Genomic DNA, 72,049 nt, shown 5'->3' on the forward strand with positions numbered 1-72,049 from the left:
TGTCCTTGCATTAAACGAAAAAATTGTGCTAGTGCCCCTGCATTGGCGTAAAAAAGACACTTCTGTCCTTGCATTAAACTAAAAAAAGTGCTAGTGCCCCTGCATTGCTGTAAAAAAAAAAAAAAGAAAAAACTAGTGCCACAGCAATGGCATAAAAAACGCGCTAGTGCCCCTGCATTGGCGTAAAAAAAGCGCTAGTGCCCCTGCATTGGCATAAAAAAATGCGCTAGTGCCCCTGCAATGGCGTAAAATACACACTAGTGTCCTTGTATTAATCTAAAAAAGGTGCTAGTGCCCCTGCACTGGTGTAAAAAAAAAAAAAACTAGTGCCACTGCAATGGCATAAAAAACGTGCTAGTGCCCCTGCATTTGCGTAAAAAATGCGCTAGTGCCCCTGCATTGGCATAAAAAAATGTACTAGTGCCCCTGCAATGGTGTAAAAAACACACTAGTGTCCTTGTATTAACCTAAAAAAAGTGCTAGTGCCCCTGCACTGGTGTAAAAAAAAAACTAGTGCCACTGCAATGGCATAAAAAACGCGCTAGTGCCCCTGCATTGGCGTAAAAAATGCGCTAGTGCCCCTCCATTGGCGTAAAAAACGCGCTAGTGACCGTGCATTGGCATAAAAAATGCGCTAGTGCCCCCTGTATTGGCGTAAGAAACGTGCTACTGCCCCTGCATTGGTGTAAAAATGCACTAGTGCCCCTGAATTGGCATTAAAAAACATGCTACTGCCCCCGTTTTGGCGTAAAAAAAGACGCAAGTATCCTTGCATTGGTATTTAAAAAAATGCACTACTGCCCCTGCATTGGTGAGAAAAAACACACTAGTGTCCCTGCATTGGTGTAAAAAAAAAAACTAGTGCCAATGCAATGGCGTAAAAGCACGCTAGAACCCCGGCATTGGCGTAAAAAAAGCACTAGTGCCCCTGTATTGGCGTAAAAAAACATGCTAGTGCCATAGCAAAGGCATAAAAAAACGCGCTAGTGCCCCTGAAATGGCATAAAAAAAGCTCTAGTGCCCATGCATTGGTGTGAAAAAAAACGCTAGTGCCCCTGCATTGGGGTAAAAAACGTGCTAGTGACCCTGCATTGGCGTAAAAAATGCGCATGTGCCACTACATTGGTGTAAGAAACGCGCTAGTGCCCCTGCATTGGTGTAAAAAATGTGCTAGTGCCCCTGCATTGGCGTTAAAAAACGCGCTAGTGCCCCTGAATTGGCATTAAAAAACATGCTACTGCCCCCGCTTTGGCATAAAAAATGACACTAGTACCCCTGCATTGGTGTAAAAAAAATGCACTATTGCCCCTGCATAGGTGAGAAAAAACACACTAGTGTCCCTGCATTAAACTAAAAATACAGGCTAGTAGCCCTGCATTGGTGTAAAAAAAAAAACAACAAGTGCCACTGCAATGGCATAAAAAACACGCTAGTGCCCCTGCATTGGCATAAAAAAACGCGCTAGTGCCCCTGCATTGGCGTAAAAAATGCACTAGTGACTGTGCATTGGCATAAAAAATGCGCTAGTGCCCCTGTATTAGTGTAAGAAACGCGCTAGTGCCCCTGCGTTGGTGTAAAAACGCGCTAGTGCCCCTTAATTGGCGTAAAAAAATGCGCTACTGCCCCCGCATTGGCGTAATAAAAGACGCTAGTGCCCCAGCATTGGTGTAAAAAAATGCACTATTGCCCCTGCATTGGTCAGAAAAAACACACTAGTGTCCCTGCATTAAACTAAAAATACACGCTAGTGCCCCTGCATTGGTGTAAATATAAAGGCACTACTGCCCCTGCATTGGCATAAAAAACACACTAGTGCCCTTGCATTAAACTAAAAAAAGTGCTCGCGCCCCTGCATTGACATAAAAAAACGTGCTAGTGCCCCTGCATTGGCCTAAAAAACACACTAGTGTCCTTGCATCAAACTAAAAAAAATGCTAGTGCCCCTGCATTGGCATAAAAAACGTGCTAGTGACCCTGCATTGGCGTAAAAAATGCACATGTGCCACTACATTGGCGTATGAAACGCGCTAGTGCCCCTGCATTGGTGTAAAAACGCACTAGTGCCCCTATATTGGCATAAAAGAATGCGCTAGTGCCCCTGCATTGGTGTAAAAAACGTGCTAGTGCCCCTGCATTGGCGTAAAAACACACTATTGCCCCTGCTTTGGCGTAAAAAACGCGCTAGTGCCCCTGCATTGACATAAATAACGTGCTAGTGCCCTGCATTGGCATAAAAAACGTGCTAGTGCCCCTGCATTGGCATAATAAAACGTGCTAGTGCCCCTGCATTGGCGTAAAAAAACATGCTAGTGCCCCTGCATTGGAGTAAAAAATGCGCTAGTGCCCCTGCATTGGCATAAAAAATTGTGCTAGTGCCACTGCATTGTTGTACAAAACGCGCTAGTGCCCTTACATTGTCAGAGAACACGCGCTAGTGCCCCTGTATTGGCTAAAAAAAATTCACTAGTACCCCCGCATTGGCGTAAAATAACACATTAGTGCCACTGCATTGGTGTAAAAAATGCATCAGTGCCCCTGCATTCACATAAAAAAGTGCTAGTGCCCTTTCATTGGCGTAGAAGATGCGCTAGTGCCCCTGCATTGGTGTCAAAAACACACTAGTGTCCTTGCTTCCGTGTTGAAAACGCGCTAGTGCCTCTGCATTGCTATAAAAATCGTGCTAGTGTCCCTGCATTGGCATAGAAAATGTGCTAGTGCTTTTGAATCACGGTAGTGCCTCTGCATTGGCGTAGAAAACACGCTAGTGCCCTTGCTTCTGCATTGGTGTTAAGAATCACGGTAGTGCCTCTGCATTGCGTAAAAAATGTGCTAGCATCTCTGTATTGGTGTAAAAAAAACGCTAGTGCCCCTGCATTGACATTAAGTATCGCGCTAGTACCCTGCATTGGCTTGAAAAAACTTGCTAGTGCCTCTGTACTGGCAGAGAAAAACTAAGATCCATGTAAGGTTTTAACACCCGCACAAGGTAACATGATCCTCTTGCAGTACTATGACCCGTGTACAGTACTATGACTTGCATGCGGTCCTAAGACCCGCCTGCAGTTCTAACACCCACGTATGGTATTAACACCGGGCGCGGTAATATGACCTGCCTGCGGTACTAAGACTCGCAGAAGGTACTAACACCTGCGCGGTAATATGACCCACATGCGCGATACTAACACCCACATGCGGTACTATCACCCGCGCATGGTACTGTGAGCCCCATACAGACTAACACCCGCGTGAGGTACTAAGACCCGCATATGGTAGGTACTAACACCCGTGGGCAACTAAGACCATTAGTGTGTAAATGCAGTGTTGGCACGTCAGTGCAGTGAACCATCTTAAATATATAAAAGGAACACACTTGGATAAATCTCTAGAGAATTACACTGAGCTAGGGAAAAAAGCCAAGCCTAAACTGTATTCATATAACCATATTTTGAAATTACACAATTTCAAAAAAGGAGGGTAGAGTAGTAGGTGCCAAGATTTAAGGACACAGGAAAGGCACAGAAGAAGGGTGTGGTTAGAGGAGGTAACAGGAGAGATACTTGTGGTGATGTCGTAGTATCTTGATTGTGGTGGTAGATGCCAAAGCCTACATATGCGATAAGGTTAAAAACACGCATAAAAATTTAGTATAATTGTACCTACAAATCGGTTCACTGAATAAGATTGGTGGATTGTATCAATATCAATGTCACAGTTAAGGTATTGTAGTTTTGGAAAATGTTGGGGGAAACTAGGTAAAGTGCACAAAAACTTGTCTGTTATTTCTTACAACTGCAGGTGAATTTATCACCATCTCTGCAAAAGTTTCAACTGAATTTAAAGAAAATCATATATCTACCACACAACTCAGCCATTCTACTCTTAGATATTTACCCAAGAGAAAGAAAAGATTTTCATACCAATATTTGTATATAAGTATGCGTGTCAATTTTATTTGTAATTGTCGAAATCTGTTAACTGAAATGCTTGTCAGCAGGTGAGTGGATAAACAAATTGTGTCATATCCATACATGAGAATATGACTCAGAATTACAAAGGAATGAACTGTCAGTACACACAGCAACATGGGCGAATGTCAGAATGATTATGCTGAGTTAAAGAAACTAAGAAAACAAATAAAATGTGGATATATTGTTTGTTTCCATTTCAATAAAATTCTATAAAATGCAAAGTAGCGTATTTTGACAGAGACCAGATCAGTAGTTGTCTGAAGGTAGAGGAAAGGTTGAGGGAAAGAAGGGAAAAATTACAAAAAAAAAAAAAAAACCACCAGAAAATGTTTTGGGTGTTCATTATCCTGGCTGTGATGGTGGTTTATAATGACATAAATATGTCAAGTTTACCAAATTATGCACATTAACTACATGTAAAATATAGTGTATCAATTATTCCTCAATGCTTCAGCAAAAGGGAAATGGAAAGAGAATTATGATTTCCATTAGCCTAATAACTGAGGATAGAAGAGATTAAGCGTCCCTTAAATCTTACAGCTCATAAATGTTGGATCCCGAATTCCAAACCAAGTCTATCTTATTCCAAAACCTTTGCTATTTCCATTACACCTTGCAAGACATCTGTGTTAGCTATCACCATAATAAGGCTAGGTAATGAGCTATTTCAAAACTAAACATTTATTCTTTCTTATTCATCTGCAGGTCAGATGAATCTACTGATCTACTGATCTTGCTGGGTTTAATTTGGCTCAGTAACTGGGTGCAGGTTTGGTCCAGGTATGCTCCATAGAACTGTCAGTGTCCCAGGACCAGTGAGCTACCTGTGTTATTCTCTTAGTAATGTCAGAAATGCAAATGAGTAAAGCCCAACTGCTCAACCATAGGCCAAGCCTTTGCTCACACTGTGTCAGCAAATATCTCATTGGCTGAAGCAAGTTGCATGACAGATCCTAACTGGGAGATAGGGAAATATACTTGACCTCTAGTGGTGGGAAGTAGAAAAGTCACATGGTGATAGCAGTAGACTAAAGAAGGAGTAAGAAAGTGGAAATTATAATGCAATCTACCAGCATTTGACCAATAAAAGGAAAAAAATGAGTATCATCTCAGGATGGGTAAGATTTGCAGAACTGGGGAAAGATAAAGGAGGACCAGGTATGTTAGACAGGCTCAGGGGATGTAAAGTATCCGATGGCTAAGGATGTAAAGATAAAAGCAGTGTCAGCAGCCCACAGCCAAACCTCAGAGGGCAAGATGACTATTTCTTTGGCCCCATCAATATCCTGGCCATCATATTTTAGTAAAAATATAAAAAGCTCACTCTCTATCAACCAGGATTCCCTGCCATTTCCTGACCACTGTGAGGTTCTTAATGAGGCACTCAGACTCTGTCAGTGATTTCTGACTCTGAGTGGAGTGGAGTCAGACTGGGATTTGGCTCATGGCAGAGGTAGAACTGAAGAGGATCTTAATTCCCAGAAAGCTTCTTTCTGTTTCTTTAGCTTCTCTTTGATTCTCAGAGCCTTCCTATACCTTTTCAATGCACTTCCCTCTTCCTCAAGTTGCCTGAGTTACTTTCTGTTTCTTGCAACCTAAGAATAACACAGTCTACATTACTGTTTGGGATGCCTCAGAAGCTCAGGTTGTCTGGAACAAGTCTCTTCTGACTTAGTAACTGTGTCAGTGACGGTCCCCCCATCATGTCCCTCCACTCACAATTCTTTGATGTTCAGGACTCATTTCCTCTGCATCTGCCTCCTCTCCATTTCCCTCCACACAGGCCTCCCCCTGCCTCCCAGCTTCTGCGTCCTCGTGGCTTCTGCTTGCTGTCTTCCCTCCCTGAGACTGGGCCACCCCACCTGACTGTCCTTACCTCCTGTACAGGTGTCTCCAGCCTAACTTCCTCAAGAAATAAGAGTTGTCCATGGGCCCTGCAAGCGCTGCAAGGCATAGGACTCCCTCGCTGGCTAGAAATCGTGAGCCCCTCTACCCCTGAGAATTCTTTGCAACAGACGCAAGCCCCTAGTCTAAATAGCTGTGGTCAAATTCGTGTGGGCAGAAGATATCAACATTTATAAATAAGGTGACTTCCATCAGAAGGGGCTGTAGGTATGGGAAATACCCAGAGCCTTGCACACATCTCAGTCTTTGTCTGAGGGAGAAAAAGAGAGAGTGGGATATGGAGAAAGGACTAGGAACAGAACTAAAAAGTCAAGTTTATGAATGAGGATCCCCAGGGGTATTAGCAGGCCGATGTTTCTGGGCGTATTAGAGTACCCTGGTGAACACTCCGATAGACATTTTGTCTTGCCCTGCCTGAGTCACTCGAGCTGAAACAGGTCTAAGGAAGCCCGCCCTGTGGGAACTTGGAACCATCACAGAAGGATGCAGACTGCACAGATCACAGAGCATGCAAAGAAGGACGAGCTAATGGGAGGCTTGTCAGACGCTCTGAGACCTCGTACATCTGAAAACAGGCCAACACACCTCCCTCTACCCCCAGGGCCAAGCACTGAGAACTCTGCAGCAGGAGCTTTCCACCCTCTACATGGAAAATCTCCAGCCAAGGAAGTAGGTCTGATTTTACAGAGGTAAGCATTACAGTCAGTAGTGAAACCTGGGTGCTGTTTAGTCAGAAAAAGCCCAGAGAAATCATCTTGGCTTGAGAGATCACACGATTCCATCAAACCCAAAATAAAATGCAATTTTAATAATTAGCCTTAATGAGAACTTTGCACTTTAGAAAGTGCTTTTAAGTACCTAATTATAGATCATCTTTGAGGGCTTACTATGGCCGAGCTAAATGCATTTCATATATAATCCTATTTAGTCTGTGCAATAAACTTTAAAAATAGGGAGTATTATTATCTCCTATTTATAGATTTAAAAAAAAATTGAAGAATTAAAAGCTTATGTGACTTGACCAGAGTCACATAGTTAGAACCAAGATTTCAACGTAAAGCTGCCTAATTCCCAAACTCAGCCCTTGCCACCACATTCTACTTCATGTTTCTAGATGTCATTAAAAAACCCACAAGGAGAGGGATTTTTGAAAAACTAAGAGACTTACTCCAGGTCACATCACTTAGCAGAAAACAGATCAGGATGAGAATGTCGGTCTTTTAACACCAAAGAAGATGCATCAGGACACAGTAGAAAGATCGCGTCTCTGAAATCAGACAGATGTGCATTCAAATGCTTATTACTGAATGTATTTTCTGTGTGACTTAGGTAAATGCCTCAACATCTCTGAGCTATGAAGTGGGACTTTTACACTTATGCTAAAAGGAAATTTTTAAAGATTCAGTGAGACAGTTTTCATACCATAAATGTTAATGTCCTTCTTCCTCTTCAAAAAGTCTCACGTCTTTCTGCCAAACTAGATTAAAAGGCACAATCCTAGCTTGAACACACAAATAAATACACAGAGAAAGATGCTCCACTTACCAGCAGATGGTGTTCTACAGATTCTGTTCGTTGATACTGTTTGTGACTCTGAAGAAGTTTTTCAATATAAGCAATTCCATAGAGTATGTTTGAGGTTGAATTTTGTCTCCCAGAAAGAAATGATGACATTCTAACCCTTGATCACTGGGGGTGTTGCCTTATTTGTAAATAGAGTCTTTGAAGATATAATCAAGTTAGGTCATACTGGCATATAGTAGATCCTAATCTAATAACAGATGTCCTTATAAGATGAGGGAGATTTGGACATATGACACGCAGAGAGGAGGATTACATATGATGGCAGAGTCAGACATTGCTGTAATAAGAAACATCAAGGATGGACAACAGCCACCAGAGCCAGGAGAGAAGTTCTAGGAAACTAATGTGGTATGTTAAGTGAAATGCCAACTTTTGCTGCCTAAGAAATAAAATCAGCACAAAGCTTAGTGGCTTAAAACAACAGCCATTTATATGGCTTATGTAATGTGGGTCAGTAGTGTGGGCCGGGCTCAGCCGAGTGGTTCTTCTCAACTTCGGTTGGCTACAAGCTCAGCCAGGAATAGCTGAACCCTGGTGGCCACAGCTGGGGCATCTGGTCTCTAGACACTGGGTCTCTTATCCTCCTCCAGCAGAGGACGGTGGCCTCATTCCAATGTCAGCAGGCAAAGTTCTAGAGGTACACAGAGCAGAAACCCACACAACTTTTTCAGAACTAGATTTGGAATTGGCATGTCACTTTTGCCACATTTTGTTGGCCAATGAAATCATAAGCCCAGTCCAAATTCAAATAGTGGGGAAATAAACTCCACTCTTGATGGGTACGCAAAGTCACATTGCAATAGGGCTTGGACAGCCCTGGGGACTAATGGTGCCCATTTTTACCAATAATTTTCCTGACAGAAGAGAAAGGCACTGTCCTTGCTCAAAAGGGATTTCCAGTGAGTTCTGTTCAGACTTTCTATCCACCACCCGCCCCCCAAAAAGTTACAGGGCAAAGAGATTGTCCTTTGCTCTCATCACAGTTCTTCTGATTTTCTAGTATCGACTCTTCTTGAGTTTACAAGTCTTTTGGGATGTTTAGGCTGGAAGCTGTCCTCATGGCTGTGCCAGATGGTGATGAAGTCTTGAGGGCACATTCCCACTCTTTCGTTCCTCATTCCTGTAAAAGACAAGATGCTGGAGCTATAGAAAAAAAGCCCTTGTCGGATACTGGCCACACCATCACCTGTCATAGAGAAGAAGAGAATTATACAAATTATATCAGGGCCTGGCAACCTGCAGGTGATTTCATTTCTGGATCCTCCAAAAGGCCTTCCTCCCTAATTCCTGGCTGTGTGGTGTTTCTGTCTGGTCCTCTCCCTCAGGCCCCACTGACTTCTTCAATATTTCTCCTAAATATTTCATTTCACCCAGTTTCCCCTCCCTTCCTGAGGAATGAAGATAATAGGAAATGTCAATTGCACACAGTGGGGGACTGTGGCCCACTTGGCACCCTGTCTCTTGGGAAAGGGACCAGCACTGTGAGCTCCAACTAACTCCTTGCCATCCAGGAGGGTCAGCTTTTGTTCCCAAATTTTCCACATCTGAAAATGAAGCCAACAATCTGGATTTTTATGTGAAATTCAAGGATTTTTAAGTATGGGCAATTAAAATGCTGAACAGGTGTGATTATGAATTCTAAGATGTGTTAATCAGAATACATCTTCAGGCTAGATTTGGCCAAAGGGACACCAGATTGTGAAATTTTGGAGAGTAAGAAATATTCCTTGCAGTCTTCTGAGGCAATAAGTACACAACTTACTATCTCCATAACATGGGACCTGGTGAGGGATGAAGGATAGAGAGGTGCCCTTGTGAGTGGCACAGCAAGTGTGCAGCCAGCCTGCCACCTTCACATCATGGCCCTGCCACATTTGAGCCCTGAGATCCGGCAAATGGTTTGTCCCTTGTTAATCTAAGTGCAGTCCTGTGCCTAGCAGAATCAGTACCATCTGGGAGTTTGTTAGGAAAAAGAATCTCAAGAAACAGATTCTCAAGCAGATTTATAAGAAACAGAAACTGTACGCCCCAGCCTAAGCCTCGAATGATTTTTATGCACATTAAAATTTGAGAAGTACTGCAGGAACTCATCCAGGTCTCAGGTTCCTTACGAATAAAATAGAAATAACAATGGTTTGCCTTTCATTTGGGGAGGCTGAGGTGGGAGGAGCACTTGAGGCAAGAGTTGGACACCAGCATGGGCAACTTTGCAAGACCTCATCTTTATAAAACAAACAAACAAATAAACAAGCAAAAATGGGCAAGAGGGCTGTGTGAGCCTAAGAGTTTGAGGTCGCCATGGACTATGATGATATGGCACTCTACCAAGGGCAACAGACTGAGACTCTGTCTCAAAAGGAAGGAAGGAAGATCTCCACTTCTCTCAAAATGATACCTTCTGCAGCATTACATATTTGAGGCAATGGGAGCATGCTCAATTCACGACTGAATGAGGCTTTTAAATTAAGCAGCTGACAATGGTTATTCATAGTGCATTTTTCTAAACTGTCCATTCTATAGGTTTCTTGAGTCCCTCACTCCCTGCTCCTCTAATTCACAGGTTATGTGAGAGCAAAATGAGTTGACGTATACTAAAACACTTTGTAAATTATAAATGACTCTAGATTTAAAAAACTACCATTATTCCTATTGTTGTTGAGATATCGTGGAATGGTCCTTTTGACATAAGTAACAAGATAGCTAATATCTGCCAACATCTGTTCTTACTTTGTTTTTCATAGTAATAGAACCCCTGATTTTTGGCTGAATGTATGGCCATAAAAAAAAATAAATTAAGTAAATAGACTATATTTCCCAGACCCCTTTGCAGATAGATATGACCATGTGACTAAATCCTGCATAAGAACCAATTGCATGTGACTTCTGGGTGTGTCCTTCCCCCCCTCCCCATCTGGAATGTGAACATGGCTGTGTACCTGCCATCTTGGACCAGACAGAATAGGACAGCACCTTAAGAAAAATGCCAGAAGATAAACAAGACTGGTTTCTACCACTGTAGATCTTCAGTACCAGCCCTAAATTGCAATGGTTCTGTGAGGGAATTGATTTTCTAAATAAATTTAGCCCGTATTATTTTTGGTCTCTGTTGTATAGCCAATATCCTGTACCCTAATTAACACAACACGAATGTACCAAGGTTCCTGATTACTGTGATTTTCAGCCCCTTATTCTAAGAGCTAGGCCACACTACGCAGCCCAGTTGGTCAAAGTACTGTGTGAGATGAGAATATCCAATCTTGCCTGGGCCAGATAATTTCATACTGTTGTCAACCACCTCTCACTAACTTTTATGGACTGGTAATGAGAGTGTGGCTGGGTCTGAGCAAATATATCCCCACTACAGTGGCTAAGAAGATTTCAGCGAAGGGCGGTGCCTTGTGGCTCAAAGGAGTAGGGTGCCGGCCCCATATGCCAGAGGTGGCAGGTTCAAATCCGACCCCGGCCAAAAACTGCAAAAAAAAGAGAGAAGATTTCAGCAAATAGTAAAAATAGCAAAAGACGTAACTAAGAAATAGTGCATGGTCCTACAGCACATAAAATTTGTTAGTTAAGCTATTTGGGGAGATGTTTTGATGGGATACATTAAAGTTAAAAATGCTTATTCCCTATACTCCAGTGATTCCACTTCTCAGCCTCTACACTAGAGGTAAAACTTACAGGTAGGTGTCTGGCAAGGAAGTGTGGAACCGGGGGCATTTGCATGGATAGTTGAGCAACATTGTTGTGGCACAATAACTTTCTCTAGGATATAAATGCATCCTTTGAAATTTTGTGCAACTATTTTTTTAATGAGGTAGATATATTAGCACTGACCTAGTACACATATAAGACATACATAGACATTGTTCAGTAGGAAAAGAAGATTTTAGAATGACGTATACAGTCATCATATATACTTCCATAAAACACATACACACATAGATTAAATATTGCTAAAGCTCATATTTATAAAAACCTTAAAAAAAGGGGAGGGGGGCAGGCATGGCATTTTGGCCTCCTGAAGTGTCTATAATCCCAGTACTTATTACTCTCTGACATACAGAATTTGCATATTAATTATCTTCATTGTCAATGATTGCCTCACTCCTCTAGAATGTAAGCTTCTTGAGCAAGGGAATCTTGGTGTGCTTTCTTTCCTACATATCTCAAGAGCCTAGCAGGGTGACCTGCTAGGCAATTTGGAAGCCATAATACCGTGGTCCATACACAAAATACAGATATGTGGTGGCAGCTCCATAAATATCTGCAATGTGAATACCAGTTGAAGCCAGAAAAGGCCTAGTAGGTTCTTTGCCAAATGCCACTTTCTCATTGAACCGATGAGAAAACCGCAGCCTGGAGAGGAGAAGAAATGTGCCCATCGGCTCAGAGCAAGGCAGCAGCCGAACTGGGACTAGACCCGAAGCCCCTGACTCCCAGTGCAACACCCGTCTACTCCAATAAGCAGGTTTACTGTTTAGAAGTGTGTACACAAACAGTTCCAAACATCAAAACTTGAAGAGTTGCTGTTATCCTGCCCCGGGTTTTTAAAAAGCCACTCTTTGGTTTCAGAGGCATGATTAGCATTAGACCTTCAGGAATCTGGTTAAAAATTTGTAGAGACCGCTGTGCTGGCTGTGCAATCACTCAGAGCCTACAGACCTTCCAAATAGGAAGACTGGTTTTTACCAGCCTTTTACGTATTTGTTTGTTTTTGAAGCTATTTTTTGTTTGTTTGTTTTATTTCGTTTTGTCTTCCTTAATCTGGGCTGAAATAAAGAAGCTGCGAGATCTAGGCTTTGGATTTTGTAAATGAGCCTGCTGCTCATTGTACTTTTCAGCAAGATAAGGGCCGAATGGCATTTGCAGAAATGCCTCACTATCTCTCCAGCAATCCGGATCCTCTGTGGGCCCCTTGGTAACAGCTTGGCAAACCTGCAAAAGGAATGTGACTATATAGTTTGTGTGTGGACCGTGGAGTTATTATGGCTTCCAAATTGCCTAGCAGGTCATTAATCATAGGCCAAGATAGGCCATCGCTGCAGCCCGGAGTGAAAGCGCCCAGCATAATGCTGGCGAAATCATGCTTAACATGCAGCTCTTGCCGGCACAGATATGGAAGGGAGAGAGGGAAGGGAAAAAATCATTCCCCTTTTAGGAAAGAAAACTTCTACTTATCTTTGATTTGCATTCAGTCCTCCCTCAATAGTCCTTAAGCCTGTTATTTAATTCATTTTGGTGCCAGGGTTCATCACAAAGCAAAAACCCTAAGCAAGACCCATGCAGTCTGTGACCTCCAGAACCCCTGTCTTTTCTTGTCAGTTCTATGTCATTTGTGCAGTTGAACTCCACCAATTTGAAATGCTGACCTCTTCCATAGACAACCTTATTCTCCTCGAGTGAAAGAAAGGCCCCAGGGCCGACAAACCACTCAAGCAGGAGATGGCAAGAAAAGAGAAAAGTGGTTGACTCGTAAATCAATTTCCACAGCCCACCCAAAATCCACACATACACACACACACACACACACACACACACACACACACTGAGTTTGTGTATATGTTTTTACACTGCTGAATGGATTTATAATGAAGAAGGCTCTGAGAATAAAATTTTTAAAAATTATAATTGGGGCTGGAAACAGTGGACGTGAAAGCTTTGCTCCAAGTGGGGCAGAAGGGTGCTGAGGACATGCTTCATTTTTTACACCTTGACTCCTTGAGGTTGTTGGAAAGATAAGTTAAACAATAAAATGCAGAAATAAAGTTCATGCCACTGGCAACCAAAGAGAAGAGGACACGCTGGGACTACCAGAAAAACATGACTGCAGTTATGGGGCATACAGTTGCGAGGCACAAAGCTTGGGGTGCACAGATTCTCTATCTGCCCTATGCCACCTATGTGACCACCTATGCTGCTATTCCTCAGTGCTGGGCCTAGGTCTCGCCAAAATGTAGAACTTATTAACAACATAAGACCTATGGTCTTATGTAGCCGATGATTTTTTTCATGCTCTATCTATCACCTCTCTTAGAGTTTAGACCTTTTCCCATCCAAACCAATCATCAACTATACCATGCTATTTAATTAAAATGTACTTTTATTGAGCATCTACTGTGTTTGTGCACTAGGCCTTGGGAATATAAACCGCATCTTCCCTAAAACCTGACAATCTAGCGTGAAAACAAGATACAAAAGCTCCCTTTTACAGAAAACAAAAAAAATTAGAAGTATGAGTTCTCCTTTAAATATGTGAGCCAGTTTTTCTTAGATGTTTCTCTCCAGACCTCCTTGTTTTTGGCTACCAAGAATTTTTGGGCTGAGAGAAAAAAAAAAAATCCCAAATCAGTTTGCATTGTGCTCTAGACTGTTCTTTCTGGTCCTTAGACCTCCTGACACCTAAAAGAGCAGAAAAAGAATAGTTCCCTTCTTGTGTTCTGAGAATTGAGTTTCCCCCATTATGAAGCACTCGCTAATGAACCCTTTTATTTCAGTTACTTTCAAGATTCATGAAACATTGTTAGACAAGTAATGAGGATTCACAAATTGTTATAGTGGAGTGAGATAAAGCATCGTAGAGTTTCCCGGCCCCTTCTCTTAAGAGCTATTGTTCTCGGAGTTACAAAATGCTCATTGTAACTCCTGGTGGTCAATATGAAAAATTTCACCCTTTCTCTTTTGGATACAGCGGCTTCTGCTTAATAAAAGTGATCCTGGCAGTTTTTCTGAATTCTAAACACAATTCAAAGTCCTTTTGTTTTGATCTTTTTTTTTTTTTTTTAGAAAGAAAGAAAAGGCTGTAAACAAATAAATTAAGGAATATTGTGATGAGGACAAGTAAATGACAACAGAATACAGCTGTCCCTCGGAATTCATGGGGAATTGGTTCCAGGATCCCCTGTGGATCCCCAAATCCGCAGATGCTCAAGTCTCTGAGATGGAATGGCACAGTAGCGCATATAACGATACATCCTCCCTGTATGCTTTAAGACAGCTCTAGATTAATTATGTTACCTTATACAATATAAATTCTATGTCAGTAGTTGTTATACTGTATTGTAAAGGGAATAATAGCAAGACAGTAGTCTGTGTATGTTCAGTACATACGCAACTTTTTCTCAACTATTTTTGATTTGTGGTTGCGTGAATCCTTGACTGCAGAACCCATGGATACACGGAAAGCCAACTGTGTGTAAAAGTTCCAGAGAAAAAATGATTGATCTATGAAATTTGAGATAAAGGAAGACTTTCTGGAGGAAGAAACTTCCTGGAGGTCATATGCAAAGATGCTCAGAGGAGACAAAACAGATTGTGTGCAGGGAATATAAGCCGTTTTAGTATTGCCGGGGGATAAAGGTCAACAGGGGTGGCTAGAGATCTGGGTGGGCTGAAGACCGAGGAGGGGTCATCAAACCCCTCATCAACCAATCATAAGAATGGAATTTCTATGAGCGTAACCAGCCCATTTGCCTCATTTAACTTTGTGTCAACATTGCCTGGCACATAATGAAAGCTCCATAAGTATCTGTGGAGTCAGGAAAGTAACTACTTTCACCGGCAACAGGGAAACCATAGAAGTGTTTTAAATAAGAGCAATATATGATCACACTTTGGTGGCAGTCAGGGGGTCTGTGTATTATTTTTGAAATACTCAGGTGTCCACAATGTGGAGGATGGATCGCAGTAACAAGAAGAAGAAGACACTTTGAGAGGCAAAGGTCCGGGGAGAAATGATCAGGTCCTGAATAAAAACAAAAGCAAGAGAGTTGAGAGGGCAGAGGCTGGATAAATACAGGGTACTTAAAAAGTCTGGAAATGGAAAAATGTGTGTTTAAATTAAATACATTTTTCCCATTTTCAAATAAAATGCTTAGAACATGACCTTCAACCTCTAGACACCTCCATGGCCAAATTATCTCTAAATTTAAACCTTAACAATCTAATCATTAATTTGGGGAAAGAGTTCAGTAAATACTTTTAATATGTTTCCTGTCTTTCTAGATTTTTAAGACATCATAGAGAATCTTTTGAATGTACCAGAGACTGGCTGGAGAGGAAGTCAGAACTGACTCTTGGGCTTCTTATTGAAAATGTTGGGTGGCAGGAGAAAAGGAAAACATTTTATCACGAGGACATTTGCACTAGAATATTTACTGTAGCTCAATTTACGGTCACCAAGATGGGGAAACAACCCAAGTGCCCATCAACCCATGGATGGATTAATAAACTGTGGTATATGTATGCTATGGAATACTATTCAGTTATAAAAAGATGGTCACCTTACATTTTTTGTATTAACCTTGATGGAATTGGAGAACATTTTCTTAGTAAAGAATTGCAGGAATGGAAAACTAAGTATCCAAGGTATTCATTACTAATATGAAGCCAATAGATGAACAAATACAGGTCCACACAAGAGAAAAACTCAATTAAATTCAAGTTGGGGGAAGTGGGGAGGAGGAAGGGGGTATAGGGGAAGGAGGAGATTGGTGAGCTCTCACCTAAGAGGCACAATGTAAGGGCACACGGCACACGTCCTGGGTAAGGGGCACAACTACAACAGAGACTTAACCTAACAAACGCAAACAAGGTGACCTAATCGTTTGTAACTTCATATTAATCTGAAACAAAAATAAATAAATAAGAAAATGTTGAGTGGATGGTGCTATTGTAAGCTTTGGAAAACAAGTTGGGCATTTTTTTCAGAGCCTACTAAACATTTAATGAGAGCTGGAACAAGGCTGTTAGAGTCTTTAAAAATGAGGGGAAAAAAGAAAGAAAAAGACCAGAAATGGAGTTCAAATGCCAAGGTTATGGGCTTACATGTAGATCCCAGTAATGAAAGAAACTACTTAGAAAAGATTCTACCTGGTCTTGACAGTTTGAAATCTTGTAATCTTGAAATCTAACTGAGAAAATAATGTTTAGTAAGACTAAACCCAACATTTTCTCCATGTTATCTAATCTTGGATCACCCACTTACTAGCAGTATAATCTTGAGCAAGTCCTTTAATTATCACTGAGGTGCTGTCTCCATCATCTGTAGCTCAGGGGGTTGAAAAAGGGGATCTTCAAGGCATTTCTACCTTTAAACATCCAGTGTCTTCATAAATGAAATTAGTGGCACTGCATTGATGAATCTGACCCTACTTTTTAACTTAAAAGTACAGGTTAAAAAGTATGGCTAGAAGAATTGGGAACAGAGGCCAGCTCCAGGCAGAAACCATGAACTTATGCATCTTTGGGTAAAATCTACTGTAAAAGGAACTTTGGGCCCCTTTGAAATCTGACACCCATCTTCCCATTCTCCTTCATTAGCAGAATCCTACCATGTGGGCAGTGATGTTCCTGGTTTGAAAAGTCAATTGTCAGCCTCATTTTAGAAGAAAGCAGCTTTCTGCTGGCACAACCCTCTTTTTCTTTATCCTTCCCCTTCTTGCCTAGAATGTGGGCATGATCCTGAGATAGAGCAGTCATCAGGGAGCACAAGGAAACAAACCAAACGCTAAGGATGGCCAAGTGCAAAGAGAGTCAGCACCTGTCATCCCGAGAGCAGTGGGAAGCATCATAGCAACCCAAGTGAATTTCTATGTCTAGACATCTTGCACAGAAGAGAAGGAAGAAAAGAAAGAAGGAAGGAAGAAAAGGAAAAAAAGAAGGAAGGGAAGAGGGAGGGAGCAAAAGGAAAGAAAGGGAAGGGAAGGGAAAGGAAAGGAGAAAGGAAAGTCCATTTTTTTGTTTCACTGTCATAGTTTGGGTTTTCTGCACCAGCAACCCATTCTGAAAAAAGTGATGACTGGGCTCGGCGCCTGTGGCTCAAGTGGCTAAGGCGCCAGCCACATACACCTAAGGTGGCAGGTTCAAATCCAGCCTGGGCCCACCAAACAACAATGATGGCTGCAACCAAAAAATAGCCGGGCATTGTGGTGGGCACCTGTGATCCCAGCTACTTGGGAGGCTGAGGCAGGAGACTCACTTGAGCCCAGGAGTTGGAGGTTGCTGTGAGCTGTGATGCCACAGCACTCTACCCAGGGGGACAGTGTGAGGCTCTGTCTCAAAAAAAAAAAAAAAAAAATGGGCCAAAAAAAAAAAAGTGATGAATGATCTCCCTTGTGTAGCAATGAATAAGCTCATTTCCCCACAATGTGTAGTATGGTTGGGTGCTACAGATGTAATAAATGACTGCCTCCAGTGGCTATGAAGACTAATATCCCAACTGAATGTCTTCCAGGACCGAGGCTCCATTTTATTCTTTTCTATAGCTCCATTGCCTAACATATACGTGACATATTTTAAGGCCACAATTCTTATGGATTAAATAAGTGATGGAAAGACGGAAAGTGTCTTTTTCCATCAAAGAGTTATTCTATCTTTATGATAGCACACATATACATCCAATGATTCATCATTAAGTCCATTGGATTTATTCTCCTCTTCCCCCCAAGTCAACAAAACCAGTCTATGGAAACATCACAGAGAAGCCATAAGAAGTTACTGATGAATTCCACCAATGCGGCTGACATGCTCATAGGAAGAAGGTAATTTCCAGACCCCTAGGGTAGACTAACCACCCTTGTGATACTGCTTGTGGCAAGGAATGATGAATTTGCCCTCAAAAGTGTTAATACTGTGGCAGGGCTGAGGAGGGGAGCGCAGGAGGCCCCTGTGCTCTGCTACATGCCCTACTGAGAGGGGCTTTCAATTAATGCTCAGAACTGAATTGAACTTATGTTCAAATTCAAATAGTTTACATATTGTCAACCCTAGCTAGGAAACAGTGTCCACAATGGTAGGCAACCCCAGGGGCAGCATGCCTGCAGGAGAGATAACACCTTGCCAGTGCACCATGGAAGGAACTCCTGCTCTCTCTGCCAACACCCATTTCCAGCCACTGGTCAAAGGACGGTTTTAAAGTTGTCCTATTTGTCACCATCCTCATCACTCTACAACAAAGATTGGCCAAGTACAGACCAAGAATCAAACCCACAGCCACATGCAGTTGTACACTATTCCTGGCTGCTCTTGCACTCCAATTGCAGGATCCAGTAGCTGGTCACTCACAAAGCTGAAAATATTTATGATGTCACCCTTTTCAGAAATAGTTTGCAGACCCCTGATCTAAGAGATAGTTGTCTTTTGTTGTTGTTGTTACTTTGTTTGGTTTTTAGTTGTCCGGTGGCTGAGTACCCTTCCCTAGGGTATTCCTAAGCTTTTTGGTGAAAGCAGAGCCCATGTTCTAATATAAAAGCCAGTGAGGATAGAGCCTCAGTTTCTGACCTGAATGTGGGCATGATCCTGAGATAGAGCAGGATCAATAGATCCACTGCATCTATTTCTTAACCAATCTGTAGCTGTCACCCAGATGTGGGCTTGATGGCTAGTGGCACCAAGAAGGAGGGGCCGTGAATTCATAAGCAGAACATCCAATGTCTAGACCTGGGGATGGTGTCAGGACAAACAGTGGTGTCTGGAGCTGAGATGCAGTTGTGGTTGTAGCCTCATCTAACTATTCTGGAGATGGTTTTAGCTACAATTTTGATTATTATAGGCTTCTCCATTTCTAGCCCATTTTCCAGTCCTAGAATCAGCCTTTTCAGTAATTCATTGAACTACTGAAAGCTCCTTCTGTAAGTTTCTATTCTATTGAACTGATGAGAATTTATTCACATTGCTTATAACTGAGTTCTGACTGATAAAACCATCCTTTCACTTGTACCTCAGTTAGTAGTTTACAAATCACCATTGCGTAACCTACTTTGCTCTGTGACAAGCCTGTGAAGTGTATTTTATGCCCACTTACCAGGTGAAGAAACTGAGGCTAAGTGAAGTTAAGAAATCTCTCTGAGCCAACCCTGGGCTCTCTTTTAATAAAATAGGGAATTTTTTTTTTAATTGTGTCAAGCAGGCAAACATCCTTTTACAACACCATGATGGCTGGTTTTTATAAATTAAACAAAGCGAATCTCCCCTTTAAAGCCCGCAGAGTGGAGAGCTCTGTTAATGCTTACCACCGTCTTGTCATTTTTTGTCTCCTTTCTTCCCATCCAGGTGGCTTTATTTTTTTTATTTGAGAATGTCAGAGACACGTCATTAGCAATGCACTGCTACCTGATAGTAGGAAGAAGTGTCCCCAGGCCATATGGCTGAGTTTAATCTACACGGTCATGGTGTAATCCTGTTGAAATGGCTTCCCTTTGCAATCAAAACCGAATTTCACACTTTACCAAGATGGGGGCAGCTCTTGTCTTCCCGGGAGTAATATAGATCTCCCCAGGCAGCCAAAGCCAATGGAAATGGCTTTCTTCTCTGGCCAGCAGCAGGTGGGGGGCAGGGCTGGGAGGTCAACACAAATGGGAAGAGGCTAGAAAGAGGCAGGACCATGTTGGCAATCAGAGCCCAAAGTAATCCTCTGCCTTCACCTCCAGCAGATTATCACTGGGGACATCCACCCCCAGGAACTTTGAAGAAGTAAATTTACAATGTCAGCCACCTTTATGGAATTGGAGGTCTTTCTCTGCAGTTGTCATTTCCAAAGTTATTTATCTGCTTTATCTCCATAGAAAAGCTAAAATTAAAAACCACTGTCCACAAACTGGCTTTCTATAGATCATCAGAATCTACAGGAATATGTATTTAAACGTCCACCCGTTTACTATAACACCCAGGATCTTAGTCTGCAGAGGTTCTCAATCTGTGGGTCCTGACCCCTTTTTTAACAATGAAAATACACTATGGCATTAAGAAGGTTGAAAACCACTGTTCTGGGGTATGACAACCACTGGTATAAATAAATAAGAAAAAGTAACTGAATGTCACAAGTGATGTGAGATAACCAGAGTGAAAGGATGAGATATCATTTCCTATAAAAAAAATTTATCAATTGGTAAACTTATTTGTTTAAAATGTAATAATACTCAGTGAGGCTGTGAAGAAGGTGATAATCTTATCCTCTGTTCATAAAATCATAACTGATCAAACTTCTCTGAAGACAATTATGGAATATGAATCTAGAAGCCTTCAAAAAGCATATTTCCTTTAACAAGGCAATTTTTTTCTATAGATCTCTTCTGAAGTTATAATCATAGATATGAATAATTTTTCTTAGTATAATGATAATTTTTCTTAATACAGCTATAACTGAGTTATAAAACCTAACCTCATAGGATTTATGTGCAAATAGTTACAAATAAAAATAAAAAAAAAAAGAAACTCCTTGTGCCAAAAAAAAAAAAAAACCCACAAACTGATTATGGTACATTCCACCAACATTCAAAATTATGCTCTAGAAGACTAATAATTCCAATACATGTAATTACTAGATTTTTGGATTTCTAGCTTATGGGGTCACAAACTATAAGGGCAAGGACCATATTGATCTTTGTCATTACTGCATCTTGATGGCCTAGAAGAGGCCCTGGGACAATACTTGTTGAGTTAATAGCTAAACTAATTATGCTCATATTTTATAGAAAAGTGAAAGATGTGATGCTATTTGGTAAAAAGAAAATATAGATAGATAATTAGAAGTTGATTCATTTCCTCTGGTTGATAGAATTATAGCTAATGAGTAATTATTCTATCCTTTTTACTTATGTATAATATGTCACAGACATATTCCATGTTAATAAATGTAAATCCACATCACCATTTAAAACTCTGCTAAAGATACCATTGTAAGAACTTACAACGCTCAACATGGAAGTTTCATGTTATTTCAGATTTTTCTGAATATTCTTAAGTTCTACATCCACAAATATCCCTGGCTATGTGTCTTTTGAACTTGCCTGATTTGTTTTTTCCCTTAGGAAAAAGCCTCCAGAGTTAGAAGAAAATGTAAGCTGCTGTTTATAATTCCAGCAATATTTACTAATTCTGCTAAAGTTCATCAGCTTCTCGGCCATTACTTTTCATGTGTTGAACTAGCCTATCTATTTTCATCTGTCAATGATCTCTAGCAACAAATTAGCTGTCCATCAAAATGTATGCTCTGTTTAGATATCACAAAATAACCCCTTCCTCCCAATTTGTGTGTCCCGGTGAAATAGGGACATTCTGAGAACAGGGAGATGGATTGAAAGCAGGCCTCTTCTTGGCCACTCCTACAGAAGAAAACTGCTTGGAGAAAGAATACGCCCTATACATGTGTTACTCTCTCTTCCAAATGTAGCTCCCAATTCCTTAGGAAGTAGGGACATTATGGGCAGTCTGGATGCAGAAGCTGGAATGTCCAACCTTGTCCTCATAGGGCTGAGATATTTACTCTGTTTTTTCATGGATTTTCAAGGGAAAATCATGAGTTTATATAAACCACCATGGGTTACATCACTGTGGTGATAAAAACTCTTCCGTTTTCATTTTAGCAGTCCTATATCATAAGCTGGTATAGACATGTGTGGGTTGCTCACAAGACCATCGTATGTTTCCAAAGTTCTGAGTTCTGAACATATTCAGACAACGTACTATTTTCATAATATATCTGAAAAGTAAATCTTGTGTTTACACCCCTGCATTATTTTTGGCTAGCACCCCATGAGGTAATGACTGTACTTCAAGGACAGAATCTATCTTCTGGAAAATGAAGAAGGTTGCCCTGGAGGGAACCTTCCCTCGAAGAAAAAGAGAAAGCCTGGGAGAGCCACAGAGGGACATGCTGCTGATCATCTCTGCTCTCCAGAAGCCAAACCACCACACAGAAATCAGTGAAAAATAATGGCCGAGAAGCTGATGCACTTTAGCAGAATTAGTAAATATTGCTGGAATTATAAATAGCAGCTTATATTTTCTTCTTTATTTTTTTAATTGGACCTCTGGAACACCAAGTTGGAAGAGCTCATTGGTGGGTGGAATCAGAGAGAGGTTTGAGAATGGAAACAAACTGGAATGGTCTCACCAATGTCCCACACAATGGGAATGACAGCTGCCCCTCGGATTTCTAGGGATGATTTTCTGAAAATTTTCCTTCTAAGGCCTGAGGAAGAGATCAAAGCTCCAAATCACTCCAGAAAGCTGAGATGATAAGGCTTCTAGAAGGGAATTTCAGCAAGCAATTCTAACTTCCAGTAGTTAGCAAGAAACCTATCCAAGTAGTCACTTCTTGGGGTTTCATTTTTCTCTTCCACAAAATGAGCTGACAGTTCCTAATTTCTTTACCAGGGAGGAATAATAGCAAAATCACTCCATTCTTACTGGAAGATGACAGCTCACTTCTCAGAGGCTGTAGAACTTTTCACACCACTAAAGCCACCCTGAGACCTCAGAACAAGGTCTCTGCGTTACCTGATATCATCCGGGTGGCGTAAATAACATAAAACAGCAGCATACAAAATTCCCTGAGGACTCAGCTATAATACAGCATTCTTATTTCATAGATGTAACTGTACGCCTGGCACATACCGTCCTGATACATGAAAAGAGAAGACTAATGATGCCCATTTCACTTTTGACTGAATATTCTTGAGCATCTACTATGCGCTGGATCTGAAGGTAGGCAGCTTTGTGTATTTTGTCTTATCCCACTGTCATCATGCCCCTGACAAGCACTTCCTATTTCCACTTATGCAGATGAGAAAATAAAGGGTCAACTCCCTAGTTAGCTGATGGTACATCAAGTATCCCAACCAAAAGAAAACGTCTTCCAGACCCAAACCAGAAAGACCTTTCTAACGAATCCTTCCCTATCTTCCCTTCTTACTTTTCTCTCTTCCTTCCATAAGTGTGTTAATAACAAGCATGTGCCAGATACTGTTTGGGGTTTTTTTTTTCACACAGTCTCACCATGTTGCCCTCGGTAGAGTGCTGTGGCATCACAGCTCACAGCAAGCTCAAACTCTTGGGCTTAAGTGATTCTCTTGCCTCAGCCTCCCTAGTAGCTGGGCCTACTAGGGAGCTATAATCCCAGCTATTTTTTTTTTAATTGTAGTTGTCATTGTTTAGCAGGCCCCGGGTTAGGCTCGAACCCACCAGCCCCTGTGTATGTGGCTGGTGCTGTAACCACTGAGCTACAGGTACCGAGCCAGATACTCTTCTTAAAGTGGGAAATATTCTTGTTCACACAAGGAAAGTGGCAAAGAACATGCTCAGAATTGGTAATGCTTTCAGAAACGAGCGAGCATGGAAATTCTCTGGATATTACAGGAGAAACCCAGGACCGCATTATGGTGGAAATGTCATGAAATTTGGGATCAGGCAAATCTGAGTTCTGACCTCTCAGGCACTAGCAAACTAGGTGATCATGGACGATTGCTCATACATCCTCTCTGACACTCAGTTTTTTCACCTTATCAATATAATAATACAGCACCTAAAAGGATGGTGCAAAGTAACCGGGAGGTAAGGGTGTAGCCATATGCGTATAATTTAGCCATTTCCATTGCAGGCAGACGTCCTGCTAAGCTGCCTCTGTCTGGGAGGTCTATCCATCTGCTGACTATCCTGTATGACCTCTCCCAGGCATCCAAGGCTAAGTGTTAGGAAGCAGAGGCTGGGGGCATCCCAGTGCATGAGGACACTGCAGAAACTGCACGGAGGTGCCATCTCCTTTGGCTTGCAAATCCCTGCTCCTTTGGCCGGCTGCGGACACTTCATGGGGTGGAGGGCCAATTCGCCATGGCGGTTTGTATCTGCAGCAGGCCTGACAGGCTGGGAGAGGAAGGCGTTAATGTTTTCTGACAGGCGACCCCTAATTGTGGGAGCTTTTCTTCTCTGCCTTTCTGTGAAATTCTGACTTAGGCGAGCAGCATAACCAAGTGGTCAGGCATTGAGCCTGGCTTGCACTACACTGAGCTTGGGAGGCTGGGGGGTGGGAGTGGGAGGGGTGGCCCAGCATTATTCATGAAGACTTTCAGCTGTTTTTGTCTTTTAACTAACCTTTGAGTTTGATCAGAAGGCTGGCCGGCCTCCCTTTCGCCAAAGGCCCTGCTGGCACCTGAACAATGGAGACAGGCTGTTTTTCCTAGTAAAGAGAGATAGCTGGGGGAGACCAGGGGCAGTGTGTGCTGGGATGGGGGGAGGACTGCCGGCTTTACTTCTGTCTCCTCTTTGGAAGGGGGGTGGTTATTGATAGAATTTCCAACTCCCTTAACACAAGCAGCCGCCCTCTCTGACTGCTGACTCTCCAGGCTCAACAACTTCATCCAAGCAAATGCACACAGTGGGCTGGTTTTCTGAGTTCCTGATGCCACTCTCTCTTCCCTGGGCATCATCGTTCCTTCTTGATCTTTCCCCTCACCGCCTTCCCTCCTTGCAAAGGACTCATTGGCCGGAGTAAAGACTCCAGTCTAAAATAGTGCGTTTGGGTTTTAATTGTAAATAATGATGGCGAAAAGGAAAGTCACCGACAGAGAGAAAAAAGGAGAGGGGAAGGAAGAAGAAAAGGAAGAAAGAGAAATTAGAGAGAGGAGAGAGAGAAAGTAGTTCAGATGGCAGACAGAGAAAGACCCCAAGCGGGGCAGGCAGAAGTGATTAGGTTCAGAGAGGACGCAGAGGGCGGGGCTCAGCCGGGGTCTAGTGGGGGAGGCTGGGATGCTGGGCAGAGCCCAGCTCGGCAGAGGATGGTACTGGGGCGCCGGGCTAGCCAGGAGCTGGGGGTGGGGGGCTCTCTAAGTGCTCTCCCTTTTGGCAGGTGTGGCGCTTTTGTCCCCTGCATCCACTTCCTGCTTCGCGACAGCTTCAACCCAAGGCCCAGTGCTCTCCAAAGTACTCTGCGGAAAGTGACTCCCTGCAAGGAGTGTGGGTTGGCCGTTTTCCCCCATCTCATCCCCAAAATAGCCCTGGTAGCCAGCGTTTCAAAGGCGGCTTTGTGAGCGGACGCCCGCTGGCTGCCTGGAGGGGGGCGCACGCGGGACATTCTGGGAGCGCGTCCCACTCCCCTCTCCAGCCTCTCTCCGTGCGCGCTCTCATTTGTTCTCCTTGCCACACTTCTCTCCTTCATTCTCTCTTTCCGCCTTTTGTTTTGCTCTTCTTCTTTCTCCATCGCTCCTTCTCTTTTCTCTTCCTCTTCTCTCGTCTCTCTCCTTCCTTCCCTTCTCTCCTTTTCCCCAATCTTCTCTCTCTCTCTCCTTTACTTTTCCTTCCTCCTCTGTCTCCCTCTATTTCTCTGTCACTTTCTCACCTCCTACCTGTTCCTTCCTTTCACACCTCTACGCTCTAGCGCGGTCCCCACGCCTTTTCTCTTCCCCCGCCATCCCCGCCCCCCCGCGTCAGGTGGCCCGGCGAGTCCCGGGCGTGTCCCCGGCGCGCGCAGCTGACAGCGGACGCATGCCTGCAGCCAATCAACACCCGGATGCGCTGCAGCTTGAATAAATCATTAAGCCTGACATCCGCTCAGGGCCTGCGCTCCGCGCTGCAACTTGCTTCCTGCCATTAACCTACACACCCTCTTTTGTAACAACCTAATCTTGCATACAAAGGAAGTAGGAATATAACTTCGACCTGTGCTAGAGCCAAGCCCTTCACATTCTCAGCGGGAAAAGAACCTTAGTGTTAGGAAATCCACTTCTCTCCTTACCTTTGACTCCAGATAACCTGGAGTTTCTGGGGGAAATCCATAAACGATCATTTCTTGGCTCAAGAGTGGAGACAGGGAGAGAGAAGTTCAGAGATTTCTCAGGGTTGTGGAAATTCAGTACACCAGGGAAGCATCCACAGTGTCTTAAAAAGAGGCTGCAATAAACCATGCTTCTTGGAGAGTTCTGTCTCAAAGGTAAAAATTAAGACAATTAAGTTCTAGAAATTTTGAGTAAATCTAATCACTTGCCCCTCCCCTTTTAAATGAGTGCATAATAGGTCAAGTGAATGAATACATAAAAGTGTGGGTAGCTTCACAGGAATGCCTTTGTTTATCTTACTGCTAAGACTTTAGTTTCATCTATCTTATTTAGAACAATCACGTGAAGCAGGTATTTTCTGCACTGATGGAGTCATTGGTAACTCTAAAGCCCTTTCATTTTCTTTCTATTTGGTGATGGCTGCCAGGGAAAGTATTATTATCCTCATTTTCCAGAAGCGAAAACCATACCTGACTTCTTTTTTGCAAATATTCAAGTAATTCTTGGCTCAAACAGAGGAAGTAATTTTCTTTCATAGAGTTAGGTTCGCCCCCACCCTGTGAATTTTCTTACCGACACCCCTATGAGTCCCTGAAAATCTTACACAGGAGTTCCTGTAGGGAAATAGCCTATGTACCAGTCAGGGTCAGCAGGAGCCAAGGGGACCAGGGTGAATGAACAGAGTTTGACAGAGAGACAGAGATGTGGGAGTGGCTTAGAGATCCAAACCGGATGCAGCACCCCAAGACTATTAACAAGAGAGAGCTATTACCACCTTTGGGCCTGAAGTGGCAAGAGGAGGACTCTGTTACTGGATCTCAACAAGAGCTGTAGCTGTAGGCCAAGAGACTCCTGATAAGAGTATGGCCTTATTCTAGGGACTGGAGCCACTGCCCAGGCAGGGAGAAAGCAGGGATCTGAACATCCAAAGTGGTCTCTTCTCCCACCTTGAATTCCCCTCCTGGTGCCACCCACTGGTCAAACCTAAAAGGAAGCCAGAAAGGATGGCGGCTCTAGGGATGATTTCCGCAAAGATCAACCTGACACACAGAGAACAGAAAACAGTAACAAGTGGATTTGGAAGGGGAAGGTAGAATAAGTAATGTATGTATGTAAGGAATAGAGCGCATTATTTGTTCATTTAGCCAAAAAATACCTGTCTTTCCAGGGGCTGGGGAGATAACTGTGAACAAGACAGGTAAAGTCTCTCTGTCCTCAGGGAGTTTACCATCTAGTGGGGGCAAATGACAATAGATAACAGCACTTTCAAAAGATGATAAATGTCAGGAAGGAAAAAACAGGACAGTGGGGAGAGAGTGATCCTGGCAGACAGAGAGCTGCTTTAGATAGGGTGGTCAGCGACAGCTTCTCAGAAGAGGTGACATTTGAGGTAAGGCAACCTGGACTTCCAAGAAAAGTCTACCGTGATTCCACATCTACTCCAACACTTGATTTCTCTGTGGTTTGTGGGTAGGAATTGAATCTGGGCTGTGATTTAGATGTGTCTGACTAGTCCTCAGGAAAATTAGAGACAGAATTGCAAGCTACGAATAAGGACAGCAGCAGGCACTGACATTGACATATGCAGTTTGTAATCTCTGACATGGGTCTTTTGCTATATTCTTTCTGGGTTTTTTGGTTTTTTTGTTTTTTTCAGCTAGATGCTGTGGGTACCCAGGAACTGAGCTGTTAATTCTGTGTTCAGAAGTCCCAAGAACCAGATCATCACAGGAACAGCAAAGTGGAAATGTACATTCTCTCTTAGGAACTTCTGTGCAGCTGCAAAATGGTTTCTCCTTTCTTCCTTGGTGGGTCTGGCTGATGTGAACTTGAAGTAGATTCTTCTTCATACACTCAGTTGAAAAATTTAAAAAGTCTGTGCCAGGGAGGTGAGACATGTGCCCTAGCAGCTCTCTCCCAGCCTCTGATAATAAGTGCATTCAACAGTTCTGCAGCCAGCGACAGGCCTGGATTTTCTTTCTCTCCCGCACTCCCAGCTGGTCCTGCTCCATTGCAGGCGCGTCCCCAGTCTTAACTCGGTGGTCTCCAGGTCATTTTTTGAATAGATAAGATTTCTCAGTCAAGAAAGTCAAGGCAGTTTTCTTTCCCAGCATCCCTGTCCATCCAAAAATAAAGTGAGGTGGGGACCAAGACGCGGGGGGAGGCTGTGACTGCCAGCCTCTGGGGTCTACATTTTGTATTTCTCTGACAGCCCAGGGCCGCTCCAAAGCCCGCCGCGCAGCCAATGGGCAGCGGTGATTTATGGGGCTGACTACCGCGGGCTGAATGCGGCCTGTCACAGCGCCCTGAATGGCTTCCCTTCCCCGCACAAGCCCCGGCTTTGTGTTGCTAAGCGATTAGAGCAGATGTAATGAGATTTTGCCCAATCCTCGCTTTGCCCTTTCCTAGCTTCGGCAAAATTGTGTGTGTTTTTGTGAATTTTTCCACTTTGCCTTCGCGTTGTGGCAAACAACAGCTAACTTAGCCTCGACTTTAACGAGACTGGATATTTCCCGTTCAGAAGTGAGGGAGGGAGGACAGTGTGACCTGTCCTCATAGGAGAAGGGAGACAAAAAAAAAAAAAAAAATCCCCCTTTGTGGTGTGGGGGCTGAAACATTATCCTAATGTTATATTCATAGCCTTAAATGACTTGCTACACTTTCTCTGCCTACCTTATCTAGAAACTTGCAAAGGAGCTAAATTAAAGGAAAGAGAAATGGGGGGGGGGGCCTCGCCCTGTCCTCCAAACGAGAAGATAAAAATAAAAGCAGGCATCACAAAAGCATTACTTCTCTCAAGTAAGCTCTAAATTGGCCCACTGCTGGCAGAAAGTCCGATTATTTATGGCGATGAGGAATTTACTGATTTTTTTCCCTTAATTACGTTCATCTCTTTGAAAGGGATTGAAGCCTCAATGTGCATTCTATAAAGGGTCATTTAGCAAAATGACATCAGAAGCTGTGGCGTGCTCCGCACATCGCGGCTTTAAAAAATGATTATTCTGTGCCACTAAATGGTATAGATGTACCAACACAGACTAGATTTTTAACTCTGGAAGACGTGCTGGCTACCCGTTCTTTGTTGGGTTTTGTAAGATGCATTTTGCGCTCGGCTTTCCGCTTGGCTGGAGACACGCAAACTGAATCTGCAAGTAATGTAGGCGGCGAGCGAGGAGCCGGCGAGAGGCCGAGTAGGATTCTAATCACGTCTTTGCTAACTGACAAGAAGCAAGCCAGCCAAAAACCCACCAATTTCTTTTTGAATCTTGGTAATTGGGTACTTTTACACGCAGCTCACGCTATTCGGATAGAGTCACAAGCTTAGATAGGCCAGTGTCTCAAAGAGACCACCCATTTCTAATGTGTTTATTTATGAAAATCTAGCTCTTTCTGGATGGAATTTATATCATAGGTACCTTTTACTTAAAATTAATCTGAAAGTGTGTGTCTACTGGGGGGGGGGGGGGAGAATAGGAAATGTACATCTGGAAGTGAGGGAAGAGGAGCCTCCTCACCAAGACGCCTTCCCACCCCCCAGCCTTCCACCCATTATTCCAGCCAGCCTTTCTATATTTTCATCAGGGGGAACTCAGAGTAGGGCTGTGGGTTGGAAAGTGGTCTAGAGGACCCTCTCTTTCCAGTTCACTTTTTTGGAGATTTTTAAAACATCCAATTGTTTTATCAGATATGAAGCGGCCTTTAATCGCTACCTATTCTCTCAGTGCCTGGGTACATTTGCAGGATAGAATGGGAAGGAACCAGTACATTTTCTGCATTCATCACTAAGTCCCTACCTGGTTAGGACTAGCCACACTACTTATCTTTCTCATTTCTGGCATTGAGCATGTTTTGCCCCACCCTCTTCTCCTCCCACCCACCCCTTCAACTTTGGCATCTTCATAACATGTCCAGCGCCATTGGCGTCAAAGAAAGAGTAGAGTCAGTGAACTGTTTTCATTTTGAAAAAAGGAAAAAAAAGTTTTATTACGAAACTAGTTTGTATAAAACAGGGTTATACATATTTTTGTAAGTTTGTAATAAAACAGTAAGAAAAAAAAAAGGCAGTGATAGAAATTTCCAAAAGGCAGCCCATCGAAACCAACTGGCCGCCACTTTGTGTTTGGACAGTAGCTGCATAAACTTTGTTCTTCTTGAACAGTATTTAATAACATCATTAATACATTAACAACGTTTCTATAAAGTAAGACACATTGGTGCTGAAGTACATCTGGTGGCCTTTTGATCTCGCCTATGAGGAGAGTTCTTTACAAAACCACAGAGGGGAAATGGCAGTTGTAAGGTGAACTACACAGCTAAAATATGCAGAGGTAATAGCATTACATGTTAAAGTATCAAGATATACACATTTTAAACCATTTGTACAAAACTTCTATAAATTTTTTTTCTCTCTCTTTCTCTCTTATGTACAAAAATATCTTAATATATCCCCAAACTGGTTAGGATAGATACAAATAGATTTTTCTTATAATAAAAAAATTCACAAAAGATTGGAAGCATTCTATGATGAAAACAGTAGAAAAGATGATGAGAGGGAGGGCAGAGGGTTTGGGGATGGGGCCCCGAGGAGGAGCAGGGTTTCGAAGGACGAGTATAGCATAGTTTCACTGTAGACTCCCATCTTCAGCTTATTGGGGTAGGCTTTACTGAGTGAAGGATACCAACTCAATTCTAGGGAGTCAAGAACAGCGCTTTGAGAGAGGGTGGAAGGGTAGGAGGTGAAGGCAGGGGAGCCAGCGCTTTCAGCGGTGTGTGTTAGTGGTGGATGGGAGTTACTCTGGTGCGTCTGCTGCTCCCTTCTGCCAGGAGCCCCACTGATTTTGCACACAAGCTGCATATTGCGCGTTGACTCAAGTCCTGGTTGCTCTTCATATCTCCGTGAACGATTGGAGTGCAAAGATAGTGTTCTGAGCAACCCTGTTTCCTGAGGGCCTGGCCTCTCAGGCATATGTGCTTAGTTGGCCTTGGGGTTGGTTGCCTGTTTTTGTATTTTTGTGGAGTTTTTTTCTTGCTTCTTCTCTTCTTTTTCTTTTTCCTCCCTCCCAAAGTCCGAGAAAGCACTAAAGACGCAGGTTGTGCGGCCACCCTGTAGAGTAGGGAGAATAACGGAGAGGTTAGTTTAAACTTGAATGGACGTTTGGGGGAAGAGTCTGTCGGGTAGAACACCTCTTCTTGACACGTTCACTTTTCGGTTCACCAGCATCACCACGCCTCACTCCCTACCCTCCATTCCTTGGCGAACTGGGCAAGGCCACCTTCAGAGGCCAGTGCTGCAACTAACAACTAATTGAAATTCACAAACTTTAACAAATCCTTGAAATATGCCCCCCCATCTCCATGGAGACCACCCCCCTTCCACAGACACTCAGAAGGAGGATGAAGACTAGACTATCACCACCACCCCGCCCGCCCCCAAATGTGACCTACCTGCTTCCAAAGTCCATGCGCACCAGGGCCTGCCCAGGCCAGCCCCTCAGAACCAGTTGGTGAAGTCTAGAAGTTCCTGCTCCTCGGGGCTGAGCGGGTCATAAGAGCCCTCGTCGGACGAGTAGGATGACACCGGTGAGCCGGCCATGGAGTTCAAATCGTTGGAGTAGTTGGGGGAGATAGTGGGGGACAAGACCCCCGCCTGGAAGGCAGCGCTCACCGCGTCGTGCTCGTCTAGCAGCTGCTGCAGCGCACGGATGTACTCGACCGCTGAGCGCAGCGTCTCCACCTTGCTCATCTTCTTGTTTGCCGCGCCGTTGGGGACGTGCTCCCGAAGGGTGGCAAAACCCAGGTTGACCAACTTGACCCGGTTGCGCTCCCGCTCATTGCGGCGCGCCACGGCGGCCGGCTGCTGCTGCGGCAGGCTGTAGCCGAAGCCGCTGAAGTTGAGCCGGCGTTTGCAGCGCATCAGTTCGGGCGAGGACGAGCGCTGGCGTTTGACTTGCTTGGGCGCTGACTTGTGACCGCCCCCTGAGGGCTGGCCGTCGGCCGCGGGGCTCAGCTGCCCTGCCTGCTGGTGCTGTGCGCTCTGCGCAGCAGCCGCCGCCGCTGCCGCCGCCGCCGCCGCCGCGGCAGTAGCAAAGAAGCAGGCAGTGGGCTGCAGGAAGGGCGGCTGGGGCTGGGACTGAGGCTGAGGCTGCGGCTGCGGCTGCGGCTGTGGCTGCTGCTGAACCGCGCCGCTCTCCATCTTGGCAGAGCTCTCCATGCGCAGCGGCAGCCAAGGAGGCGCGGGATCAGAGCGAGCTGGGACGCGAGGTGCGGGGCGCGCGAGGGGGACACGGACACGACTTGGGTGCGCGAACAGAGAGGGAAAGAAGGGGAAGGATGAAGAGGGAGACCGAGGGAAGTTACAAAAATACAAACCCCCCGGGAGACTTCTTAGAGAAGGAGCAAAGAAGCCGCAAAAGCTTTTTCTCCTCTGTCTACGCCTCCTCCTCCCACCCTCCCCTCCTCCCTTCGCAGGTTGGCTTCGGGAGCCTCGCGTGGCGCTCGCGTGTGAGGCTGTCGCTAGCGCCTTCTGGTTTCTAAGAAAGAAAAAGCAGAAGAAGCCGCAGAAGTCAGTGCTGAGTGTGCTCTGCTGAGTCTCGCGTTCCTCTCCCACTAAGGCTGCGCGCTCTTGCGCTGGGTCTCGGTTTCTCCGGCTGTGGCGCAGGCTGTTTTTATTTTGCTAACCCCCTTTCTTTCCTATTTCCTTCTTTCCCTCGCCCTCCCTGGTGCGCCTTCCACGTTCCCTGGCCAGAAGTGAGAGAGTGCTGGGCGGCCGGAGTGCGGCAGCCTTTTCAATGGGACACCCAGCCCCACGCGCAGCCCTGGCCCCGCCTCGCCCCCCACTCCCCGCTGCTGCAGCGAGCGGCTGCAGCCCCCACTCCCCCCTCCTCTTACCTCCTCCTCCTACTCACTCCCTAAACTCCCCCTCCTCCTCTCCTCTCCCCCCTCCCGCTCCCTTCGCCCGCTCCTTGCAAACTCTCCATTCAGCCGGGTTTGTTGTTGCAGTGCGTGCGCCTGGCGCGTGCCGGACTCCCGGCTGAATAAACAGGCTGTGCGCTCGGGGCGGGCTACAGCCGGGGGTGGCTTTAGAAAGGGGGGGCGACTTGGCAGAAGCGACAAATAGCCCTGGGAATTGGGGTGTATGGGTGAAAAGATTTGGGGTGAAATGCCCTTGGGACCTCCTGAGAACTTGGAGCAAAGAGCAGGGAAGAGTTTGGTCAGATAAAATGGCACGGGGGGGGGGGTGAATGTGGTGATTAGGGGGAAGTGGGGCTCCATGTTTCCTGTTTTCTTCTCCTCCCCACGGTTATACTCTTGGGATTCTTCACTGACAGTAGGAATTGAAGCAATTACTACTGAAGTTCAGAAAGATGGGAGTGGGGAAAGAACTCTGTCTAGGACAGTGGGGAAAGTGCTGGGCTATTGAAAGACTTGGGTCCTAGTTTCAAGTCGTCGTCTCACTCTCTGTGGCTCTTGGTAAGCGGCATCCTCTCTGAGCCTTCATTCCTCGTCTGCAGCCACAGAAAATTGGATTAAATGTTCTCCAGTGTCCCACCCAGCTCTAAAAATTAGGTTATAGTCCCCATCACCAAGCAAGTGTGGAAAGGGCCCGGAGGAGAAGGGATATAGAGGGACAGTTATGGTCAGCGCTGTAGGTAGATGTAAGTGACAAGACGCCCCCCCCCCCAGGATGACCTCTAGGTCCCTGTAACATCATTCCCCCTAACGGATTACCTCTGAACCGGCCAGGGGGGATTATAAAGAGAAGAACTCTCTAGGACAAGGACGCTCCGGACACCTTCCCCAAAGAAATACGTAGTGGGGGCACGGAGGAAAGGGGGCAGGTGATGGAGGTTGAGGGCCTGGACAAGCTTGTCCAGTAGTTCGGCGCCGCCGCAGGCACCTCGGCGGCATTGGCGCAGCCTCCATCCCGCCCCAGGCGTGTGCCCGGCGGCCCGGTGGCAGGCGACTGGGAGCAGAGCCCGGCGGGGCCGCGTGCTGGCGCCTCCAGGGAGGGGGAGGCGCTTGCAGCCGTCGCTTGGCCGCTTGGACAGCGCCTGCCCGGCTGCCCTTCCTAGGCCCTTGGCCCTGGCTCGCTCTGGCCAGAACCCTGTCCAGCTTCGGGACGTCTGGGGACACGGTACTGCTGCAGGGAAACCAGAGAGAGCAACCAGCCCCATCTCTTTAAGGCTCTGGTGGGGAGGGAGGCTGGGGCGCGCCTCCAGTGGCGTCTTCATAAGCAGAACTAAGCCATGGGCAGTCATGCATTTGATTTGTCCAGTAGAAATAGTCATTTTGATCAGAGGCCTGAGTGCAGGAATGATTGTGGTGAATTATCTGGATAATTGCTTCTAATTGAACTTTGCTTTGTGGAGATGGGGCCAGTGGGGGTGACCAGGGAGCTGGCCTTGGCCTGTGTTGCCTGGCCATGACTATTTTCAGAACAGTAGTGGATGGTAAGGACCAGTGGGTCCCAAAGTAGTGAATCATCTCTTTCCTGCCTCAGTTTCCTCTTTGTAGAATGAGTAGCCTTGGGAAGTATAAAGACCAAATCTGGCCAACAGAGATCAGTTCTGTAACCCTCCTCACCCACATGCCTCCCTTGGACCCACGGGAACCTGTGTCTTGCTGACCTCACAGGATTTTGCTGAAGCCCCCACCATTTACATCCCAGGCCTCATCCCACCCTTCCAGGAAAGGAACTGAGAGGTGTTCAAGATCACATTTGTCCTCACTTGCCCAGAAATGTCAGAAGTAAGCAGCCATAGAACAGAGCCACATCACTCAGCCTGGGGCATCTTGCCCTTTCCAGCCCAAGGAAGCCTTTAACCACCTGGAGGAATATGGATTATTCCGGGGGCTCCCACCACCCATGCCCCCAAGCCATGAACCCAGGGAGTGGGTGCTAGGAGGCCTCTGCATGCTCCATTTACTTCTCTTCAGCAGAGCTGTCCAGGGTGGAGGTGGGAGGAGGTAGCTTTAATATGGATCCATCTAAATATGTTTTCTTTCACCTAAGCTGAATCATGAGCTCCCATCTAACTTAAATTCTATCATTCCACATCTGACAAAGGTCCAGCGTTCAGGCTCTACCACTTCTGTGCATTGTAATCTTGGACAAATCCCTTGTCCACTGGCCTCAGTTTCCTGATCTGCACAAGAGGAGTGTATACTAGTTAATTAAAACTCATATCTAGGAGAGGGAGAACTTTCCTGATAGCCAATGTGTGTTCACGTTTTCCTGTTAGGGGACTTGGGCTTCACCTGTACACAGAGGTCTCAATTACCAGGGATTTAAAGGCCAGACTCCTTCCCCTACCCCCAACACACACACACACACACACACACACAAACACATATCATGAAATGGCAGCTGAATGGAAGCTTATAGTAGGGAAACCTTGCCTTCTAGTGGCCCTGCCCATTGGTCTTGGCCCAGGAGAAAAGACAGTGAACTCTGGGATCCTTATTGCCAAAGCTGCTAGAACATTTGTCCCAATTCTCCTTATTCCAGCCCTGAACCAAAATGTTGTCCTCAGCACCCTTTCCTACAAGACTAAGCCATCGTCTTTACATGCTTTGCAAAGATTTCCAAGGACCCAGAGAATGCTCCTCGACACTGTCATTGCCACCTTCTCCTCTAACCCTAAGGGGGAGCAGTCTGGAATTTTCTATAGGGGTCGACATCTCTGCTCCTGAAGGGTTATTCACTACCCAGGAGAGTGTTCTCTGGTACTGGTTTTCTAGTGGTTTTCACCAGCGTGGACCAAAGGACTGAGACTCAAAAACCTAAATTAGAATCCTGCCTTGACCTTGTGACCTAGATTATCATCCTGTCCCCATCAGAGACAACTGGCCTCATGCTCTTCTAGACCCAAGGAATTCCAGATAAAGCAGACTGACTTGACTTGGTGTCCAGACTCTGTTACTTACTGCTGTATGACCTTGAGACATTCAATAGTCTCCATTTCCTCCTCTGTACCATGTGACAGCTACAGTACCTACCTCCAACTGTTGTGAGATTTTAATTAGATGTGTGTGCAGCACTCAGAGCAGGTCTAAAAAGGAAGAGATTAATTAGGAAGCCATGATCACAGTTCATAGAACCTACCCAGGTAAGGATTCATGGCAAGGGGGGCCTCAAAGTTTTCCTTCCTGAAATCACACTGTGATAATAGCTCTAGCCAGTGGAGATGAGCCACCCTGTCTCACTGTCCCAGCACTTGGGCAGCGGGGAGCAAGTAATTCCTGCTACTTTTGAGGAATGGTGGTGATGGATCACAGGAGCCACATTTTTTTAACATGAACCTTAGCAAGTGAGATGAATACAGAGCTGCTCTGTGGCCTCCACATATAAGGGGCTTCAGCAGAGCCACTGGCCCTGACTTCCACCTCAGCTTTCTGGGGCTCTCTTGGTACCCAGTGGGCCTGACTTTTCCCAAGTCCCCAGGGCCTTACTTGGCCAAGACACTTGAACAATGTTCCATTTATCTGGACATGAAGGGAGAAGAACACAACTCACAAAAGGAGGGCTTGAGACCTTCATTCATAAATGGGGCAGAGCACTCCCTTTGCCTGTATGTCAAAGCTGTTATACAAATTAAATCAGGTATTGTTGGTGAATTTGTTTTGCAAATCTCTCCCCACATATCAGAGATTGCCTTTTCATTCTCCCAAATAGCAGCATTTGAACAGTGTTCTGTCCTGTGATAGGGGAAGGCAAGACATTGAACCTCTTTTTTGAGCATTGCCAGAATAATAAAGTTTTTCTTTCTCCTCCAATGCAATTAGGGACTCCATTCCAGCACCTTTAGGCCCCTTTTCTATGTCTGAACACCCTGGAGCCAAATTATACTTTAGATTAGAGCTTATTTTCATTTGGCACCAGGGTCCATGAGGAGAGAGGGCTTTTCCTGTGACCCACGGGGGTCTGCTGCCCTCGATTGGAGATACTGTGCTCCAGTCTCCTGCCACCTTAATTTCCACTCACAGTGGAAGGTCATGCCAGTGCCACCTTTTCTCATACATTATGCCCAAGCTACCTTCTCTCTGTAAAGAAGAGATGTATCTCTTCTCTTGGAAAAATGTTTTGCTTCATTTATGCTTTTTGTGGGGGGGGTGGAGGGAAGAGGGATTAAAAAAACCTAGGATTTTCCATGGGACAAACAATTTAATCAAGTTATATTTACAGTAGATTCTGAATAAGAGGAAAAGAGGGTACGAAGATTAAAACTAGTCTTGTATTCTGGACTTGGTCACAACGTTTTTAGTGCAATGCTCAATTCGGGGGGCAACCTGAGTCCCAGAAGCCATGGATGCTTTGGGAAAAGTGAATGCCTGGCATTCAGAGCCAATAATCACTCTAATTCAGATAAAGGCCTCTGTCCTTGGTTGTGTGCTAGACAGTGTCCCCAGGGACAATGAAAAGGACATTATGGCACATTCTACTATCTCCAAGAACAGGCTTCCCGAGGTAACTTCAGAAAAGGCTAATGGCCAGCCTGAGCTGAGTCTGTACCAGCTTCCGAGGGCCTGTTCAGGGGGCAGATAGCACAAACCATGCATTTGGCTTGGCTTGGCTTCCTGGTCACAGTGGCCAGGCTTGCACCTGCACCTGCATTAAGGAATCCAGGCTTCTAACAAATCTATTCACTTTTTCAGCTTTTAAGGGAAAAAGAAAAGTTGGAAAGACAAAACAAAACAAAAAAGCACAAACTATATTTTATTGTGGCTTTGGGGTTAGGGAGGGAAGGTGAGGGGGGAGGTAATTTGCAGCCACCCTCACAAGGCCTTTTGAAGTTCTCCAAATAAGGAGAAGTAACGCTAAGTCTTTATTATTTTTTTTCTAAAGCCCCATTTACATTATGATTAAATACCTTCCTTGGATAAGCATAAAGAAAGTCGTTAATCTATATAGCTCTCCAAAGATTCAATACATTCAAAACTTTTGTAAGATTTGTTACACTCTATTTTGTTACAGTAGGCTAGCTCCTCTCTGTCTAGGCACATGGCTGTCCTTCCCTCCCCACTCCCCACCTCCTCCAAGAATGAAAATAAAGTAAAGGTCTTTCATGGTAAACAAAACCAGCTGATTCTTCACAGAGAACCCCTGAATAGCTGAAAAAGGAAAAAAAAAAAAACTTACAATAAATGGTGCATTTTTTTTCTCTGCTGGGTATAGTATTCAAGGATCAGGGCAGTATTCAAACAGAGGTCCATTTTTTGCTCAGCAAGAGAGTTTAGAAAAGAAGCGTGGAGTCCATTCAGAGCTCTCCCCCCTTCACAATCGAAGGGCTCTATGAAACCTATCTTCCATGCCTTGTCAGAGTGTTTCTGGGGACCAATTAGTGCTTTGTTGCACGGCTTCTTTGCTGAATCTTTGAGCAGCAAGAAAAAGCACTCTTGAGTCTCCCCTTATTTTGACCATTTCAGTCATTACTCAGTGTAATAATTAATATGACAACTGGACGCTTGAGTTTGTATAGAAACACCTCAGCTACAGGAGCGAGCGTGCAGTGGGTGGTAACGAGCCGCACATCAGCCCAAGAAGCCACACACACAAAAAGAGGAATGAATAGTGAGAGAGAAAGAGAAAGAATAAAGATACAATAGTTGGCACAACGCAGGGGGACATAAAATAGACGGGAACGGGGCAGGGAGGGGGAAAGGGGGACAATTAGAAGAGGGGGGGAAAACACCCACAGAGGTTAACTTATTTTGAAACTGTTTTCTGAATAGAATCATGGACGTGAGCGGCCAGATTTCAGCCCTTCCTATTTCCCCGCAAACTTTGTGAACCCCCTTGGAACACGGCGGGTAGGAAAGAGGGCTCACAGAACCAGGATTTTTCTGGAAGGTGCATCCATCGTAGTATCCAGCTCAAGTTCCCAGCCCCGTGTTCCGTGTTCGGCTTCCTTTGCGCTCCCCACCCCAAATTTTCCTCCCCTGCGTTCCAACTTCGATCTTAGGATCGAGGGCGCAAGTGTAGACACAGCGGACGAGTGCATGCTGTCACCCTGGGGATGGATTTTGGTGAGAGGGATTTCCAGATAGACCCCGAGGACTTCGCAGCCCTGACTCACAGAACAGTGCCCTGCTGGCCTGGGAGGGGTCTCCCCGGTAGCGCTCAGCCGGGAGAGGCGCTGCGCCCAGCCCCTGCGAGCTACCCAGAGCTGCAGCCCCGCTAGCGCGCCCCGGGGTGGGGTTGCAACCCGCTCCGTGACGGCATAATAAATAATTAGAGGGGTTAAGCGTGTTAGGCACAGCTCATGCTAATGAGCCAGATAAGGGCTCACACTAACCCGAAGTGACAGTTTGCATATAGGAGTGAAGAAAAAAACAGTCCTGCTATTTCCCCCAACTTGATTGCTCCTTCGCAAATTCATATGTTCCCAAATCCCTTCCCCCACTCCCCATCGCCTTCTCCTCAAAGCCCCCACCTTCAGCCACACAGCGCACAGTCTACCCGGTTTTGACCCTTCGTCTGCCTTTCCGGGACAGGACGGACGGTATTGTGACGTCACAGAACCCCCGGGTGCCCAGATCTGAACTGCGCAGAAAATTCACACTCAGCTGGCCCCTCCAGTCAGGCTCAGCTCACAAGTGGAGGTGACCCTTGTGCCTTTCCTTACACACTGGGAACGCACTGAGGCTCCCATCCACAAGCAAGGACTTTAAAACTTAGGGTCAGGGGCTTCTGGGAGCTCTTGGGGGCTTATGCGCGCCCTTGGGTGCTCTTTGAGTGCAACAGGGTGAGGGGAGCTGCCGGCTGGGGCGAGGATCTTAGGCCCTGCAGCTCCTGAAACGCTCCTGCCGCCTCCGGAAAGCAGGGGCAGTTTACCGAAGTGACTGAGGTCAGTCGTGTGTCCCCATTGTGTGGCCACGTGTCCTGTGTCCATCACCACCTCCCCAAAGTCCAAGCTCAGCCCGACTCCTTGCGGTGCGGCCCGGGAATGCTCTGGCCTATAAATCAGCCCGGTGGCAGGGAGCCGCCCTCTCCGCTCGGGCAAACCTGGACGCTGAGCAGGCCAAGCGGAAAGTTTACCCCCTAACAGCTTAAGGAGGAAGCAGCAGCAGCCGGGGAGTGCGGGGTGGGGGGATGGGAAGTTGGGAGGACAATGTCTGCCAGGGAAAATGTGCACCCACATTTTCCAAAGATTGGCTTAGTTGGCTTTGTTCCCTCCCTACACTCTTTCCAGGCCTAGTATTTTCAGCCCCAGGCAGAGGTGCATCACTGATTTTCAGCTTTTTTGAGGGAACAATGGAGGGGGGAGAAAGAGAGTAATTTCTAGTAGGTGGACATTCATTGACCTGGAATCTTAAAACAGCAACAAAGATGGAGCTAAATGAATTACTTTTTGTAAACTGCTGACAACAGTGCCTGGGGTCTAGTAGACGCTGGATATGAGCTGAATGAGTAGAAGCATAGGAAAACAGGTAACAAGAGGTATATACCATTCGTTTGAATGTTAGAAAATAGTGTTTAGATCTAAATACGGTTGAGGTTAATATGCTCACTGATTCCTCAGGTAACTATGGGACATAGTCAAAGAGAAATAGTCACAATCATCCCTTTCAATAAACTTGTTTAGTAGACAAAAACGGTGTATAAGAAACGAAAGTCTATTAAAACAGGAAGTCGAGGCAGCAATGGAGACCCTACCTCCCCCAGGCTCCATTCTCTCTGGAGTCTGTCAGTCTATCTGTCAGTCTATACCCTCCCCAAATAAATACACAGTCAAGGTAAAAGCAGTGGACTTACTGTGTAAGCACATCCTAAACCCACCCAGACCCTCTTCCCCAACCAGATGGTGGCCCAGAAGCTGCTTCTATGTGACAACTCAGGAGCAGACACTGATGAACCACACACACAGCTCCCCTTGGCACACACCAGTGTTAGGTGCAGTGAAAAGCCAAGTCATATGAAAACACAGATTCCAGGAAGTTCTGGAACTTGATAGCTCTGTGACCCAAGCATGGCAAGTTGCTAATCCTCTCTCAGGCACTACAAAATAGGGATAGGTGTTAAGATGTCTCACCTACAGTTCTGACTATATGGACAATACACATTTGGCCGCATGAACCTCTAGTGGCAACCATTCCTCTCTTTGAGCAAACATTTTTGCTGTTCTTTTTTTTTTTTTTTTTTTTTTTTTTGAGACAGAGCCTCAAGCTGTCCCCCTGGGTAGAGTGCCGTGGCATTACAGCTCACAGCAACCTCCAACTCCTGGGCTCAAGCGAGTCTCCTGCCTCCGCCTCCCAAGTAGCTGGGACCACAGGCGCCCGCCACAACGCCTGGCTATTTTTTGGTTGCAGCCGTCATTGTTGTTTTGGCGGGTCCGGGCTGGGGATTCGAACCTGCCACCTTAGGTGTACGTGGCTGGCGCCTTAGCCCGGTTGAGCTATAGGCGCTGAGCCTTTGCTGTTCTTTTCCACCAGAACCTTCAGGGGGCAGATGACACCATCCTTAGCCTTACAGGATTATGTATGGCGCCTGGGAATGAGAAGGTGACAAGCTCTGGGAAGCAGCACCAGAGGTGGACTGAGACGTCCCTGGAAAGGGATGAAACCTCTGTGACCAACAGCTTTGCTTGGGCTCTAGTCTTTCCCTTTACTGCCCCGACAGTTTTCCGTCTGGGATTTGGGGGCCTGGGAAGCGGTAAATCCTTTGCGAGTTGTGTGGGTCGCTTGCCACCTGCTGGTTACTTGTCAAACTGCAGGGGGACTGCAAATTCTGCAATTCAGTGCATTCAGTACCACTCAATTCAGGTCTACCGAAGACACTGAGCTGTGTGTACTACGTTCCCCACGATTCCCACGTTAGAGATAACTGAGATGTCTGTTTATGCTCAGACTCTGAAGCTTCTCTCAAGACCTACCAATCAGAATCTGGCTAATAGAACAAGCTGTGTGGTAGGAACTATTTCCCTAGAGGTCTTCAGGGTGGCAAGACACACGGTTTCCATGACTCGGACCCATGAAGAACTAGTCTATTTTGGTAATGAAGTTACTCTAGTCCTGCAATTACACTTCCGCTGGGTAATGGGGCATCTTAGTAACTTAGAGGGGGAGAAGCTGAACAAGTTCCTGCAGAGACGCCCCTGACCACCGGTCAGGGGGAAGAAGAGGCGGTGGGACCCGTCTGTCCAGCACTTCTTTGACTTTGTGGAGGCTCTGAGATCTTGGGTCCAATTTCATTTTTCCCAAATATCTTTTCCTCACTGCCATCAGAATGATCTCACTAAATGACATAGTCTCACATGTGAAATTCATCAAAAGTGGAAAGTAATAGTGCTTTATACCACATCCCAACCAAAATGTTCTTTTCCAGGTATAACATACCCCACTGCTCTTCTCAAAAGCATTCAATAGCTTCCCATTGTTCCTAGGATGAAATCCCACTGCCCTTGAAACTGCAGCAGAGAATAGGGATTCTGCTTTGCCTCCTTTTGCAAGCCTGGCCCTCAGCATCGTACAGGTGCTCAGTCAAAACTTGAATGAATGGATGGACTTGGTCGGGCCCAAGTTGTTTAGAGAGTGTAAGGTGTATGTGTCTGTGATACAAAGAGTGGCATGCAAAACACTTCTTTAAAAATTTTTCCAAATGTGTTTAATATGCTTTTTTAAAAGCATGAGTTGCTTATGTACTTATCTTTATTATTTTTGATTTGACATTTTTGTCTTTATTATATAGCATTCAATTAAAATGGACAAGTTCTTAGTAAAGAAACAAAACTTAGATGATGACCCTAGTGCATCAAATACTGCTTAATCCAGTACATCGGCAACTAAATTAAAATAAAATTGAAATGACAACTGCAACCAAAAATAGCCGGGCATTGTGGCAGGCGCCTGTAGTCCCAGCTACTTGGGAGGCTGAGGGAAGAGAATTGCTTGAGCCCAAGAGTTTGAAGTTGCTGTGAGCTATGAGGCCACAGCGCTCAACCCACGGTGACATAATGCAACTCTGTCTCAAAAAAAAATTTTTTTTTAAATTTAAAATATTAGTCATCAACATAATGATTATTTATCATTTAGTTTCATATATAGTAAGGAAATCCACCATGTCCCATGTGTATAATTTGTGGTGAAACATAAGAAATGAAGCTATGGTTCCTAGCTAATTAAAGAGACCTTTACAATCCAGACATTCCCACTTGCCCAAAAAGCTAGTGGAATATTTCACCGACTTGCATTCAGTAATACTAGACAAGCAAAAATACACAACAAATATGCAGTGATATCAGATAAAGCATGAGAAGAGAGTTACACAGAAATCGTAGCTAGGAAAATGAAATCTTACACAGCTGCGAAAACCATTATTTTACCGGCCTGCTGTGCTATTGTAAATACAATGTTTGGAGAAGAATACAAGAAGGAAATTTTAAAAATTCCGCTTTCAGATAAAACCATTTCTCAGTGTGTTAAGGATTTATCTGAAAATATAGAATTTCAAGTATTCTCTCATCTCAAAGAAGCAAATATATTTGCAATGCCATTGGATGAATCTACTGATAATGTTGGTAGTCCCCAACTTTTAGCATTTGGTAGAATTGTCTATAAAAAAAATCATAGAACATTTTTTATTTTGTTGACCACTCCAACCAACAACCAAGGGCCAAGTTATTTTTGATTGGTAATTACTTAATTGTAATAACTTGTTTTGGGATTCCTCTAAGTATTTGTACAAATGGAGCCCTATGCCCTGAGTTATAAAGCGATTTGCAAAACACTTATAATTAATTTCATGGACTCAGAAAAACAATCCTCCACCTCCTGGCATTTCCAAGGCTTCATTTGCCACTTGGTGCGGGCTTTCTGGGATCACCAGTGATCTCTTTATGTGAATATCATCCTAGGCTGTAACTATTGGGTCTTCTCTCCGAGGAGTACTGGAGCCTGGCGCGTAGCTGGTGCTCCATACGTGGTCAATGTGGCTGCTATTGATGGTATCACACAATCAGAGTTGTATTTCCACAAACAGGTGAGGAGGGGCACAGTGAGGGAAGCAGGGTCCCTGGATTGGTGAGTGCTAAGGGATTAGGTTGGTTGGACAGGGTGGCCTGGACTATGGGAACCTTTAAATGACACAAAATGGTTCGGTCATGATGGCCTGAGAGATTTTTAAACAGGTGACACCATCTTATCCATGGAGATGAGTCTGGAACTGTGAAAAAGGGATTGGAGGGGACAGACTCTGCCTACCTCAAACCCCTTCCCTAACATCACTTTTTCTGAGATGATTCAGCATCGTGCCATCTATCTTGTCCACAGATACTAGAACTGTAAGCCCCGGGAGGGCAGGGGTTGTGTCTGTTTCATTTACCAGTGAGTGGTTTTCAGTTTCCATACAGGGCTTGCCACATGGTAGCCAATAAATATCACTGCATAAATACTTATTGGCTACCTACTATATACAAAGCATGCGGTAGGTTCCAGGATGCAAACATTGAAAAAAGACATAGTCCTTATTTTTAGGGAGTTTGCATAATATTCCTTTTTGTGCAAGAGAGCAAGCACAAGGGCAATTCTGAATGCAAAACTATCAACAGTGGACTGAGACCACCAGGAGGGGCGGCTGATTCCTGGGGGAATCTATGCAAGGAATCTCAGGTGGGCAGCAATGGAAGACGGGCTCCCACACTGAAGTCATCAGAGCTTTGCGTTCGAGATAAATCAGGAAACTTAGATCACTTAGTGAAGAGTGTGTCATGTCTCTGTGAGGCTCAGACTAGTCTTTTTGTCTAAGAAAACTCACCTCCCCTTTCTGTTTGGGTAGTGTCTTCCCCACCTCACCATCACACCAACCCTGCAGCCAGCCGGGGCACCTGCCTTGCTTCCCACAGCACTTGGCCTCTCCCCAGCCTCATGGTTCCCCAGGCTGCTGCCATTCCTGTCTCAGAAGCTTTCAGCCAGGTGTGAGCAGGGCATCTCCTGGTATGGTTCCTGTAGTTCCCGTGTAGGGGTACATTCAAATTTGGGGAACCCAAGGCTTACAAAACTTTGGCTCCCTGTTTAAGAAAAGGAATACAGAATTTTAAATGTAAAATTAGATAGGTAAAAAATGTCTTTAGAACAGAACCCCCAGGAAATTCTACATTACTAAAAGCTGGCAAGATGCCACAAATTCCAGGTAAATTAACAAACTAATTGACTGCCTAATAAACTTCTACAGTAACTTTTTCTAGACTTTTTGGTGTGCACTCTTCAATTGTCTGGTAATTTTTACTCTCTAGAGAGAATTTCAAGCTAATTCATTTTTCTCTGTAGCATTGAGATTTGTTTGTCACTATTGATAGCAGAGATGCTACTCCTATCTAAGGCAGACAAATATAAGAACCAGGAGTTGTAGAACTACTAGAGATTTGTGCCATACAAACGCAGGAGTTCTGATAAATTGATCCCACACAATTCTCATGAAAAAAAAGGAAAAAAAATAGTGTGTGCTTGATTATCAAGTATATTCCAGGCAAGGGAAGAAATTGTGTTTTGACCAGGGATTTGGAAGAACTAGATACTGTGGAATATGCGTATAAAACATCTACTTAAGTCCTTAAGACCCAGTGATGACTCAACACAGTGGATAGATAGTGGGAGTGTTCCTGGACCCTCGTCTTACCCCTTGACAACCAGGAAAACAATCCTCCCCGGAGGTGGCTGGAAATGATGTCAATATACACGCTCACTAAATATATCTCCATTTTAGCTTCTTCTGATCTGGATCTTGAAGATGTCTGTGGCCACTGGATATGAGAAGGGTGATGAAGAGGATGCCAAAGTGGAGGGGACGACAGTCTCCCCTGAGCAGGGTTTCACGGTCATACTTTGACAAACTTTACAAAACTAGATTACTACCTACAACCAGCTAAACCCAGGGGCCAGCCAGGAGGCTTACAGCCTAAGGAGATGCAGGACTATAAAGTTTAAGCTTCATTAGCTCCACAGTGAGTCTGCCTGTGGGGCCTGTGAGTAGGTGGTGAACAGAATGAATGAATGAATGAATGAATGAATGGCTGAAATAAAGTAAAAAGAGCATAGCATTTGGACTTAGATGGCCGTGTGACTTTGAACAACTCACATAAATACTCAGAGTTTATTTCCTCATTTTCAAAATGGGAATAACAATCTGTGCCTTAGAGATAATGGAAATATTCTGTAAATCAAAAAGTAGTCTACAAAATAGAAAAATTGTTTTTAGAAATCCAACACATAAAGGAAGGCCTAGTTCCCCTCCCCTTACCTAATATCTCAAGTCCCAGTTCCACGGGAATCTTCTCGGTGATTCAAACAACAAGGGATCTCTCTGGCCCTTCCAGAGCAGGGACAAAGCCATCTCTGAGGATGGCGCCGTCTCCATCTACTTGGGAGTCATCTTGGACCTGTTTCACATGCTGGCCTACCATATTTAAACCGACTCCTTTTTTCTACTTTCTAAATTTTCATCAACTTCATCCCATTTTCTTTATCTCCACCCTCAGTACCTCTTTGGTCCAAGGTGCTATGGCCACTTTGACCTGGACAACTATAGTTGCCTCCTAATTGTTCTTGTTCCCCTAGACCGCACTCTCTACACCACAGCCAGTAATCACCCTCTCAAGGCTATAATCACACGTCTCAAAGAGCCAGTAATCACAGCCAGTAATCACACGTCTCAAAGAGCCACCCTCTGGCCATGTACTGGCCATGTATGTCAGCAGCTTCATATTCTTTCAGGTTGAAGATCAACCCCCCTTGCCATCACTTACACATCTGCCCTGTGTGGTCTGGCTCTCCCAGTGCCCAGCTACATCTTCAACCACTTTCCCCATGAGTTTCTACCATGTGACTTCTGCTCGAGTTGCTCCACCCCCCATAAGGCTCCAGGAGGTACTAGGTTCTCTTCTCTTCCCCTTCCATCTAGATACCTTCTGCTTCGTATCCTTAGATTAAGAAAACTCCCTGGGGAAAAGTTCTCAGAGCATTGTGTACATACATCTCCTTTATGGTACTTGTTACGATGATAAGTTTGAATTTATTCTTGTGACTTGATTGATGTTAATTTCCTAAAAGAAATAAAAACTCAGGGAGGCAGTTGTAGCCTTAGAACCTAGAACAGTGGATGTCTTAATGTGAGAAATGAATAAATATGTTTTGATTATGTGGATGAATCTCACTCACTTCTGGTTCCCCGAGCATCTCCTTAACCTTAAAGTTCAGCCAGTTTTCCCCCTAGTGAGACAGACACAGAAGAATCAAAGAATCTATACCCAAGATCAAGGAAATTGAGCGCCCTATGGTCTGGTGGGCTGTGTGCTGAGCACACGTGCTTCCCAGAGTCTTTACCAGATGAAGAGTGACTAAAGCCACAGAGACTTAGGCCTCCAAAAGCTCAAATCTACCAAGTTCCTTGCAGGGACCAAGGGCTTCTGAGCGGACAGTGTGTTGATTAAACCACCCTCACCTTCCATTAAGCACTTTGATTTCTTGAGAGACAAAGAAAGAATAATGGGGACTTTCCATATTCTCACTCACTCATTATTTCCTCTTATTTCCACTCACATCATCCCAGTTCTTTTGCTTACTATTCTACAAGATCAAAACATCTCAGACAACTCATCCACGTGATGGGGAAATACTAGAAACAAATCTCAATTGACTATAGGAAGCGTTAAGGAAGACAACCTCTGCAAGGTGCCTGGTCCTGAATATTGATTGAAGTGCTGAATTAATTTGCATTTCTGTCTCTTCTTAGAGAGATGAAATAAAATTGAAGGATATTTCATATACATCTAACTGTAATATAGAAGCTTCTCATAGCTTTGGACAACTTCTCTAGGTGAACTACTTTCCTTCTGTATATATGTGTAAATAAAAAGTATAAATATGACAAACACAATATCACTTTTAATCCCACAATCTAGATAAAATGCTTCTTCCTAGGTTGGTTTTTTCTTTGTTCTTCTTCTTCTTCTTTTTTTTTTTTTTTTGGCATGTGATTCTTGATGCATTTATATATTGGGGAATACAAGGCTTTGTATCTTACTTTTATCAGTAACTACCTTAATTGTGTAAATTCGAAGGCATCATACTTTTTGGGATTTTTAATTTTTGTGGTTGTGTCTATTATGTGACTGAACCATAATTTAGTTATATACTGTGGAAGATTTTGTTTCTCCATACACTTTTAGAAGAATCTTTCCCCAAACTCTTGAGCATATATTTTCTGTATTTCCAGCTATGTTAATAAGAATTGCATGCTTACTGCGCATCAGCCAGTATGCTTAGTCCTGGGGATTTAGAAATATTAAGACTTGGTCTCTGGTCCAGGAGAGAAGACAGAACAGAGAAAATAAGGCCACAAGGGAGTTTGTGAGTTTACAGTGGAAATTTCAAGGCACTCTCTGAGTCAAGGAAGTGTGGCCACCTCTGACTAGGAGCAGCAAGAAAGGTTTTTGGAAAAGGTGATACTTGAGTTGACCAACTGAGTACCAACCCTTACTCCTAAGCTTTTCGATTGTGGCAGCCTCCACTAGCTTTGACCTTATATTTTTCTTCTGACCAACCTTCACCCTGCTCTACGTGGATTTGATGTTTCCTGCTTGGTTAACCAGTGGCCAAACCTGCTGTGCTCCTAAGTATCTTTAACTCCTACTGACATTGTTGCCCTGACCTCTGAGGCATCTGGCTTCAATCCAGTCCCGCTTGTGACTTTGATGCTACAGTTATCATCAGTGTGGTGGTGGTAAATGTTTAGCAGCCCACCTACCCTGCCTGACTAAGACAAACAAACAGTGTTTGCTGATTTCTGTGGTGTAAATAGTCACACTGTGATGATGTAACACAGAATCTGGAAGAGATGTGCAATCACATGTCACAGTATCATATGTCTACCACTGATACAATGGACGCAAAATAACCTTAACCTTGACTGTAAGAGGAATGAGGTACTGTGAAATAATTGGAAGAAATGGGCTTGCAGCATTTATTGCTTTCATTTTTTAATGTAACTCATTTAATTGCGATTTACATCATTTAGTTTTTAATTGTGGTTGTGTTCAGCAATACACTCAGAAGTTACCAGAGAGACTGCATGAGCTGCCTTTAGCCAACCACTGGTTATGAGGTCCCGTCCCCTGTTTGCTTCTCTAAACTGAGTTCACAGCTCTCTAATTTCCTACATCAACTACAATTGAGCTATGTATGTTGCACTTGCTCATATTGTAAAGATTCTGTGCAGGTGTTTCCTCTACCAGAAACCCTCTTCCCCTAGATCTTTGCACTTGGCACCTTTCTATAATTTGGTTCACAGCAAACATCACCTTATTAAGTAGATCTTTTTCCCTCTGCACCTGAATTAAACCACCCTCCCTGAGACTGTCCATCTCTTACTTCTCTTTAAAACTTTATGTCATGTTGGTCATTCTGAATATTAAGTAAATCTTGCCATTTTTCATTTAATATTTGTGTCCCCTAACAGAATGTGAAATCACGGTCCTGTCCTGGTCATTGTGAGTACGGGATGCCTGCCACATAGTATATCTTCAACAATCATTTACTGAATGAATGAGCACAAGAATGACATCATTCAGTGATCTCACTCTGAAGCTGCCCAGAAGGGTTGCTAATGCAATAGCTCCAGAATGCTGAGATCATACACACACACACACACACACACACGTATTTAATAGACTTCAGATTAAATGCACTTGAATTACTGATTTCATTATGGCCTAACATAATGTCTAAGTTCTGCTAGGAATTCCTGGAATAGCCTGCTTGAAATCTTATTTTGATTAAAATCAAGACTTCATACCTTAATTACATTGAGTTTTTTATGAGCATTGGCTGATAGTAATCTTCAGATTTCTGAGTTGTCTGTGTGAGAAAAATTAGACTAAAAAGAAGGATGTCATGGAAATGAATTTCTGAAGAGGCTCATCAATCAGGTTAACTTTGCAGGGTGGGACTTCCCTTAGTTTTTGCAATGATGCAATGCATTGTTCTCTAAATTCTGATGAGGAAAGTATAGTTCTAGGACAAGTAAACCATCTTAAACATTATTCCCATGTCTCTTACATTGCTAGGCTCAGATATAGCTGTGAGTAAGACAATTTTAAAATAATAAGTTAAAACAAAATAGAAGTTACTTTTGCTCCTACAACAAAGTCTAATGCAGAAATCCAAGGCTGCTAACGTGACGCTCACAGTGTTAAGAAGCATGCTGTTTCTATCTTGATCCCCTTCTCTCTTTTTGCTCTAAAAAGCAAGGCTCCCACTCCTAAATATACCTCATAATCCAATAGGGCTGGTGCTACTCTAGCCTGTGTTTCTGCATTCCATTTGAAAGAAGGAGAAAAGGGAAGAAGAAGCGCATGCCTCCTTTAAGGTTACTTCTTAGGGGTTGTGCAAATGTCTTCTCCTTGTATTTCTTTGGTCAAATAGTAGATGTGTGGCTACCTTCAATGGCAAGAGAGGCTTGGAAAGGTAGTTTTTGTTTTAGGAAGTCTTGAGGATAGCTATTATTCCAAGTTTCTATTTCCATGAGAAGGGAAGAAAACTGGGCAACTAGCTGTATGTGCCATGGCTCTTTTTCTTCCCTGTCAAGTGGTCAAGCAGTTCTTAAATATCGAGGCAGACTTTCCACACTTCTATAACATTGGCCAGTAAGTGAACAATAAGGCCAAATGGATTGAGGCACCCTAATGTTTATCAAAGTACAAATCACAATTACAAAGATACAGCATCAACCTAAGTGCCTATCAACTGATGAGTAGATAAAGAAAATACCATGGAGTACGACTTAACCACAAAAAGGAATGAAGTAATGACTTTGAAGCAACTCGGATGGAATTGGAGCCCATTATCCTAAGTGAAATATCATAGGAGTGGAAAATAAATACCGTATGCTCTCACTTATAAGTGGGAGCTAAACAAGGGGTAACATATGGTCATAAAGTGACATAATGGATATTAAAAACTAAGAAAAAGGGAGAGGGGAGCATAGAAAAGGATCAAAAATTATCTACGGGGTACAATGTACACTGTTCTGATGACAGATACAGGAAAAGCCCTGACTTTACCGTTAGAAACCCCATCCATGTAACAAAAAAAACTTGTGTACTCTAGATTTATTGAAATAAAAAATAAATGAACAAATAAATGAAATAGAAATTATATCTGAAAGGAAAATATATATAACTTAGAAGTAACCAATGAAGGAATAAAAATAAAAAAGTTGACTTTCAAACTGGGGGAAGAAAACTTGATCCATTCAGTGGAAGGTTAAAAAGGAGGCAATGAATTATATATAAAACATGCAGGAAATGGAAAATATGAACTCAAATGGCAGAAATATGTGCTAACATAAAAGCATAAAAGTTACTATAATAAATATAAATGTATTAAACTTACTAATAAAAAGACAGAAACTATCAAGTTAGCTTAAGTTACCTTAAAACACTATATCTACATACATGGATACATATGTATAATCTATATTTAAATATGTTTGAATATACTATTGTGTTTTGCATTTTTTTTGGTCTGCCTGATATATTAATGTCTAAAATGGGCACATTAAAATAGCCAATTATCCATATATATATATACACATATGTATACGTGCAAGAAATAAAAATATCTACTCTTTGCCAACATTCATGATCATTTATCAATAAACTCCAGAGAATCAAAATAAATATTGATCTCTTTAACCATAATGCAATATAGTTATAGACAAGAAGGAAAGGTAAAAATGTCTCAAGTACCCTGAATTAAAATAACACACTGCATTACTAAAAACTATTGGCTTATTGAGAAAATTATAGGCAAAACTTAGAGCAATAGTGAAAACATTAAATACATCAAAGTAATAGAACACAGCTAAAATAGTTCTTGGAAAAATTTCATTTTAAATATATTTATCAGAAGACAAATAAATTGAAAACAAATGAGCTAAATGTTGAACTCAGGAAGTTGGGGAAAGACTAACAACAACAACAGCAATAAAAGAAAACAGACAAGAAAATAATAAAGAAATTGGGAAGAAGTCAATGAAATAGAAAACAAACTTTGGAGAAGATAAGTTTTATAAATGTGGATGCTTAATAGAAAAACACTTGGAAAGATGAGAGAAGAAAAATGACAGAACAAAAGAGAAAAAACAAATATAGACACAATAGAACTTTAAAAAATAAGACAAGAATGTTATGAACATGTAATCTGTTCCTTTCATTGCAACCTTGACAGATTGAATTAATTTCTGGAAAAAATAGAAAATAAGAAGAAATAGGAAACATGAGGAGGCCGAAAATAGTGAAATACACTTGAAATATAATCTACTACTTTTTCCTTCTCCATCCCCAAATTTCAGGCCCAGTGTACTTACAAGCAGGCTCACCAAATCCTTAAGAAACAATCTGTCTTTGTAAGGTATTCCAGAAATTACAAAGGCAGAGAAAGCTGTACAATTTCTTGGAAAAGGCTACTGTAATCTTGATTTCAAAATGAGAAACGACAGCACAAGGAATCAAATTGCCCTTCCATTTTCGGTAACAAACATACATGAGAAAATCCTATACGAAGCATGAGCTAACCACATGTAAGAGTCTACTAAAAATTAACACACCTTGAACAAGCGAAGTTCATCTTACAATGCAAGAATAGTTTGCTTAACATCTGAAAAAAATCGATCAGTGGCATTCACTGCGTTTAATAGACTAAAAGGAATACATTAGGTAATTTTTTCAGTAAGTGTAGAAAAGGCCCTTATTACAACATCAAAAACCTAAATCAAACATAACACTGAGGGAAACATGTGGGATGCATTAGTAATAAGGTTGGGACCCAGCATGTATGCGTGCCGTTACTGCTACTGTTTATAAAATGCCCTCAGTTTAACCAATACATTCAAAGCTAACCCAGTGAAAATTGCAACTAAAATATGGAAGGATAAATGTGTATTAATAGGTGAGCAAACTTCAAGGGGGGAGAAAAGGAGGAGTTGCCAACCGCATAGTAAAACATACTACCAAACCATTCTTTAGTGCTAAATGCAGGTTGATTACAACACAAGAAGAGACCCTGGAGAAACTGATGGGATAAAACGAAACCTCAGGACCAGACACGGGCACAGATGGGAGCTTGAGAAACCGTGCATGTGGTACCAAAAATCAGAGACATCTCTTGCTATGCATGTCCGAGAAGAGTTCCTTCATCTCATCTCAGAAAACTCCATCATAAACAAGGTCAATAAGGAAAAGTCTGTACAATGCGGAGGGGGGAAAGTGGGGACTTTACAGGATCTGCAGAGAGAAGAGATACAGAGAGATTAAAGATCTAGTTGGGAAAGATATTAATAAAACTATAATGATGACAGAAGAGAGGAGGGGAGAATCTCTTTGTAAGTTAGGGATAAGGAAGGACTTCTAAACGATTCTCCAACAGCACAAACCACAGAAATGTTTTTAATAGATGGACTTTCGTTACACCAGAATTATTTGTTTTTCTTGTTTGCGCAAGGAAGGACACCAGTTGGTAGTTGACTGATAGTGATATATTGGGAGATGTTATCTTCAGGGAGCGAGAGAGGCACAGGGTACTCGATATTATTGACTCTTTGCCTGTTATAGACCATACAGATGATGCTAAAAATCAGCAAGACGAGCATCCTAGTAGAAAACTGGGCAAAGGATGTGATGATGAACTAGTCACAGCACGGGAAAGACTGGTAAGAGACGGGGAATTATGTAAAGAGATGCTCAAACGCATTAGTTAAAAGAGAAATTCAAATTAAGAACAGCAACAAGATACTGGTTCATGCTGATTGATTGGCAAAAAAATTAAAAATGAATCTCATCGTTGGAGAGTACCAAGTATTAGGCATACTCAGACAATAGGAACACTTTTGCCTGCTGGTGGGCATGTGAACTGGTTTGAGCCCCTCTACTAGGCAATCTGGCAGTACTTCGTGAAATTAAGAATAAACGCTCCGTAGGACTCAGAACCCCATTCTCCTATCCCAGCAAAATTCTCCCCCAGGTCTGTAAGGGGACAAGGATGAGGATGTTTATCATAGCATTGTTTGAAGTGGGAGAGAGTTAGTGGCAACCTAGGTGTTCATGCTGGGGGAATAGAGAAGTCGAGGACGTGGATGTACTTGGGACACTGTGCGTCATTCAGAGAAGCAAAGAATTAGCTCTATCTTCAGCAGCATGGTTAGGTCCCAGCTGCTGGAAGAAAAAAAGAAAGTATGCAACCTCTAGTACATCTATATATGATGGTAAATCTAGTCTGCACAGACAATTTTACATATTTGACAAGCTCAAGGCTAAAATATCAAACACCTTTGAGAATTTTCCTCTGGGGAAAGGCATCAGGAGTGGCAAATTCAGAAAAAGGAGAATAAAGCAATAGAATAAGAGCAGGGTCACGTAGATTTTGATCTGTGACATGAACTCATGGGTTATGATTAACTCAACACATGAGGTTCAACAAAAAGGGATCGGTAAACTGCCAACAGTTGGGAAATCTTCAACTTTTCAAATCAGTGAAGGTCAGCTCTAAGTTTGCCAAGTACACAACTGCTCATCTTGTGACATGGTGCCACCTCTGTATGGCCATAAGCAATCCCTCAGTGATACACAGACTGACTTTGGGGGTGTGACTTCCAGACTTGAACTTTCTCCTCAATTTCCTTAGCACCCAGATCCACCCCGGTTTCAGCAACACATTGTATTCCCCCCACACTGAATAAGAAGATGGCTTAAAAACCACCTGCAAAATTCATGGCACCAGCAATCTCATATGAAAAGACCTTATGCATAAAAACTTTCCATATTTGCCAGAATCTTTTTTTTTTAAAGAAGGCATTAGCTTTTTGTTTATCTCTGAGGTAGCACACAAATAAGTGTGTTCACCTCCCAGCCCAGACCTGGGACATTCTTATGTTGAGAGAGGATTAAAAAGTCCGTTTTTAGATGGCATGGGATGTAAGGAGAAGAGCTCTCATTTTGCTGCTCCCCAGAACCATGTCACCCTCATTTCAAACAGGAAAGAAAAAGCACACGAGAGCCAGGGCTCTGGTGGGACGTGAAACATAGTTTGAATTTGGGCTATTTACTGAAACTTCTTGGGCCTCAGTTTACCCATGAAGAGGAAATGCATGCATGGGGCACAGGGTTGAGAGGAAGAGGTGAAACCATGCAGCTGAAGAGCTTGGCACAGCGACTAATACACAGTGTGCTTGGAAATGAGCAGCTTTAATTCATTTTATTTACCATTTGCTTTTATTTATTACACGCCTATTAATATTTCAGGAGCTGTCATAGTCATTGCTCTCTTAAATACACCAGCAGCAGCACGGATGAAATGATGTTGGTAAGGCAATCCTAGGGCTGAGGAAAACACTGCATTTTATACCTTCGATACTAGAAAAACCCTGGAGTCAGAGAAAGGATTTCTCCTGGGGATGGAAGTCAAGGTCATCCGTGTTCAGCAACATTGAGCTTCCACCCTACCACAGGAAATACTAATCAGGAATCCAAGGTCTGACATTATACTTATTATGTCTGTATTCTCAGCAGACAGAAGAAAGCCTAGTACATGACAGAGGCTTAAGGAATGCTCAACAACAGCCCTTAAAACCCCCAGTTTAAAGACAAATAAACTGAGACATGGACTTGACCAAAACTACAGATGCTAATCGCCGGCAGAAACAGGATTCCTCCACTTGTTTAGGATCAAAAATCTAACGATTTTTTTTTTCTTTTTTTGGCAGATACTTGGTCATTTGATCAAAGAATATTGGGAGGAGGGGGGTGGATTTCTAGAAACCTCTGTTATTGGCCTGTTTTCTCACAGCCCACTGACCTCTCCTGGGAAGATATTAAGCAGGTGCCTGAGGCCTTGACGCCCCTGGTTTTTCACATCCTTTGGGAACCTCTGAACTTCCCGCAGCTCTTTTGTATTTTGTTTTACTTGCTGGCCACTTGAGCTTCACCTCGGTTTCCTCATCTGGAAAAAAGCAGTTGAGGATTGCTTTCTGCCTACTTGAAGAAGACCCCTCCCCAACACCCACCAGCTCACTTAGCTCTGCCTACACTTATTTATTTTCTGTCTGTTTACAGGAAAGGCAGCAAGGCAGGGGAGCAGAGTCCTCAGTTTTATTCACTGCTGTTTCTCCAATGCCTGGAACACCACCTGGCCCCCAGTACGGGTCCTCCACCAAGATTTGAGGTCAAATTGATGTGGACATGCTTTAAAACAGTATCTTCCCCTTGCTGAGTGTTCAAATCCGTGGCAAGAACCGTCCTAAATTTCAAGACACTTCTTCATGCCCGCTCCTATTGCTGTCATAAAATATTACATCAAGGCAGCTCCCCCACCCTCTTCTCTGAGCTCCCAGGAGTGATGTAAACAGCTGGAGAACAGGAGACTGGACTTAAGCCCAGGTTGCTCTTATCTTTGCTCTCCAGCTACAGTGCACTGGGTTCACAGTGTCATCTGAGTCTTCTAAAGCCAAGACATATCAAGGCAGTTTGCTTAGAGGTTCATAGAAGGAACAAAAACAAATAAACAAAACCCCCCACAACACCCTATTCTTTTTGAATTAGGATCCTGACTCCGTTTCAAGGGGCACGGATTGTTTTTATCATTGTTACCAAGTTTATGCCAATTTCAGGGAACCCGCTTCCTGGGCTTCTCAGAACCCCCAAGTGTCAAACTTGGCTCATCGGCAAGGCCGGGGTGGCCCTCAGCTCCCTGCGGTCATCCAGGGCCAGCAGCCAAGTCAGGCCTCCCGCAGCCTCCACTCCCTCCCTCGAGCCCTCCCCTCCGGGGCCAGCGGTCCAGGCAGGTGACCCGGAGCGGGAGGAGGGCTGCGCGCCCAACTGCGTCAGGATGACGCCCACCGGGGCGTTCCTGTGGGGGACACACCGCAGGGGACACCCCTTGGAATCTTTCCTCCCCTCCCTACTGCCAAGTTAAAACCCTCAACCCCGCGGGCTGTTTGCAAACCTAACAGCGGCTGACTCCTGGGGCTAGAGACCTCCGTGTAGCGCTAGAGACCTCCCTCCCGCCCAGCCAGCATGACAGCTGTGGTCTTGGAGAACAGATTGGTGGGCAGGAAGCTCTCTGACAGTGGACAGGTGAGCCAGGGCGGGCCTCAGTTGATCAGGGAGGGGAGTTGGGCTCTCCGTGGGGAAAGCGGTCTGAGAAAGGCTGATGTTACTTAGTTTCCTAAGCTCACCAAGGCGTCTGAATTCATTCGAAAAGGATAAGGAGACTGTCTAGACGGTAAGACGTGACCGCAACAGTTATTTCCAAGTGGGAGAACATCAGTCCTGTGTGGCTTTCAGAAGAAAGAGCATCTCTTTAGGGACTGAGCGTCAGGCCTCCAGAGGGCCACCAACCAGCTGTGTGTCTTTGGGCAAGTCGCTGTCCCTCTCTGTTGCCTGCTTTCTCATCTACACACTCAAGGAGCTGCTCCTTAGTGCTCTAGGGTGGGGAATGGAGGTCATTCTAGATCTTTCCCGTGATGTTTACAAAGGGCTCTGGGCCAGGGATTGTAAAGGTGATATTGTGAGAACTGGATGCTCCTTTCACTCTGGGAAGAGTCAGACAGAGACTCAGACCTGAGCAGGGAGAAACTAAGCAGAGAGGAAAATGAACAAGAGTCCGTGGCCTGGGTGTGGGATGTGAAGGCATCACAAACGTGACCTGGGGACAATGCCCAGGCTGTAAGCCATTCCCTGGGATCTGCTGGCGTTCTCTGAAAGTGAGTAAAATGCAGAATCCACTTTTAGTTTGATTTACATATCGACAAGAAATCACATTCCTGGATTCGAGATTCAGACATAAAGCCCAGACGTGGGAGGGAAATTGAGACCACAGTCCCCGGTCATCTGTAGGATTAGGGAGAACAATAATCTATACTGAGTGGGGACGCTGGAGAGAAGAGGAAAGTGGATGTCGAAGTTGATATAACTGGACAGACTGTAGCCCTTCTCCTGCCTTTCTTTGGATCCAGAGACAGAGGCTTCTTACGGAAACGGTGTGTGGTGCTTGGGTGAGAAGGCGGAGAATACTCAAACTGCCACTACCAATAACTAGTGAGGAGGAGGGTCTTGGGCAAGCCCTGGCACCGTCACTGCACCAGAAGCAGGGCAGGTCACTCTGCAGAGCTTCAGGTCTATTCATTTGGAAAATGGGAATAAAGGTACTCATGTCCTGAGTGTGGACAATGAAAGCAAATAGTGGCTGGACTGCTCTCAGCACAGTCCGGGAGGAGAGGAATATGCAGATGTACTGGTCTGGCTAGAATGGATTTGTGTGCTTAAAAAAACTGCATCTTGCGTGATTGCATTAATGTACACAGCTACGATTTAATAAAAAAAAACTAAAACAATAACCACAGCATCTTGAACACTGGTGGGAAGGATGATCAGCGCGTCAGGCACTGAGGATAGCAGAGCCTGTTCATGGCAAGTCTGCTCCACGTGAAGTCAGGAATCCTGGGTCCTGGCCTGGGGTTTAACATATTAAGGATGTCACTTAATTGAGGGGAGGAGGATGAGTTTGTTGTAAAATTAGGGTGGAGGATGTTGGACTAGATTGGTTTTTCAGATTAATGTGAATTCTTATATCTCTGAGAGTCTGCAAAAGAGACAAAGTGTATGCCTCCCTAACGATCCATCCCTGATACACAGAACGCACTGGGTGTGATTCTCCTACAGTGCAGACAGTGGGAAGGAACCACCATTTGATAAGCGCACACCATATTTCAAGTGCTTAATCCATGCAAAAAGCATGCCTTTCCTAGGGGAGGGGCTTGTCACATTCATTCCCCCAACAAAGACTTACTGAGCACCTCTTGTGTGCCAGACACAGCAGAGTTTCTGTTCTGCTGAAACACATCATCTAGTGCAGGGGACAGACAATAAACAATTAGCAAAATGAACCGCCAATTTCCTATAGATAAATTCTGTAAAGAAAATAGAGCCTGGTAATGGGACAGAGGATGAGAGGAACTCAGAAATCGTAGCTATGAACAGTGAAGCTGGTGTGCAGACCTAGATCCTGGCTCCTGCAGCTGTGTACCTGTCTCTATGCTCACACTTCCTCCTCTGGATAAATGCTGAGTACAGAGATACACTGTGCCCCTAGCAGGAGGTCTGCCTCTTGTTCCCAACAGTCTCACACTGCAGGGGGGTGTGTGTGCACATGTATGTGTACTCACACATCTCAATACACACCTCTCACCATAACCCCCCAAAGCACTAAGATGGAAAGTTAGTACCCCCAGAATATCTTGGCCAAAGTATATTTGAACACTGCCCTTTTACAAAGACAACAAATATATATGCCATCCACACCCAAAGAGCCTATATGCCCATTGTTTAATGTACTGCTCAATGATCAAAATTCCTTCCTTCTTTTTTGCTAGAAAAGATCTTTCTTCCTGCCCCATTTCTGCCAAATAGTTTCTGAGCTACTTTTCTCTGTCTTTTACCCTCCTATGTTGTCGTGTAAGTCAACTCACATGTCTGTCGAAAACCAATAAGAATGTATTCTGGAAGAAATTTTCTCAAGAGCCCAGGCGGCTGGATTAACACAACAATGTAGGAATCCGGAATCTAAATTTACACACACACACACATCATTTCACAAACTTCCACGGTATTTCTTTTTTAAAGTGTCGCGTGCTTTGGAAAGTTATTGTCCCAGTTGAGTGTCCCTGGGGGACAGAATGGACTGACTGTGGAGTTGTCGGGTCTGTTCAAGTCCAGACTCCACCACTCATTAGCTAGGTGCTCTTGGACGAGCCACTTAATTTTGCTCAGGCTACCTCTTCTTTTGCAGACTAATAGCATCTACTTCATGTGAAGACTAAATGGGTTGCAGGTAAACCCTTAGAATAGTGCTGGTTGCTGCCAATGATAATATTAAATTAACTGTGAAAAGTACCTAGTATGGCTCCTGAAGTCAGTGGAAGACCCTAGTGTTTATACTATTAGCAACAAAGAGTAGTGCCTGATCATAGTAAATATGAATTTGCAGATACATTTAGGAAAAGTTATAAAAATTAGGCTGTATATTTATCAGTGGCTTCAAAATTTGGGGTGGTTAAGAATCATCTGGGATGGTTTCCCAGTTTTAGGTACATGCCATTATTGTTGAATACACATAGAATTTTACATAGTATTTTAAACCTTAGGTAAATATTTTGGCGAACTCTGGAAGGCCGACCCTAATCTTATCTTAGTTTGTTGTCACGTGAAGTAGTAAGCATCCTTTTCTATTTAGCTTAAGACACCCAGCTTCTGGGATTTGTGTGCTTTTATGTGTTTTGTGATCATTTTTCAGCAATTAGATATCACAGGTTCTGACATATGGGAATAAGTTAATCCTTCCTGACCTCTTTGCCAAAGACCAACAGGTCCTTCTTGCTTACTTAAACTACGTCTATCATTTTTATATACTTCTCTTAATAGTCTACTTAATATTCTGTCTAAACTTATCTTTTTCTTTATTTCATCATCTGAATACTAATACTAATACTTTTGACAAAAGCATATTATTATAATGATTTTCCAGAGGAGGAAATTAAGAAGGGTAAATGATCTGCCCACAATGGCTTAGCAGAAAAATAAGAGAGAGAAAATTCCCACCAGAATGTGCTCAAAATGAACACATTGTATTTGTAGTGATTTCTACCCTGTACTCCTCAGTGCTTTCCTGGCACCTTCTAAGTACCACGTCATACTGTTGACCCAGTTGCATCACTGCTCACTCATTTTCCTTACATTATCCACTTCTGTACAGGATATATGTGGTTCACTGTATTCCAAGGCTTAACTAGAAAAAAAAGAGCTCACGCATGCCTCACCCTTGGAGGTTTAACGGGAATAAATTGCTAAACTGCAGAAAAGATTTTAACCAAATGCATCTTATCTTATAGGAAACAAGCTATATTGAGGAAAACTCCAATCAAAGTGGTGCCATATCACTGATCTTCTCACTCAAAGAAGAAGTTGGTGCACTGGCTAAAGTCTTGCGCTTATTTGAGGCAAGTGCTTCCTTCATGTTTGTCTTGGATGATGGCGGATCAAACAGCCATGTTATTGTCTAGTTAGACGCATTGAAAAGAGCATAGGATCTGGAGTTGGAAGACTTGATTTTCAGTTCAGGCTCTTACATTAACCAACTGTGGGTCTTGGGTGAAGTCGCTCCAGCTTCAGTTTCTTCATTTGTAATATGGTGCTGGTAAGGAAACTGTATCAGTTTCAACAGGGATTTTGTGATGAAACCATGTATTTTGTGAAATGCTTAGACACATGTGGCATATCACCATAAAGATTGGACAAAAAGAAAATGAAAGAACCACTAATTCTTTCATCCTCTAAACTCGTGCTGATGGTCTTCTATGTCTAGGCATCAGGTAAGAAATAAGACACCACCCCTTTCTTCAAGCAGCTTAACCCCAAACTACGTCCTAGAAAATAGCTAATGTTCTTCAAGACATTGGTAACTTGTCTTGCTATTAAAGAGGTTTCATGGTAAATACATTTAGAAAACTTGGGATCATATTATTTTATCGGATTTCTTTGTTGTAGGAGTTTTTTTCTATTTTTTTTTATTAAGTCATATACACATAGATCATGAATACGTTTATGCATATGTGGGGTACAATGTGTTGATTTTTTTAATACAATCTGACATGGTTACATCAACCCAATCAACATAGCTTTTGCCTCATTTACTGGATTATTGTGTTAAGTTCCCAGTGGGGGAGAGTGGCAGCAGAGAAACTCCTGTCCCTTGGTCACGATTCTGGCCAGAGGCAGAGGGAGGGAGGCTGGATGGGCCCAGAGTACAGGAAGCTGGGGAAAAGCTCTCTAATATTCCTGCTAAGGGGCAGGGGACAGAAGGTGGGGTTGCATGTGAACTGAGGCTCCAAGTATCCACCAATGCTTCATTGTCCCATTGGTCTTCGCTTACCAAACACAAATTCAAAAATACATTATTCAGAATTGCAAGAGGGCTACAAAGAGTTTTGACCCCAAATGTGATCCTTGTGGAATGGCACTGATTACACCTCCTAGAAGCTGGCCTTCCTTGAATGAATCACCATCTTCTCAGTATTCTTAAATATCTTTTTACTTTTAACTTGAGCTCACATTTGCCTTGTTCAATGTATGCATTTCTGTCTGGCCCTGAGGATGGTTTCTCTGGGAAGGGAACCTTGTCCCAGCCATCTTTATGCTCCCCATTAGACCCAGAATTTTACATATATTGGGTATTCAAATAAGAATGAAACTGAACTCAAATAGGAGCAAAGGAGATTAGAATCCTTTTCCTCTTCTGTCCTGGATTTTAAGAAGGAATATTTTTGAATCCATTAATTTTTAACCTGTGTTCTTTAATAAAATTAATCTAGTGATTGAACACATAAATAAATGAAGAAAAGACAGATCTCTCATGTAAAAGAATTCCAAGCAATTTAAGTAGATTCTCCATCCTCAAAGAGGAAGAACATAACTCCAAGTCCTTTGCAAAGAGTGTGGTGTGAAAGGGGAAGGGGGGAAGAGTAACTTTACCCTGGAGAAATATGACAAACACACCCCAGCCAGGTGACCAAAATACACATCCTCACAGAAGGAGCCAAATATTAAAACAAACCTTTCTTAATAGTAAAGAAAGAAAAATCAATGCCATCGGTAATGAGTCATATTGATGGTGTGTACCCTTGACAAGATGTGACGGAAATGGCATTTTGCCTCTCTGGTCATCCTCCCCCAAAATTCATAACCCCAGTCCAACAAGTAGAAAAAAAAATTCAGGCAAATCTTAATCAAAGGGCATTATACAAAATGCCTGACTGTACTGCTTATGACTCCCAAGATTTTTAAAAATAAATACAAACATTATAAATGAGTTCTTTACACTCTCAACTGAACCTGAAAGAATAATTATAAAACATACGGTGATCTCAAAATTTCTCAAATGTATTTGATCATGGGACCTTCTTTAGGGAAGACCTGTTGATATCTTCTAGGCATTAAACTGTTACAGAGTTGTGAGAGGAACTATCAGTGGAAACTAGGACTGGGGCATTGATGGGTAGAGCGGCACTGGGGTCAGGAGTATCTTTTCTGGAGGCAAATGGGACTCAGAACCCAGTTGCACCATCTACGAGCTGGATGGTCTCAGGAAAGTCATTTCACCTCTTAGTAACTTGGTTTCTTCATTTTTTAAATTAAGGTAACAATAAGCCTATCTTACCTATAATAAGCCTTTATTAATTTTCTCAGGGCTTCTGAGAAAATTAAATGAATTAGTACATGCAGAGTACTTAGAACAGTGTCTGGCACAGAGTAAGAGCTCAATACGTGTTTGCTATCACCATGCGCCATATTCATAGAGGATCATGGGTTGGCCATATGAAAAATAGTTAAAGAACTAGGCATATTTGGTGTGAAGAGGGAAGACGCTGGGGAGGGGGGACATGATAATTTTATTTAAATATCAAAAAGAAACCTATAGAAGAGGAATTCTGCTTATCTTCTACTCATAAAACTTCAGAGCCAAAAGGACAAGAATCAGAAGGTTCAGGGCCCATATTTCAAGTCACTTACAGGCAATATCTTAACTGTAGGACTGAGAGGTGTTGATTTCAAACATTACTACTGACAGCAAAAGACAGGTCAAAATCAAAGCAAAAACTACGGTATATGTAAGCTTATCTTTCCTTGATAGAGAAGAAAAAATCCACCCAGAGATTGGCAATGGGGGTGGGGGACACTTGGTATGGGAGAATCACCCATGCCCTGTGAATTCCTTGCTAAGTTCTGCTCCAGTAACTCTGCGCTTAATGAACAGGAAAATCCCCCCATGTAACCAGGGCACTTGAACCAAATAATGCTAAATGCTCAGAATAATAAATGAAAGACTAGCAGTAATGTGAACCTAGACCATCTCCCTCTCCCCCTGCAACCTGATTCCATGTGTTGGGAGCTTTCTGGGCCTCTCACTTCCAGTATTACATACCAAGCTCCTCAAAGAAAAAGTGAGGTCTGTGGTGTGGGGGGTAGACTTTGCCCAGCTTGGTCAGGTTGGATGCACTGCCTGAAAGTTCCTCGCCTGCACAACGAGACTGCCCCATCAAGGGACCATGTTGCCTGTCAGTAATGGGCTTATGGCCTCGTGACCTCAGCTGGTAACTACAGCAGAATGCAAGAAAATAGGGTTGATGTTTATAAAAGCAGTACAGAGGTACTGTAGTTTCTGCACATTGGATGGGTGGGTCAGGGAGATGAAGTAGAGGTTTTAGTGAATTTGGAGCCAAATAAATAATTGAGAAAATACCCAACCCCCTGGTGACCAACCTGTAAATATCCCACTGCCTTCAGTAGATTCCTCCAACTCTTAGTTCTTTATGCATTGATTTAGATATTTTCTGCAGCCTCTACTAGCGCATGTCCCATGCCGTCTTAGGAAAATAGGCTCCTATGAGTGTTTACTGCGAGCTTTAGCTTAGTAATGGGCTACTGAAGGAGAAGCAGGCTCCTGGGATGCGGCAAAGAAGAAATGTCCCTGCCTCCACCAACTCTCCATTATTCACCTTACGACCAGCAAACTCACAGAAATGCAGAGCCCTGAGTTCCAAGGCCATTTCCAAGGTACTTGGGTCTACTCGCTTAGCATCAATGAGTTGATAAAGACACAGAGGCTCAGACTACGCAAGTTTCCCGAGGCTACACACTTAGAGCTAAAAATTGCTTTGAAGTTCGCCTTCTGTCTTCACAGTAGGCTGGTCTTTTGGAAACAAATGGAAAAGGTACAGTCATATTAGTCATACCCACTTCTCGTGCCCTGCTCCTGCCAAGAGGATCATCAGCTATTCACACTTTCTCATTTATGCATTTCATGCATATTGTTGAATACCTATAGTTGTCAGACCCTATATAGATATGGAATACTGGAATACTGGAGTGAACCAAGCAGCCATCTTCTCTCCCTACGTAGCTAATAGTCTCTACATAAATAGGTGATTGCAATGACGAATACAATGAGCTCTTTGAGTAGCTCAAGGTTTCACGAGCCTCCTAACCCGGACTGGGGAAGGGGAAGATTCTTGGAGACATAATGCTTAAGCTGAAAGCTGAAGGGTTTGCCCAGGAGAAAGCCAAGGAAGGGAGAAGTAAATTTTAGAATGAAGAACAACTGACTTAAGGTGAGAGACAGCAAACAAGTGTTCAGGTCACAGAATCCTCAAATTCTTTACCATCTGACAACCTCAGCATTCCTGGGGGCAGAGAGGATGTGTAGGCAGCTATGTGATATTTATTACCCTGAGGTTTGGACTTTAAAGAACTGTGTTTGATCCCTGGGCCTGGCGGGCAGGACTGGATCAAGGGTGAATGACGAGGACTGCTGTTTCCCCCTGGCCTTGGGTCCGCGAAGCCAAGAGAGCCAAATGTTTACCAGGAACATTTCTTCCTCAATCAGAATGAGAAGTTTGAGAACCACTGGAGAAAAAAAATATTCTTGCAACCCAGATGACATTTTCATTTTATTTAGAACCAAAAATATTGATAATCATATAAAGAACACCCATGTAACTCACGCCTTCCTTAACAGATAAAACATTGAAGCCATCACTAAAGTTTACTCCCGCCTTAGACTTCTCTTCTCAGAAGTGATTACTATATTCGATATATATTATTCCCAGGCATCTTTTAAAACTTTCATTATATACTGATATCCATTAGTTCTATGAAGTATATGGCACAGTTTTGTAAGCTTTTAATCTTCATACTAGTAAAATCATGTTGCGATGGTCCTTCTGTGGTTTTCTGTTTGGGGAAGAAGGTGGTGAATATTGTTTTTGAGATTTTGTTCATACTGACACACACACGTATGTATATACATTTCTTGCTTATCCATTTCCCCCTCTGTTCCATTGTGTGTTATACTGTATCCACTTTCTGTTGATGGACATTTGGCTTGTTTCTATCGTTTGTACAAACAATTTGCACTGACCATTTTGTACAGATCTGATGACTCTATGGAGTAGCAGAATCTTAGACGGAAAACCAGCATTGTTTTTAGCTGTCAAAGAGTTCATAGGCAGATGTATTTGAGGAATGGCAACACAGAGCTTACTTTCTGTGTATTTTCATTACAGAGTTAGACCTCAGACTGTCCCTGCTCTGACAGTGTCCCAGGGCCCATAGACGGCATTTGAGTTAGGCCTGCTCATGGGTAACCTGCACTGAAACTGTCCATCAGGGCTTTTTGGTCCTCAATATCTCACCACTCTGGTGTTATAGAAAATGGAACACAAGGAAAATAAAGTTAATTTCCCTAAAGGCTTGAACAGAGTCTGATGAGGCTGCTAGCCCGGCTCTCTGCAGGGCCTCCTCTGACTTGGCCAGCCAGGGCTATTGCTGGGCCTCTCAGAAATCATGGAAAGATAGAGGAAATCCTGCCTGCCCTCCGCGAGACTTATTCACTAATCTTTGCAACCATAATTTCTCACCCCAAGTATTGTGGTAGCCTCCAGAATGTGCCTAGCCCGTCCCACTATGGTCTGTGCTGAAAATGGCTGCCAGAGGGCTCCCCCTGAGACAGGAGTCAAATGACATCTCTCCCCTGCCTAATTACCTCCTGTTGCTTCTTATTTCAGGTAAAATATTTGTTAAAAACCAAAATCCAGGTAATGGCCGACATGGTGCTCGGTGTCCTCCTGGCCCCCTCTCTGCCTGGTATCTTTGCGCCCTTCCTCCCACTCACTCTGTCCGTGACCTTGGCCTCCTTGACAGTCTGCAGTCGCGTTGTGCCCTGTCTTAGCCACGGCCCTTGCACTTGCCATCCACTCCCGGCTTTCTCCCTTCCTGATTTCAGATTTATGCTTAAATGTCACTCAATTATTTTTTGAGGATTATTTGACCACATGGTTGGAAATGACCCCTCCACTGTACCGCTGATATACCCAGAGCATCTTTTCTGCTTTATTTCCTCTGCGGTGCTGAATGCCACTTAGACACCATCTCTGTTACTTATTTGCCATAGTTACCATTTGTCTTGTCCTTTGAGAACACAAGCTCCACGTGGGATGGGATTTTGTTCTGCACTGTCCACTGTTGGCTTCCAGCACTTAGAACACAGAAGTTGGCATATGAAAGGTGCTTAATTAAATGAACTATTGGAACCTGCTGTCTGTTTACTTGAGACCAGTGATTTGAGACATTCTTTGTCAATGTCTTTGATATAGTCCTCAGAAGCCTCTGAAATAGGCCCGGACATAACTTCATTTACATACTCCAGACCGACAGCGTCTAGTGGTCCAGAAAGTTCTCCCTTGCCAGTCTAATCTCATCTCAAAATCTGCTCAATTTTTCCTTCTCCTGTTTGATGCATGCTCTCAGGGAAAGAGCTGAGAAAAAATTCAGGGTAAAACAAATACTAAAAGATAACATGACTGATAAAATGTAATGTGCTCTGTCTCCCGGGGAAGCGTGTACTGATACCGAGCTGAGAAGGCGGGGTACAGTCAAAACTCAGCGTGTGTCTGTTCATGAACCCCAAATTGTGTTCTGGACTTTCTCCCTTTTTACTTCTCTCCGAGCTGCCAGACAATAATAGCATTCTTATTTTCCACCCAAATACACAAAAATTCAGGATGGCCATTTAGCGTAAAGACAGGGAGTAGCAGAAGCAGAATTTGAACTCAGATTCGTTTTATAACCTATACTCTTTCAGACCATTATCCTTTGTTCAAGGATTGCAATGCAGGAGAGGAGATGAGGTCCTAAGCTTCAGGTCAAGAAAAGATCCAGAAAGACAAGTCCACATTTCATCATGATGAATTCTGATGTGTTTTTATAGTTTTATTCACTGGCATGAATCCCCCCTTAGAAAGATTTACCTTAAGAATGGGACCGGAAAGTGGTTTCAGTTCCATTCGATGATTTAATTCCCCACGTCCATACTTTCTGCTCCAGAGTCCTGATGAACCAAGATTATATACTGCTGTCCTTCATGCAGAAATTATTGGACAAATCTTGAAATTATTTTTGAGAAATTTAACTCTAAACCTTTTTTGTCTTTCCCTAGGTATTCCCTGGGTGTTGTTAACAGGAGTTCTTTCTTTATCCCTCACCAAAGATGTGGTGAGTGGATATGGGTCAATTTACAAACCTGCATAGTCCTCTTGTTGAAAAATAAAAATTTGGCTCAGCGCCTATAGCTTAACCGGCTAAGGCACCAGCCACGTACACCTAAGGTGGCGGGTTCGAATCCCCAGCCTGGACCCTCCAAACAACAATGACGGCTGCAACCAAAAAATAGTTGGGCGTTGTGGTGGGCGCCTGTGGTCCCAGCTACTTGGGAGGCGGAGGCAGGAGACTCGTTTGAGCCCAGGAATTGGAGGTTGCTGTGAGCTGTAATGCCATGGCACTCTGCCCAGGGGGACAGCTCTGTCTCAAAAAAAAAAAAAGAAAAAGAAAAATTTATTTACTACATCTATAATCCTACCCAGGCTTGGAGATTAATTTTTAAAACCTTTCTTAGTAACCAAAATTATTGGTTTCTAAGGATCGACACTGATAAGCTGCAAAAAAACCCCAACAAGGAAATAGCATAACCAGCTAAATGGTTAATTATTAACAGATCGGTTCAAATGGGAAAGAAATGATTTAAACAATTCAGCTGGATGTTCGGTATATAATTAACCAGAAATTTCCCTCATCTGAGACTTACGGCAAATAAGTAGAAGTTACATATAATCTTGTCATAAGATTATATGTTATGACCCCTTTTGATGCATCTTACAATAGTCTTGTACTTTTTTTAGCCTGGGCATAGTTTATTTCAACATTTTTGTTGTTGTTGAAGTTTGGCTGGGGCCAGGTTAGAACCCGCCACCCTTGGTATATAGGGCCAGCACCCTACCCACTGAGCCCCAGGCACCGCCCAATTTAAACATCTTTTAATAATTACACACCTAGATCTAGTCTAAGTATTTTCCCAAGTGGTTATCATTATACCCATTTAATATATAAAGTTCATTTTTCATTATAAAAGTAATAGTCGCTGTTTTTAGAAAAATTCAATAATGAAAAAAATAAAAATAGAAAGAAGCAAAATCACCCCAAGCTCAGCACCTACAGACCACCACTGTGGACGCACCTCGAAGGGGTTGCCGATGCTGTGTTTTACACTTGTCATTGTAGTTGCTTGCTTTTTAATGATTGCATAACCTTCTACTGAGTGATTATACTACAATCCATTTAATTATTCCTTCATTGTGGGGGATTTATTAGCTTAGAAATTTGGGGGGGGGTTATTTGTTTTTGTTTTTGTGTTTTTGAGACAGAGTCTCACTATTTTGCCCTTGGTAGAGTACCATGGTGTCACAGCTCACAGCAACCTCCAACTCCTGGGCTTAAGCAATTCTCTTGCCTCAGCCTCCCAAGTAGCTGGGACTACAGGTGCCCACCATAGTGCCCGGCTATTTTTTGGTTATAGTTGTCATCGTCGTTGAGTAGGCCCAGGCTGGGCTGAAACCCACCACTTTCAGTGTATGTGGCTGGCACCCTACTCACTGAGCTATGGGCGCTGAGCCATAGCTTAGAAATTCTGGTGAAAAGCTTTGTGATCTTTTTTCCTACAAGTTAGATCTCCAGTATTAGTAAAACTGAGTTCTGGAGCATGATTAGTCATTCCTGAAAGCGAGAATCTTCTCTGTGGCTGCTTCAAGGGGTGGGAGGTGGGGTGGTGAGCGCTGTTCATGTCTGGTCTGTCTTCCCACCCTCCTTCCTCCCCAGGACACAGCTCCTCCCTCTCCTTCCCCCTTTTCTGAAAGTCTTCCCCAAATCAGCATGCCAGAGGTGCGTCTTCATTCTTGCTTAGCCTCTGAGGTGTTCTCTGCTGTACACAGTGTAGGGATTGGCTATCTCTTTGGAAATTTCAACTTAGGTAAACAGCAGCTGAAACCTTCCCTTTTTCTTTCTTCCTGAGCCAAGAAGGATGACGTTACTCTTTGCTTTGTTTAGGAAATCTCCCTGGGCTTCCCTCCTCCCCGTTCTCTCTCCCCTGTGGGGGCCCTCCTGTTGGTTTACCTGGCCACAGCTGTCAGGGGTGTGTTCTCTGCTGCCAGGGCCCTAAGTAATGACATCATCCTGTGCCTTCTGGAAGAGCGTCTGTTTGAGGTCACTTACTGTATTTACTATACCCAGTGGTTTTAATTTGTGTGTGTTTGACTTAATAGTAATAATAATAATAATAATAATAAACTGACATTTGTGGAATGTTCACTAATCTCCCCTTACCTGGAAAGGCAGTGTGATTAGGAAACCATTCATTGACTCTGAGAATCAAAAAAACAGATCTCTCTGTCTCGCCGCTTACAGAAAAGCGCCTTCATCCTGGTTTTATTTTTTTACATCTTCCTTATCCTCCTCCAAGCATTGTTGACAGAAGAAAAAAAAAATCTGTGCTCTAAGGTGCTATTTCCACGCAAAAAGGAATCATTACTGTAATCATGCGTCTCCTTTTCAACCTTATAGCGTTAACAATCAAGGCAAAAAAGGCAAAAGATATGCGTCTTCCACTAGAAGGCTAGTGAATTTTGGTATTTTAGAAATTCTAGAGCTATTCAAGTCCTATTTTCAGCGTACTTGTCCAGTTGAATTTTGAGGTGACCCCAACTGTGTGTTTTAATGAAGGGTAGACAACACTCCTTGCTTTCTGTGTGGTGATCAGTCCTCCCACTGAAATCACACACTTTTTGAATAAGCAGCAGATGGTTCTGTCAAGCATTTACATTAGGGAACCAACTTCAGTAAATAATTTTTGTGTGTGTGAGAAAAGCTGTAAGAGCTAAAACATCGCCATCTGAAGACATCGAAGTTGAGTAACTAGTGTAAATAATCAGTACTTTTGCCTTTGATGATACTTAATCAAAGCAGCTTCCCAGCTCTTTGCCTTTCCCAGCTCAGGCTAGTGGGGTGTCTGGACATGCCGTGCACACGTCCCGCTGGGAGACACCAACTCATGACTGTAGGTGGACTTGTTTATGTTGGGGCCTCCGTGAACTTTGCTAGACTCTGCCAAGTTCTACTACTGACCAACATTTATTTTTTGCTCCATTTCTGCATCTGAACCAGTTTAAAGAGTCCAGGTTTTGCAAGAACACATTGGTGTCTCATAATGAGACACATGTCCCAGTCTTCCATACCCTTCCCCTTTCATAGGAAGGGATAATCCAGATGTGAATAAGACTTAGGAGTCCTCCAGACGTTCTCCCTCTCCCTCTCTCTCTCTTTTTTTAAAAATAGAGGATATATTTGGATGCCTTAGGCAACCTACCTTGTGCTTCCTCTTCCTGCCTGGTTATTTTGCAACTGGTACACTCAGGTAGATGCCTCAATAAATCAGAAAAGTCCAAGGAACTTGATTATAAAATTAGGCAGCACTTGAGATACGGCCGGGAAACCTTCTCAGGCAGGGATGAGGAAGATGGTATTGTCTTTTCCTGAGAACACACTGAAGCTACCTGCCTTAACAAACTCTAATATTTACATTTTGTTATTTTTTATCATTTTTTAGGTGTGTTTTAAAAATTGTTTCTAGAGGCTCGGCGCCTGTAGCACAGTGGTTATAGCGCCAGCCACATACACCAAGGGTGGCAGGTTCAAACCCAGCCCAGGCCAGATAAACAACAATAGCAACTGCAACAAAAGATAGCCCAGCATCGTGGCAGGTGCCTGTAGTCCCAGCTACTTGGGAGGCTGAGGCAAGAGAATTGCTTGAGCCCAAGAATTTGAGGTTGCTATGAGCTGTGACACCACAGTACTCTACCGAGGGGAACATAGTGAGACTCTGTCTCAAAAAAAAAAAAAGTTTTTACAAAAAACTGGCTGGCATTATGGTGGGCACCTGTAGTCCCAGCTACTGGGGAGGCTGAGCAAGAGACGCAATCGCCTAAGCCCAGGAGTTGGAGGTTGCTGTGAGCTGTGATGTCATGGCACTCTACCAAGGGTGACAAAGTGAGACTCTGTCTCTACAAAA

General features: G+C 43.6%; 2 protein-coding genes across 2 annotated transcripts in view; one reads left to right on the plus strand and one right to left on the minus strand.

Moving 5' to 3' along the window:
- Positions 1–29,951: 29,951 nt before the first annotated feature.
- ASCL1 (achaete-scute family bHLH transcription factor 1) lies at positions 29,952–32,797 on the minus strand. The gene is made up of 2 exons (XM_003783296.3): positions 31,448–32,797; positions 29,952–31,106 (listed from the first exon to the last, which is right to left on the minus strand). Exon 1 carries the CDS (start codon positions 32,211–32,213, stop codon positions 31,494–31,496), a length of 720 nt encoding a protein of 239 aa, XP_003783344.1. The 5' UTR covers positions 32,214–32,797; the 3' UTR covers positions 29,952–31,106; positions 31,448–31,493.
- A 24,163-nt stretch (positions 32,798–56,960) lies between these two features.
- The window catches only part of PAH (phenylalanine hydroxylase), a 62,126-nt gene continuing 47,037 nt past the window's right edge, over positions 56,961–72,049 (plus strand). The window contains exons 1-2 of the mRNA XM_003783297.3: positions 56,961–57,120; positions 60,933–61,040. Of these exons, the coding sequence (XP_003783345.1) occupies positions 57,061–57,120; positions 60,933–61,040 (168 nt within the window). The 5' untranslated portion in view covers positions 56,961–57,060. The remainder of the gene's footprint in view (positions 57,121–60,932; positions 61,041–72,049) is intronic.

The sequence above is a fragment of the Otolemur garnettii genome, unplaced genomic scaffold, assembly GCF_000181295.1.
Source record: "Otolemur garnettii isolate 467f Iridium unplaced genomic scaffold, OtoGar3 scaffold00007, whole genome shotgun sequence".
Lineage (NCBI taxonomy): Eukaryota > Metazoa > Chordata > Mammalia > Primates > Galagidae > Otolemur > Otolemur garnettii.

Coding starts and splice junctions, on each gene's coding strand:
- ASCL1 (XM_003783296.3), bottom strand. CDS start 32,213: ATGGAGAGCTCTGCCAAGATGGAGAGCGGCGCGGTTCAGCAGCAGCCA.